Here is a 71,551-nt window from a genome sequence, read left to right on the forward strand (position 1 = left end):
GTTATAATAGAGTAATATTGGAAGTAGATTCGGAACTTGTGATCAAGTGGCTGAATCTGGACATCAAACCACCCTGGAACATTCAAAACTACGTTAATGAACTCCAACAACTGGTCCAACTGCTAGAATACTTCCAATGCAAACATGTTTTTCGGGAAGCAAATTTTCCAGCTGATACATTATCTAAGTACAGCCATACACTTGATAATACACAACACTTCTACAACCTTCAACAACTTCCACAAGAAACCAAGGGCTACATAAAGCTAGACAAGATAGGAATGGCAAGCTTCAGGAGAAGAAGATTAAAAAGGATAAAACAACCTTCTTGAACATGTTTATCTCTAATTTCCCAACTTGGCTACGATTGGTGTTGCTGCAACTTTCCTTGGACCTACTTGGTACGACATGTCTAAAAAGAGCAAAGATGAAAAGAATTTCCCCAACCCATGCGAGATAGAAGGTTCGTATACTTGTTCTTGAATAGGACTAGTGTAGGCTACTTTCTTGTATTCTCATGGAAGGGGAGAGTCTCCCTCATTTATGCTTTCTTAGTTGATTTGTACCGAGATGAGTCCTCTCACAGGTTTAATGCTTTCTAGTTATAGTTAGTCTCTTTTTGTATCGGGGATGAGTTAGCCGACCTTAATAGGTTAGCCGACTTATGAACCACCATAGGATCGGAGGTAAGGTTTATGTCCCCCTCCTTGTATTTTATTTTGATTATTTATGTTAAGGCTTGGGAGTGCTGCTCAACCCCTGACTGTGCACGAGAGGTGGGAGCCTCGTGTAGGGTCTGTTCCCAAAAATTAAAAAAAAAAAAAACAGTTATTGGGTCGACAAGAAGTAATAGTAAACATAATAAAAGAAGGTAAAATTATCAAATTACACATCTTATATTTCTATATTTTTAATTAATTCCTACCATTTGTAAAAATTTCAAAAATCCCTCTTCTGATACATAGGAATAATGATGATACATCGCGATTTGATACATAAGTCATTTTCATGATATATCGCTAGTTGATACAAACCAAACACAAAAATCAGTAAATCATAAGTTTTATTGCTATTTTTGTTGTGTTCATGATATATTAGGTGTTATAAGCTGATTCATAAGTTTTATTAATATTACTATATTTGGTTTGTATCAACTAGCGATATATCATAAAAATGACTTATATATCAAATCCGTGATCTATCAGCGTCATTCGTATGTATCATAAATCTGAAAAAAGAAAAAATTCGAGTAATTACCAAAAAAGTCTAAATAAATTATAATTAGGCTTTTTCACTATAAAATTTAAGTAGAATACCCATAAAAGAATCCATGCTATTTAGTGAGATGTTACTGAATATAAACAATGTATTAGATGAAGAGTAAATGCCTAACGATAGAAGACATGTATCTAATTCCGCTGCTACTGTTGTTTCTTCTCCAAATTGGAATTTTGGGATTAAATGCCTAACAATAGAAAGACATATTTTTCTCTCTCTAGGCTATTCAAATTTTTTTCCGTAAAAAAGTAAGTTCTAAATGAATTAAAAATAATCATCAATTTGCAGATTCCGTGCTACTAACATTACTATTAACCATTGAACTCATAAATACTTATGCTCAGTATCGAATAATTTAATATTAGCAGTCAATATTTAAATGAAAAAACATATTATTATGAATTATAAAATATTTGTATAAAAGATATTGGAAAAATTGTGTTGCAATTATTTGTTGTAATTACGGAGTCTATTGCATTTTGCACCACCGATGTATATTCCTTTTTATAAATTGCACTCTCTTTTATATTATTTTTATGATTCGCATCCTAATCTCTTTATTTTCTTGCAAAATAATGAAATCATGTTTTTTGAAAAAAATAAAAAAATCCACTAATGCAAGTAATTAAAAAAAGGACCCAAAATAAAAAAAAGAGCTCAATAAAACAGATGGAATAATAAATAGTTTACTTTGTTGAGTTGTTGCTGGAACAAGTCTGGGTAGTTTGTAGAGCATTTAAGAAGAAAATTATTGGGCAAACAAAGACAAACATGATCGAAGAGTAGGAGTCAAATTATTTTGTACGATGAAGCAAATATAGTACGATCTCTAGCGACTTACCTTGTGTATCAGCTATAAGCTTGTTAGAATCAACAACTTTGATTTGAATCAATTAATTAATATGAATAATAATTTTTTTTTAGAAATTATATTAACGTTCCATGAAATCAATCGAAATGTCTTTTCCTGAGAAATCCTTCCTAATTAAGCTAAGCTTATTTGCTTGCCTACAGGCTAAAAGCAAGTTTCCACTGTTACATCGCTTTTAGCCATCTTATTTCATCACCCAAGATCTAAGTTGATATTGATAAAAAAGAAATTAAATTTTAAATTCAATAAACTATATTACAATTTTAAAATAATGAATTAGTTCGATTGACCAATATTAACAGTCTAATTCTAACGGTCTTATCATCACACAATTAAAATTCAAGTCGACATAGTAAAAATCTCTTAGATTTCAAATCCACCAAATGAGGACGAACACTTTGACCGTCCAAAGCGGACCGAGATGCATACGTCGCAAAGTCGCACTGATCTTCTGTAGTTTGACAAAAATATCCGCTGTCTTCTCTCCGTCCATGCTAAAAATTCCTTAAAATAATCATCCACGTTTTTCATTTTCAATCACTGTTCTACTCCTTTTATCTTCTCTTCGAATAAAGCCATTGACAAACATTCGAATTCCGAACACATATAATATAAAATTATTCAAACATTATTTCTTGCGAATGTTGCCTATAATTAATCCTTGTTCAATCTTCACTCCACCAAATTCTTCAATTTTTCCATCTCATAAACCCACCTTCATTCGTTGCCAAGCCGCTGCTGACCCACCAGCCGGCGGTCCCTCGTCCTCTCGCTGGTGGTTCAACTTCGGTGCCGCCGCGAATGAAGCCGCCGCTGTTGCCGGAGCACCTGGGTTTGGGAGCATTAGCCAAAACTCTGACGAAATTGCTGATAATCGAATTGGGAATAACATTAAGAAGAAGACAAAAGTGAATGCGAAGGAAAGGCGTTGGTCTCGTAATAGAGAGAGCTATTTGGCTGATGATGGTGATGCTCTTCCTCTTCCTATGACTTACCCTAACACTTCCCCTTGTTCGCCGGAGGAAATCGACCGCCGGCTGCGCTGTGATCCTATAATTGAGGTGTTTTTTTTTTCATTTTAATTTATTGGGTTATTGTAAAGTTACAAACTTGCTGGCTCCAGTTGAGAATCTTGAAGCCTAGGTCGAGATATGGTTTGGTAATACTTCTATGGTCTATACTGACCTAATGCCACGAGGATAACGCTGTAAAAATAATTTGAACCGTTTGATTGGCTAACAATCAGCTTATCAATAGGCTCAGCTCTTAGTATATCAACATACTTCTAAAAATGTTTCCTATTAAGTTTTTGTTGACGATTTTCTGTTTGTCTTGTTATTACTTTAGGATTGCAAGCAAGTTGTCTATGAGTGGACTGGAATATGTCGGAGTTGCCAAGGGACAGGACTTGTTAGCTACTATAACAAAAAGGGGAAAGAGACCATCTGTAAATGCATACCTTGCGCTGGAATCGGTATAAGAATCATACTTTTATTTCCTATCTGAATATTATCTTTTTTGCATGACATAGTTAATCTATACGGGTTTGCTTGGAGCACACAGATTGCATTTGTAGGTGGCTTCATTTGTTCTCATTGACTATCTATTGTAGGATTAAGAGCTTCCTTCCTAGCATATATTTAATTGGTAAAAGTTTTCAGCTGAGTGGTCTTTCAATAGACAACTGATCTATTGCGGTTAAGGTAGCTTTCTTAAGCTGTATGGATCTTATCTGCATTCCTATATAGTTACCCCTAAGGAAAAGATCATGATGGACCTGCTGAAGGAAGTCGAAGGTGGGTAAGAGAGATGGTAAGTGCTTTCTAGAAGTAGGAGCTGTTGAAATTGGGGGATTAACAGATAGAAAGAGGATATGCTTGAAGTTCTAGAAGCAGCTGGAATATAGGAGGATTTTTTTTCTTTCGTAAAGCTATCCGTAAGTCAAGAGATTCTTGCTCTTTTCCTGATTAATTATCATTTCAATCCTAAAGCTGGTTCAACAAGACTGTCAAAACATTGAACCTATTCCTAGAGATTGTTTCATCTATACTGGATATGTTGCTCATGCATGAAGATGTATGTTTCCTCATTTATACTTCGGATGGATAAGTAATATTCTGAAAATGCATTATTAAGGAAGTTAAAATTAGTGAAACACAAATTTGGGTTGGTTAGAAAGTAGGTTAGCGCACGAAAGAAGTGCATAAAGTGGGATAAACCATGGGCTGGAAAAAATTAAAGAGAAACTTTGTGAGCGTAATGTGGTTTTCCTTTCACATATTATCAGATATTCCTGTTTCTGCCAGATCAAAAGATCAATATCACTATATGATGTTGGAACTTTTCAAGCAGCAAATTTGATCAACCTGCAGAGTGACTTGGAATGTCAACAACAACAACAACAACGAACCCAGTGTGATCCCACCATGTGGGGTCTGGGGAGGGTAGAGTGTACGCAGACCTAACCCCCACCTTAAAAGGTAGGGCGGCTGTTTCCGAAAGACCCTCGGCTTAAGAGTGACTTGGAATGTCAAATTTCATATATCATTTAGTTTCCTGAATGCAAATGAAAGGAGGAGGATTGTACTTCTGTACGTTTTGGACAATTACTTTAATTATAGAGGTGTAGATGATCTTAGGGTAAATGTGTCTTTAGCAGTCTATCTCAGACATTTTATACTTCAGAAGAGAAGAGCTACGAGAAAACTCTAGTATTTTGGTGTTTTTATTTTACCTTCACAAACTTTGTTTCTTCTCTTATTGATTGAATTTAGAAGTAAGACCTAGTTGGATCTCGTGTTTATGTCAGCTGCTGTTGGTACTAAGAATTAGGGAGCTGTTCCATTCCTTGGTAAATAAATTATTGAATCAGGATTTGGAAGGATTATATACATTGTTCTCATCGCCTGGTGACTTTAAAGTTCACATAGGTTAGTTTATGGATTTCAGTGAGGAATTAGTCCCAGGATGCAGCATTTCTATTTCTCATCTTCAGAAGTTGTTTTCTTAATGGACTTATGAAGCAAACAACTCCCTGTGGAAACTCCTAATCATTAAGGCAATTACCATCTTGTTGAGATTGTGGAGCTGTCTATTCTTCAATCCCAGGAGTTTTTCTTTTTTTGCTTGACACGTCTTATACTTTCAGCATTGCTTGCTGGGGTAATCTGGTTTTCACTTATCTGATATTTTGGGCTTCTGCTGCTGGTAGCCTGATATAGAGAGGGGCTTTAAAGTGACAATGGAGTGCTTTTGGCATCTTTTCAAAATTTTGCATCTCAAAGAACAAGAGTCCTTGGAGACAGGACCTGAAGTTTATGCCCTATATTACATTAGATGACACACTTTTCCTTTTCTTGTGCATCTCTATATCTGTATGATGTCTGGAAAAGTCGAGAGAGAACATCTTATTTGACACTCTAGCTAAGACAATGGTAATTCCTATATTCTGTGCAATTAGCATGTTTCATGTACTGGTTTAAATTGTCTGACCTAAAGGAAAAAGCGTGTTTCCTCCAAATTTTCCAGATTCTGCGTTTTCTGCTTGTAGTTTCAGATATTCATGTTTATGCCTCTTAAGGGAGAATAAATTCCTGAGGATCTGTCCATGGAAACAAAGTTGTCAACCACTATAATGGTATTTACGTTGTTGATTCCTTCAGTATCTAATGTGGTCCAAGAAATGATGTGGATCAAAATAAATGAGATGGTATCTATACCTCTACTAAAAATTCGTATGCCCACAGGGATCTATACCTCTCTCAAAAAGTAGCCCCTAAAAGTACTCTGCTGCTGTTTTGAAAATCAGGATTATGAATTTATATTATTTGATTATTTCGGAACTGGTATGTGCATTAATCTTCCTGGGATCAACTTCTTTTAAACTTGTGGCTTGAGTAACAGATATATGTCCGGAATCTCAATCTCAGATCTAATACTTTGACATTTCAGGTTATGTGCAGAAAATGACACTACGTACGGATATTGATGTGATGGTGGACTTGGATGATAAACCACCTTGACAAAAGAATACTTGTACCATTTTGTTTAAACCAGTGTACGTTACGAAGCTTTGAGGAGACACTTAACTTTGCGGAATTGTTGTAGTCTTCGAGGAGCAAACTGTGGGTCCAATAAAGGACAGATTCTACACATCCGTAGCAGAATAAAGTACTTTCAGCGAAAGAGATAAGACGGTTGGAGCAACTGAGCAAGTTGGGCAAGGATCGTATCTGTAACTTAGCTTTTTCACTTCAGCTCTTTCCTTCTTGGTTCTGGAAATGTTTTCATACGTTTCGTTGAGAATCTTGGTTGCTTTACACATAGTTGAGGAATAAAAAGTATTCTTTCTTATCTTCTTAACTTTAAGCATCAGAATATGTCTCCTTTGTTCATAGCCATTCTACTATTTAAGGTCCTTTGCTACAAATGTTAGTCAGCAAGTTCATTCCAGTTTAAGTCTAACATATCTTCACCCAAACAGTAAGTGGAGAAAATGTCAAAACCGAGCTTTCTTGATTTCCAATATAACCTCTCGAAGAGAAGTTTCCTGCGTAAACCGACTAGGATGTTCACTAGAGAGAGGCAGAACTCACGTTCGTTGCCTGTTTACCAACCTAGTCTTGATGATCTAAAGAAAGTTTTTGATAGATTTGATTCAAATAAAGACGGTAAGATTTCACCAGAAGAGTACAAGGCTATACTCAAAGCCATGGGGAAGAAGAACCTCCTTACGAGGGAAGTTCAAAAGATTTTCGATGTTGCAGATGCAGATGGTGATGGATTTATTGATTTCAAGGAGTTTGTGGAAGTGCAGAAGAAGGAAGGCGGAGTTAAAACTATGGATTTGCAGAGTGCCTTCCACACTTTTGACAAGGATGGTGATGGAAAGATCAGTGTGCAGGAAGTGTACGAGCTGCAGAAGAGGCTCGGACAACGTTGCAGCCTTCAAGATTGCAGGAAAATGGTGAAGGCAGTAGATGCAAATGGAGATGGTGTGATTGATGTGGATGAATTTATGAATATGATGACTCGCACTTTGTTAGAAGTCCCTAATTGAAGGCCCCTACTGGGAATTCCAAGATTATCAGTCATCACAATTCACTTAGTTGCTATATGTTTCTTGTATAAATATAAGGTTTCTGCATGCTGGTGGCATTAGGTTCTGATTATAGTTTGATATTTTATGAGAAATCTAATAGTTTCAATGTAATTTAAGGTCTCATCCAACAGGTTTTACAACTATGAAAAGTTAAATAACATTCACAAGATCATAAGTTTCATAATAAATCCTAGCTGGGGTGAGTGGAGTGGGGGGAATAATAACGATTGGACCAAGCATGGTACATGCTGGCAAGTGTAATAAGTGATGTTAAGGCAACTAATCTTAATTGAACAGTTCAACAAATCAACACATTTTCTCCATCTTTCTTTTCCTCTTTACGTCTTTTTGGAAGTTTTCTTCCGGGAATTTTTCTTCTTACCAGATTAAAGAGGAGGAAGAGCAAAAAGGGTTAAAAAAGAACCTACATAAAGGACTTCGATGAAAATAAGGTTCACGTTAACATAAGCTAAATGTTTTGCATACAAAGAAAATAAGGTTCACTTTCCAGGTTTTAGAAACAGTGAAGGATAAAATGCATCGGACTGATACCAAGATTGCATGTTTCACATTTTAATCTGGCTAGACTCTACTCAGAAACACAGGGCAGCAAGGAAAAAAAAAACAGTATATGTGGTTAACTATTTGAAAAGAGAGAAATGTGAGATGCTTTGAAGAAGACTATAACTCTATTCAGAAAATCAAGATGAATGTAATTTTCTGTTTCATTGTTGGTGTAAAGAGAGCTTTGTAGTAGATGTAGAACCTTCAGTAAGAATAATAAGGACTATGGTTTTTGAATTGATAAATATGGCTTAAGCATGGCCTTTGTGCTGATAGCCTGATATTTATCTACTGTTGTCATTGTAGAAAAACTAGACCAGCCACAAGTCCTACCAAACTATTGCTAAGGCAGAATATTGGTAATAATATGTATACATTCCAAGGTTCTCCAACTAAATGACTAATATAGCCATGAGCAGATGGGTTATCTCCCGTTTATATTATATACAAATCCTATAACAATGTGAAATGGGGATAAAAACAAACTCATTTCGTAAAGTATTCATTGGTATCGAGTTCACCAAGAGCAGCCATTAGGTTGCCCACGGATTCTCTTAAGACATGCTTTAGTATTGATAGTTTCTTCAACTTTTCTTCTTTGGTAAACACTCTCTCTTCGGTCTCTCCAAAGTCCTTTCGTATTTGCTGGACATCAAATGAATAGAGTCAAATAAAGATTGGATATTCACAATTCTAACTTGATTGACTGAATTCACATTCTATCATATATAGGCAAAGGAAACTACTAGTTGAACTTGGCTAGAGAATGGATATGGAAACATGCCCTTGTAACTCCCTGCTCAACAAAACAACAGTTTCACCTACACAACTAATTGATGAGAAAATCAAATTAAATAACATACAGAAACACACATCTGAATTTAGCATCTGACGGTTCTTAATTCTAACTACAACCAATCCATCAATCAACTCTACTTCAACTCCAAATTAGTTACGAATACTGATATGACAGGAAATTTAGAGAACCTCCTAGGCAATCGACTAAATAAAGAATACAGTACACAAGCCAATGAAAGCATTAATTATTCCCATCAAAACTCTTCAAACTACACGATTTCAACTTACCTAAAATAGTGCAAAGGGGAACTATTCCAACTCAATTAAGCCATTATAATGGTAAGAACACTCATGCCAACTGTCAAATCATTAACAGACCACTCAGAAAAAGAAGTGATAACGTAGTTGAGCAAGAAATTTGTCCAGATATATGAAAATTTAAGCAATAAAGTTTGGAATATCAAGAAATAAAAGTTAAATAATTATTACACCTATAAGGTTCCGGTAAACATAACATTCCCTCAACTAATACCCAAATTCTTCAATGGAAGAACAAGACTGAAAACAAAATAATCCTTTCGGATAAATTTTTAGCACCCTTCAATAGCTTGTTTGCTTATAAAGTGTGAAATAACTTATCCTAGAATTAATAATTATGACCGAAATAGGGTGGAATACTAATTTCGGGATAACTTATTCCGGAATAAAAATATAAAATAACAAAAGTGCCCCTTAAATTCTCTTTTATACATCACTTTTACATACATTTATATTAAAATAATTTTTAATAACATTTATAACAACATTCACAATCTTCACTACTCATTTATTTTAGGATGATATATTTTTCCATTAAAAAATTACACTATATAGCTATATTTTTTATTTATGAATATATTATACGTTGAATTTATTTAACTGATCGTTATGTTTATTTATATTTTGCTTTCTCTTAAAATGTTCGCTCCGCTATTAAATTACATATTTTTAATTAAATAGTCTTGAAAATTTGTATCTTATATATCAATTAAAATGAAGATAAATTTAATATTTTACAATAAATGAGTGATATGTGCTTAAATGAAGTGACATCAATGATAAAATCTCTTTTACTTTAACAAACTTAAAATGAAAGATTCATTTTTAAGCTAAATAAGATGGATGTTTTATATTTAAAAACACAAGGCATATTATGATAATGCACACAGAAAATTAATTAAGTTAAATAAGATGAAAATTTTATTTTTAAGAATGAATAACGAAAAGTTGCAAAAAAAGTGTAAAAAACTAAATGAAATGAAGAGTATTTTTGTAAACAAACAACTTATTCTTAGAAATTATGTCGTGTATATTATTTGAATACAACAAACCAAACAATCAATAAAAAATCACCCTATTATAACTAATCCCATCATAACTAATTCCAACATAACTAATTCTATTATAACTTAATTCCATTATAACTTGTATTCAAGTCAAACCACCATAAGTGTGGCAAGTAGTACTCATATTGACACTGCAGCAAGGACTTGCTAAAGCAAGCATATCTTCTGATGATGTATGATGATATGTCTCCATCTTTCTCATTCACAAAAACATAGAAAGCTCAAGAAAAGTTGATCCTTTAAGAACTTGTCCATTTTAATTGGCTTCCCTCAATAAAAGCTAACATGAACAGCAGAATATAAAGTCAATTGTTGTCTGCTAATGAGTACTCTTATCCTCAATTTTGTCAGCCGACCAAAAAAGGAAGAAATGATATGAACCATGAATGCAGTCACACTAATGGTTTTTTCATCTCCTTCTAGCTTGCTATAAACCCTAAACAAATTCTAAAAATAAATCAACTTTCAGATAAAACCATTCAAATAATTCTTTATGAAACTTAAAGGATGATTTCAGTTAAATAAAATATTATAAATATAAACTCAAAGTTAGGGAGAAACGTAAGGGATAATATTGGTCAAAAACTCCATTTTCCTATAAAGTGACACAACAAGAAACAATGTGAAAACATTGTGCAGATACAATGGAATATTAATTTGACTGGCACTTTCTTGACTAATCCTTAAACAAAGATCCAAACTACTAGAACGGTCTTAGATATCCACAAGGGTGCAAGCAATCCATAAATTGCAAGACATGGTGATTTTCGGCATTGTAATTAGGAATACATGAAAATTCTTGGTGAATTCTTAGATGACCCTGAGCAGTGTCACAGCCAGTCTAAAGCAATCTTAAAATTGCGCTCATCCCAACATGCAGACTCCTGATGATTCCTTGACGATCCTGAGAATTGTGGAAGCCAGTCTATGTATACTCATATTAGCCACCATACTTCACCAATAATCACCACAAGAGCATTTTCCATCCTTGAAATGATGAAACCGCTTGTTGTCCCTGACAATTAACTCTCGCCCAACAATCCTTGACATGATCTTGATGGCATTGTGACAATCACCACATACACGGAGATTCTTTATGATACGTAAAGGTGTTCTGGCAGGAGTACTAATCAGACCATATGCAATGGCTAAACGTTCGCTATGGTATAGCAAAGCCTGTTCCTTGGCTTCCTGATCAATATCATGGAGGACATATCTGGTATCAGGAACATAAGCTTGTTCTTTCATTGCAGCCCTCAACTTTTCGTCATCCTTGAAGAGGGTTGGATTACGAAATTCAGCAACTCTATTTCTTCCCTCAAGCATATTAATGGCTAACTGCTTCTTTACTAGTGGAGTGGAAATTTTATTAGCAACAGCCTTAGAAGGGTCAAGACCAACCATCAACTCCTCAGCTCGATCCTCAAGATCAATATCGCCATGTGTACGAGCATAATTCATTAATGCTTCCCAAACAGCTACTGTTGGTTCGAATGGAAGCTTTGAAATATATTCCTCTGCCTCAGCAAGATGTCCACATTTTCCCAGAACACCCAGAAGTCCTAAATAGTGCTCCACCTGTGGAGAAATTCCATACTTAGCCTTCATCGACTCAAAATGCATGAAAGCCTCATCAATAGCATCTGCACTGGCACAAGCCTCGAAAACATACAGAAAAGTTTCCTCGTTTGGCTTCAATCCCGACTCCTGCATCTGATCATACAATGTCAACCCATCATCCCCCAACCCATTCAATGCATATCCATTTATCATTAAATGCCATGATTCCATATTCCTATCACGCATATGATCAAAAACTCTGCGCGCATCTGTCATACTCCCACACTTGGAATACATATTGATAACTTTATTGCTCAAACCAAGATCACTCCTGCATTTTGATCTCAACAAGTAGTCATGCACCTTTTTAGCATCTTCAAGTTTCTTCGAATTGGCACACAACACAAAGAGCATGTCAAAACATTGTGCATCTGCAACTACCCCCTGTTCCATATGTTCAATAACCTCCTTAACTTTACCCTCTTGGCACAAGCTAATTAAATCAGCAGTAGGTGGAGGACCACTCGGGACTTGATCATGCACAACCTGGGCTTGGTTATGAGATTGATTATTCATTTGAAACCCGCTTCCCGGTGGGATCCTATGCGCCTGAGAATCCAGTTGACTGGGGCTAACTCGTGGAGCATAATTTTGATTCTGATTATTCCACTGATGACCAGCACCAGGCTGTGGATAATTCTGATTTCTATTAGGACTTTGAGCATGTTCCGGATTCTGATATCCACTTTGTGGATAACTTGGAGCCGCATTAGGGGTTCCATGTTGTCTGAAGCCTTGATTTTGATAATTCCATTGGTTGGCATTCCCAGGTGGCGGGTAGTTTTGAGGCTCACCGGAGCTCGGCTTATACGGAACGCTTTGATTTTGAACATTAGGGTTTTTCTGATTCTGATAGCTCTGGCTATATTCCTGACCAGGATTAGCATATCCTTGACCAGGATTAACATTTCCATAATTTGGATAACCTTGATTCACCTGATTAGGAGTTTGATACTGACCATACGACATATTCATCTGATTATTATTCGGATAATTCTGAGTTTGATTATTCCACTGCTGAGCAGGACTTCCAAAATGCTTGTTTTGCGGAACTCCAGAGGGGTGTGGGGGAATTTGAACATCGTTTGGTGCTGTGAATGTTGCTAGGGTTTTTAAATGTAAGGAAGAAAGCGGAGAGTTTAAGGTTAGGGATTTCGGGAACTTGATGTCTGAAATAAAGCGTGAAGAGGAGTATAATAAACATACCTTGTGCGAAGAAGTGAAAATGGAGACTCGAGTTCTGCGTATCGCCATTAGAGAAGACATTATTGCTTCACTGATTCAAGCGATAAAAACACTTTGTTAAACCCTAGCGTCCGAACATATCTTGTAAATTCTGGACCTTTCATTATAATTGGGCTCGCGATCCGGGCTGTGGGTCGGACCTTCATGAAACAAAATTCATTTTTTTTTCTTTTTTGAAAATAAACAAAATTCATTTATGTAAAACTATCAGTTAATCCGATATATCCATTGAGTTAATGATTTTAAGAAGTGCAAAAAACGAATGGCCAATCTAGCTCAAAGGTAACATACACCTAGTTCTATAATTGTTTCTCCAAAAATGGATCTTTTATGAAAATTAAAAATTCATATTGAGTATCGAATATATATGAAAGAGAATAACTCCTACTAACTCTAAATCTTAAGTAACTCGCATATTAGTTTCCCATAAATAGCTCAAGTGGTGAAAGTATTTTCCTTCGTATTTTGCAAGTGTTCCGTTGTAGCCAAGTAATAGAATTCATTCATTATACTCTGTTAATAATTAAGTAAAAGCTTACTATTGTTAATGGCATTACTAATGTAAACAATTAATTTTCGAATCGAGAAAAATAAATAATCAAGACAGGAAAATTGAAGCTTCAAAATGTAGTATTTGATTTAAAAAAATATAGTAAGTGTTACAATCTCCATGAATCCTCTGATTCTTCTTTTCAAATATATATATTCAAGGGCCTTTGACCTTGATCTTGAATTTGATGGACTAGAGCTTGAATATGATGAACTTGATCTTTATTTGTACTTGAATCCAAAGGCTTGAAGCTTGATCTTGAATCTTGATAAACTTGTTCTTGATTTGTACTTGAATTCAAGGGCCTTGAAGCTTGTTCTTGAATCTTGTTTAACTTGATCTTGACTTGTACTTGAATCCAAAGACTCGAAGCTTGATCTTGAATTTGGTGGTCTTGATCTTGACTTGTTTTTGAATTTGATGGATTAGATCTCGACTTGTACTTGAATTCAAGGGCTTTTGAATTTGTTCTTGAATCTGATGGTCTTGATCTTGAGTTGTATCTTGAATTTGAGTTCTTGAGTGCTTGAAGTTGTAGCTTGTACATAATTTGTAGTATTTGATTCACGAGCTCTCTTTGTGCTTCTTGTTCTTCAAAAATCCTTTGAGTTTTAGGTAGTTTCTTCATCTTTCCTCTTGTTACTTACTTACTTGGCTCTCTTTGAGAGCTCGTTTTACATCTTCGTCGTGTCACCAAAATCCATCCTTCATCATCAGTATAAGCACCGCAAGATTGATTTTCCTGTAGAGGTTTGTCTTCCTTTATTACTTCATTCATCAAAGGTACAATCAATGATGTGTTAATATCGATCGGTTCGAAGTCACCAAATTTAATCATTTTTTGTGGTGATGTGGTTAGGACATCGCTACAATCATGCACCTCAATAAAGTTGCAAAGAAGTATGGGATTGAACGAACCAAAAGTGACAGAGACTTGATTTGAACTTTCCTTCTCGTCTTCAACAACATCTTTCCTTCACTGGCTAAGTCCATGATCTTTTCCTTAAAGATAAAACACTTTTCAATAGGATGGCCCATCAAACGATGATATTTGCAGTAATTTAGATCATTAGTCCTCCCAACCTCATCTGGACGCTTCATTTTAGGTAGCTCAAAGAGTTTCAATGACAAAAGCTCTTCAAAAATTGCTGGAACATCTGAGTCCAAGAATGGATACTCTTTTGCCTGCATTTCCTTCAAAGTCAGCTTTCTACCAGCGTTATTCTAAAAAGTCGTGGTCTTCACACTTTGATTCTTGCTTATATTTGTGGCCACTTTCAAAAGTACGGCATTAACATTCATCGACTCCTTATTTCCAAACTTGGGTGCCGATTTTCCCTTTTCTTTACTTTCATTTTGTCTTTTCCCTTGTGAGGCTCATAAATAGGTAGTCCTTCAGTTCTGCTTGCGAACATGCTCAACTCTATATCATGAGCACGTGTGGCTAGTTCCTCAAATGATTTGGGTTTAATATCCTATAGGATATAACGAAGTCCCTAACGTATTTCTTGAATACACATTTCTATTCCAGAAGCCTCACTGAGTCTATCTTACAATTGAGGCTTGCGTTTCTCCATTGATTGATGAACTTGATGGCATGCTCATCTTCCCATTGACGTGTATTTGTGAGTTTAAACATGCTTACAATGCACCTCGTCTTATAGAAACGATTGAGAAATTCATGCTCGAGTTGTTCCCAACTATCAATAGAGCCAGCCTACAAATCCGTATACCAGTCAAAGGCATTTTCTTGTAAGGAGCGCACAAATTGTTTAACCAGCCTCCATATCTTCCAACATTATTGTAAGTTTCAACAAAGTGTGTGATGTGTTTCTTTGGATTTCTCTTTCCGTCAAATTATTGAAATTTTGGAGGTTGATAACCTACCGGCATTGTCAAGACATCGATTCTTGAAATGTACGACTTTGCATACGTAAATGCTTTGAAGATACGTCATATTTATCTTTGATAGTTCCCATAATGAAGTTCTTCAGTTGATGAATGAGAATTCCTCCTTCAGCAGATACTTGCAGTTCATCACCCACATGTATTTACTTTGTAACTGAATTTCTCTTTGCTTGTACCATGGACGTTTTTCAGGTGCATGATTTGAGTACCCCTCCATAACATTTTCAACTCTGTCCGTCAATTTGACAATTCGACTATTCTGATCTTGCACATATTTTGTTAGACCTTCAATTGCCTTTGTCAAACTCGCCAGTTGTTTTTCAACAGTTGAGGCATTAGTCATCATCGCTTGGATGACCATCATGTATGATGGAGTAAAGCACGGGTCTTACCTCAAACTGAAATTTGTTTGGAATAAGTTATGTGGAGTGACTGGGGCAGATCTGGTGATCAAGACATTATCTTGAATAGTGCGATCCTTTGTGTTAAAGGGATTAAGTAGAGTCAACGTCTCTTCAACAATATCAGCTATATTTTCTCCTTCTTCCAATTTATTCAGAAAGAATCTTGCCTTTTTTGAAGATAGAAGATCAAAAATAAAAACCGATACGGACAGCACTTGGAGTGCTTATTGTACTAGCAAGTTTGCCATGTTCCTAGTGATGGATCCCAAACCTCCCATAGTAGCATCCAGTATATTCTCCACCTCAGAGGAAAACTTGGAATCAGTAGCCTTAGCAACAATAGTCTTGGAGTCAATCTTCTTAGATGCCATTTAAGTATTCTTGAAGTTTAATGACCGATGTAAAGAGATGAGAGGTAGAGATTGTCCTACTAGGCATGCCAAAATTTGTAAACAATAAATTTTTGAGCCGAGAAAAAATAAACAATCAAGATAAGAAAATTGGAGTAACAAAGTGTAATGTTTGATTTCAAAATGTAGTGAGTGTTACAATCTCTATGATAATCCTCTGATTCTTCAAATAATATGGAATATGTTGAACTTGAATTTGATTTAGATTCAAGGGTCTGAATACCTTGATCTTGAATCTTCGTCTTCAAACTTGGATTTGAATTATTCGTCACGAACACTTTTATGATTATGACGAATAATAAATGTGAACAAGTAACTTGATCTTGAACGTTTTGATATTTGTCTTCATTCTTGATCTTGAACTTGAACTTAATTGCTTGAATTTTGTAGCTTTGTAGAGAATTTGCGACCTTTGATTCGTGAGCTTTCTTCTTGCTTTATGTTCTTCAAAACTCCTCCCTTTTGAGAATAATTACAACCCCTATTTATAGTTGTAGGGAGTGGTATGCCTGTGTGATTTGATTGGTCGTTTTGAACTAACCGATCATATCCCTTTGATGAAGAGTTTTAATTTGGTTGGTTAGAACATGTCACATATACACGTGACATTATTCTAGTGACTCATTTAATTTGACTTGAATTGCCACATAACTTTGACACGTGACATTATTCTAGTGACTCATTTAATTGATTTGGATTGTCACATAACTTTGACATATGACATTATTCTAGTGGCTTATTTAATTTGACTTGGATTGCCACATAACTTTGATATGTGGCAAGATTTTAGTAGCTTATTTAATTTAATTTGAATTGCCACATAGCTTTGACATGCGGTATAATTTTAGTGGCTTATTTAATTTGACTTGAATTGCTACATAACTTCGACACGTGTCATGATTTTAATGGCTCATTAATTTGACTTGAATTTCGTTTGAACTATTTTCTTGAATTTAAGAAAGTTTAAATTAATTTACGGATTTAAATCTCATAAATTTTTAATGCTTACAACTAATATAATGAACAAATTTGTAATTTCTTTACTTCTTTATTTGGTTTTTTTAAAATATTTAATCACAATATACTTTAAGCCTACGGTATGGGTGCTTAAAACCAACCTAGATGCAGGTCATAGATTTCCATTTTCCACGCATCGCCGCTCAGATTACAATAATGTTGCTAGGCAGTGATGAAGCTACGTGTAATGAAAGGGATTTTTCATCAGAAAGTTATACCACATGAAATAGAGTGAAAAGAAATTATTTTTATACATTTGAATTTTAAAAAATTATTATTGTCTCATACGATTAACATTAATTATGTGATAAAAAACTAGACCAAAATTTTACACATTTGGGTCCACAAAATCTGAATCCATTTTTTTTCAAGCTGGCAATGCTTAAGTTGTACGTTTTGAGGTCCATGAATTGCTTTCTCCGTCTCCTCTGCCTTTTTCCACAATTATTATTATTAATATTATCCATCTTCTTATTCTGCATTGATTATGACTTTCTTGGAAGGTATATTTCCACTTTTTTATTTTCATAAGTTGTTAATTATTAAAATAAAGTACTTGGATTCATCAGAAATTGAATCTAGGCTGCACTAGTGACTTCTTGTTGATGAGATCGTGAAAATATATGAACGAAAATTCATGGTTACCATTAGGACCCCATTTTTCTGGCCGTAATTTAGGGGAAAATGAGTTGGCATTAGCCCTATCCTTATCTTTAACAGAGACCCAAGGGTCATTTTCCTTTCCATTTTGACATTTTGGAACAGGAAAAAAAAAACACAAAACTCCTTGATATGCTTAAGAAACTCAACATTAAAGTAAAGTGATCACTAGGTGGACTGCATAAGTGGCCATACGCAGCAATAATATACTGTCAAAATCTCACTATAATAAATTTTTGTTCCGATTATTATTTTTGTTATTATGGCAAAATATCATTATAAAGAATATATACTCCCTTTATTTCATATTAACTGAATTTCTAAAATAATGCACACATATTAAGAAAATTATTTAAGGACAAACTTTGAACCATATTTTCCTCTATTATCCATTTGTTTAATCAGGCTAATAAAAATGATTAAGTGTGAAATCATAAATACAAATAGTCCCTTTATTGAGTATAACTTTGTAGGTAGTGTAGTTTAACTCCTAGAAAATTACAAAACTTCATTAATGCAAAGGGTAAACATGAAAAAAGATTCAAACATTTCTCTTGAACTTTGAACAATTCAACTATTTTGAACAATAAAAAAAGCTCTAAAAATTCAGTTAATATAGAATAGTGAAAGTAATTTATAACATAACATAAAAGATTAGTTTCATAAAAAAAAAATAGAACTATTATAATAAAATATTTCTCGCCGTAATTTATATACGCTTAGTGAAAAAATTGTTTGCACTATGAGTTCATTTTTGCCGGTTGGTTATTTCATTGCATCTTTTAGACTATCAATTTATAGGTCATTTTTAGTCGACAGTGTAAGAAAAATGATAAATATTAGGCAAAAGGCTGGGGTGGGGGACTTTGCTAAACGTGCTAAAGATCAGTAAACATATTGCAAAATGGGGATTTCTTAAATTATGAGTATTAAGACAAAATTTGTTCACTCTATGGGAGACCATAAGAAACAAATTGTCATTGAACCATATTATGTTTTATTTTATAATATAATATATTATATTGTATCATAATATAATGACAAATGTAATATTTTGAATAAATCGTATTATTTTATAATGCATTTAAGATTTTAAATGATAAACTTATAATATAAAGAAAAAAGTAGTGTTATTATGAAATAAAAAGTAAGATAAAAATTAAATTATAATTATTAAATAATACATAAAGTTAATAATACGATTAGACCAAATCGATATTTTCATAGAATGCTAAGTTTAATCGAGTTTACAATAAAATATGTTTAAAGTTATACTCCAAAAGTTGTTTGTTTTCCTCACAATATTCAGTCAAAGAAATGAGCCACCTGTTAGGCATCCATTTGAAGATTCCCTTCTTCTGATGAAGATAAATCAAACCATGTGAGTACCAATTTTTCCATCCATAAAATTGGAATCTTTTTAAACTTTTTTTTGTATCATATTAATTACTAGTTAATCAAATACCTAAACCAGTATTACTTAGGTACTTTTTAAAAAAAATCAATTGAACGAGTCATTAAGAATTCAAAGTTGATTAGGAGTACATGTGCAATGCCAGTTAAGCCTTTGGAGATAACTCCATTCTAATGTGCTGTAGAAATTTGTAATTACAGCAACGTATAACCACCTTATTATCATAAAATATCTATCTTAACTTTAATGCTTTCATTTGTCGGCACAGCTTTTCCAGATTATAGAGATATTTCAGTTAAATTAAATTAATATAGTATTTCACAAGTTTTGGTACTCCATCCGTTCACTTATATATGTCTTGAACAATGCAAGTCCTTTAAAAAATAATGATAAATATTTTATTATAATACTCATATTAATTGATTCTTTGTAATTAGTGCTAAAGCTAAAATATGTGATTTTTTTTATCTTTTCTTAATAAGTTCAGACAAGTAAAATAAAAATATATATTTAAAATAGTGGACAAGTAAAAATAAACAAGGAAAAATTAAGAGCATGTGAAAAGGAAAAGCCTATGAAGACTTGGTTCTTAAGCTTGCCAATTTAGTAGTTGTAGGCTGTAGTGTGTCCAGTGAATTCAGACTGAGTGAAATCTTATAGTATATAATTCAATTTTTTTCTTATGTATATACTATAATTCGAGAAAGCAAAGCAATGAATTTAAATTATTCCAAATTGCTACATTGTGTGTGTTTTTTTTTTTACATATTTTTGAAAAACCGATAGAATCCATCAGTTTTAGGCAAAAAACCAAGACCGTTCATCGGTTTTGATCCTCAATTTTCAGCCTATTTTTGGTAGTGTTTTAAGGTTCAGTTAGTACGAATTTGCGTTGAAAAATATTTACCAGGCAACCATAATTTTTAGCGTGTTTGACAACTTTTTTGGCACAGCCATTAGAACTTTTCAGATCCCCTGTGGACTAATTTTTGCCCATTTTTTTCCAGAAATGGGTGGTTAAAGATCTAATGCACTTTTGGACCTCAATAAACTAGAACCATGCAAAGATTACATCTAGGGGAGGCTTATAAACATACAACAACCTTTTCTGGCTCTCCCACTAGGCAAAAATATTATTTTTTTCCTGTATTCTACCGGTTATATATGTTATCTCCTACCAACATAAATATGAGATAATGTTTAACTACAACTTATTATGTGAAACCTTGCTGTATATAGACAATACCTTTTACCATCTAATTTACTCTGCTACAAGTCATAGCTGGGGATCTTATAATACAACAATATCAAACATGTTCTGCTTTATAATTAAGGTTTTTGGAACTTGGCATTATAACCTTAGAGAAAACTGTCCTTGCTAAAAAATTACTATTTTTTATTTTCAGTGGATGTTTTTACAGATATTTTTATTGAATCGATGAAAAAAGAAAAAATAATAGTGTTTTCATAAGAAAAAATTAGGAAGCTTCCCATTATTTGAGCGACAATTAATTTCCCACCATGCGTTCTCCTAGTGAGCTAGTTCCGTGAGAAAATCATGTTTTATAATACAAATTTCTCATTAATTCACGATAGAAAAAACTTCAATTTGTAATAGTAGGGTGTGGATTTGTCACTGATAAGGCATTTACTATGGATTTCAAATGGCATACTTATACATGAAATTTTACTTATAACTAAAACGTGGTCCTTTTTTCTGCCATCTTTATCTCGGAGTGGTAAATTAGTCAACAAGAAAGCAATAATTTAGGTGCAGTAAACTATTAGAATGAAAAAAAGTGGCTTCATATACAGTGCATCTAGCATAACTTTCTAGATATAGGTGACAATTTTTTTACATATTTCATGCTTGAATGGTGGTAGATAGATATCACTATCTTATAGTAATTAACAGAGGAGAAAACACATGCAATGTGATTTATTTTAATGGATTCACATGCCTTCAATGTTATATTAAGTTAAAAGTAGTTGTTCAATGAACTACTTTTGAAGCAAAAAAAAAAGGAGAAAACTAAAAGATAATGTACTAACAATTTGTTATATGAACTTGACCAGTATGCAACAGATCTGAGAGGCATAATGTATTTCTGTGCACAATTTTATAAAAAAAAGCTACAACTACTATGCTTCAACCAGAGGTGGATCTAAAATTTAAATTTAATGAGTAAGCTTTCATTAGGTTCTTACGACTAAATTCATTACACATTTGAAATTATGGTAAAAGTGGAGTTACATATATTGAAGGGTGAATAGTTGGACATCTTTCATTGAAAAATTATATTGTGCATTTAAAAAATAATATGGTGTATATAGGTCATTTTATATATTAAATTTTCAACATCCTTAGCACTATTTATGTCTTCGCCACTGAATTGGTAATATTTGTTAAGAGTTTTAGTGATTTACCACGTGTATATATATACTCCATGTCAAAATTATAAAATTTAGTCATAAATTGACTAATTTTATGTTGACTATCAACCCATCGCAACACTGTTCATTTGAGCTCAAGACTAGTAATGTGAGCAAAACTCACACAAGAGCAAGTTAATGGACAATTTTATATATGTGAACTAATGTGGTCATTGTACTGCTTTCCTTGTAGTTTTCATGTTTTTGTATTTACGTTCTTTCTTTTCATAACTATTTGATTTGTTACACTTGAGCCGAGGGCCTTTCGAAAATAGTATTTACATCTCCACGAGGTAGGGATAAGGTTTGCGTACAATACTCTACCTACCCAGACCCCACTTATAGAATTTTTACTGGATATATTATTGTTGGTGAACTAATGTGGTCAATGTCTATTAAAGATATTATGTAGTCAAAAGTTGATTACATAATAAACAAGTTTACCATCTATATAAAGACTAGAAAAACTACATGTGACTCCTCACATTGAAAATTATTAGTTAAGAGATCAGTATTATTTCCCTTTGAATGGTCCATGGCATGCCTAAATCAACAAGGACTTTGCACAACAATGGGTCCAAGAATCTCATTCTCTAATGATTTTGCTGATACTCAGCAAACATTAAGGCATGAACAATATGGCTACAAAGAGGCACCTGTTTCCTCCGATTTCGAGTTTTCGGTCTCCGGTTACAAGATGATTCCAGCTGATGAAGTTTTCTTCAAGGGCAAATTGTTGCCCTTGAGAGAAAATAGCACTAAGGAAACAACACTTAAAGATGAACTTCTTGCTAATGACGATGATGATGATTATGAAGATATATTTCCATCAGTAGGAAAGGGGAGCTGGAAAGAACGTTTTAGTTTTAAGAGAGCTCCAATTTTGCCAAAGAAAGTTGATAATAAAGAGACAAAAATACCTGATTTCTTCAATGACGTTATCACAGGTAAGCCAATATATTTGAACTAGTTCATTCATTCACTTAAAATTAGAAATTTGCAACTTAAAGAGTGATGTTGCTCAGATTATCCAAAAATAATGTTGGATCCTCCAAAATGGCACTACTTTTGAAGGATCTGGCATGTACCCCACTACATTTTTAAAGAATCACAACAACATCGTTCATTAATCGATAACATGATAAAAAGGTAACTAACATGTTGTTGCAAGTTAAACTATACTAATAGTGTAAAAGATCTTTGTCCAGTCAGTGTATATAACTTAGATCCCATAAAAATAGTAAAACTTCGTAACATCATATATCAGTCTCTTAATTGTTCTTTTCTTGTCTTTCAGGAGCTAATTGATAGATTGAAGAAGGAGGATAAGCAATGGTAATGTTGTAGAGTTGTTGGATCTAAAATGGTGGAAGTTTTTTTTTTTTGGTCCTCCTCCTCCTTTTTGTTTTGGGGTGTTTTTAGAGATTTTGAGATTTTTCTTGACTCTTTGATCATTCATGCTCCACCCCTTAAAGAATTGGACCATGTACAGCGTCGTGATTGTTCTTACGTTGTACAAATGTTTTCAGCTTTTAAGTGCTTTTGATGTAATCATATGTATTTGTTTGATAGAATCTAATCTAATAATGCTCCCGTATTGTCACACTGTGTTTCTCTAGTGTACCCATTTTTAGTTAAACTTGAATTGAGATTTGAGTCATCCTGGGAACTTGATGGAAACTTTCTGAAAATTATGACAGCTCTAAGAGTTTATGACAGAAAATAATCAATTAAGACCCTTTTTTTGTGGGGGGGGGGGGGGGGGGTTGGGGGAGAGGGGGGGGGCCAGGGAGAAGAATGGTGAAATGGGGGATACTAATAAAGTTGTTAAAATACAAAATTCACTAGGAAATAATAGTTGGATCATTAGGTTCGACAATAGAAGATTATCTTGGTACATGTGCTCATAATAAGTAATACGCACAAGGTAAAATAGTTGAGGTACATTTAAGCTAATCCAAACACCATCGTTATTCAAAAGAAGAAAAAGACTGACGACTATCTTAGAGATAAAATAACACAAGCATACTAATGATTTAGCCATATTACCACAAGGGTAAACTTTTATGTATAAAACATATCCCTGTGATCAAGTGTACCGTTGTCACGACTACTTTCTTTGCTAAATTAATATAGTTACACTGCAAAATGTGTTGCCACTAGTCCGATTTAATTTCCGAAAAGACAAATTAACACGGTTATTGTATTCTTTGTATATCATCAATCATAATTTTAAATGTTAAATAGTCGCCAAAAGAAAAGTGTCCCTTACATAGAATTAAGAACTTATTGTGAAGCAATCATGAAGGATAAAGTGTACTATGACAGTGTCATAATGATACTATCAAAAATATAGCATGAAAAGACCCCTTGTCCCACTTTAAATGATAGTAAAGACGTTCATAATTTCCAGACATATAGTGTTGTACAAGCATTCTATTGCTTCACGATGGATATATCATCCAATAGATGTGAATCATGTCCCACCAAAAGAAAATATCCGCCATCTCTATACATTTGCACTGACCTAATAAGTTATAAGCATAATATATAAACGTCTCATTTAACTTGGTCTCAATGGCATATCTCCAACTTTGGATGTGCACAAATAGACATTTAAACTTGAATAAATTAAACAAGTAGACACACATATCCTACATGGCATAATACAAATCAATTCGAGTGTATCTCACATGAATTGTCATGTAGAACGCGTGTGTCTACTTGTTCAACTTTATACAAGTTTAAGTGTTATTTTTGCTCACCCAAGGTTGGAGTCTGGATGGCATAGATACCACCTAAAGTCAAGTTAAAGGGCACGTTTATGTATTATGCTTGAGTAATAATAACATAAAAAAATTTACCGGTAACACGAGAGTTAGTCGAGAAAGCATATTGCCAAAAGACGGTAAATTGCACAGACTGAACACTTTAAGAACTCTTATTATACATCACAAAATACAGAACACAGCTACGAGAGGGAAGAGAACAGAGGGGGCGGGGGAAGAGAAAGGATACATGTCTATACAGAAGATAATTACAAGAAACAACGTTGTACAGATGGCAATTCTGCCAGCAAAACCAAGGGAACCAATATATTTACAATTTGCACATAACACAGCTGACATAGCCGAACTGAAACTAATCGCAGGCCCGGCCATATGAGCAAAAAAATAAGTTCACCACTCTGATATTTACACTATTTACATGATTACCTGTCTCCTTAGAAAAAGAATCTGTCTAATTGTCCTATGATCTGTACACCTGCCATCGATATAGGCAAAACAAATAAGTTCAAACTACATGAGCACCAAAAAGAAAACCTAAGCGAAAAATCTATTACTCCAGTTAATGTTTTAACCATGATCTCATGATTAAAAAAGATGAAAGGGGGGAAGAAGGTTGAGTTGGTGACAAGTGAAAAATCAACTGACTAGCTAAGTACAAGTCAATAGCTTGGGGGTGAAATAGCATTGTCTCAGAAGAAAGAATAAAGTTAACTTCGAGGTTTCACTTTTATCAGCTAAACATATAAATAACCTCCGATACTCACCTATACAAAACTAATGCTGGCTTGCAAATTTTGTTGGAGCTCTTCAGGGAGAAACTTCGATATGCAAACAAGAATAAATTGTGCTACTGCTTCTAACCCATTTCAATCATGAACTAAAAGATTCCAAAGTCTCAGTTTTGTCACACTGGTTATACTGGAAAATTAGCTGTATAAATAGATACAACCATGCTGGAAATGCGCCAAAAGATTAAGGATTGAAGCTGCATACCTACTACATGTAATGCTGAGATGGATTTGTCCCCAAATATTTCTCCAAAGACTCTTTCTTACGCTCCGGATTGAGGCTGCATGTGTACTATAAGTTAAAACTCTACATGGGAACATAAACACATTGCCAAAGTCACATCGCATATTCAAACTGATAGAGCAGAAGCTATGAAATTGATTAAGGAATTGAAGAAGTCATCTTCGCAGGTTGGAGAATGAGAGAAAATCTCAAAAGGGAGAAATATTCAATATTCAATAATCAATAACCAGTGATCAATAAAAATAGAGGCAAATTACCATAATTTTTTATAAATTGATTGAAAAAATTCTGATGACTATTCAAAATTCCTACCTTAAACTTCAAGCCTATGCAAGACTCTTTAAGGTAAGATTTCTCATGAGAGCAAGAATCTTTAGTTAGTCAAATTCTTTATTTATCCAAAACACAACCAGCGAGAAAATAAATTATAAAGCATTAAGGTTTGACAAAAAACTTAAAACAGCAAAACTAAAATAGCTAAAAAGAGAGAAAAAAATGCTCAATATTAATTACTTGATGGTTTTGTTATTCTACCTGGATTAAAATATGAAAGACAGTTTCCCTACAAAACAATTTGAAAAAGAGAGAGAGCAGACCTGTTCCTTACACCTAGAAGAGCACAATGAACAGCTCGTGCTGTGGCAGAAACCGGGGCAACGGCTGCTGCTGGAGCTGCTTGGACAGCAGTTGCAAAAGCAGAACCCACTCCAGCACCACGCTGATACCGTTTGATGGGAGTGCGTATTAAAGCAGAAGCAGATTTACTAAAGCCGTCACTCATACTTTCATAAGCCTGCTAAGATTATCAGGGATCAGTATCTCAGTTATACTTTCGTAAGCCTGCCAAGATTTTCAGGATCAGTGCTTCAGTTGGACTACATAAGAGTATATTCCAAACTTTCACTAAAGGAAACTAAATGGAGGGGAAAAGGGCGTTTGAGGAAAAGGGGCGATGGGAAATAATAAAGTAGTATATTCCAAATTTTTGGTCTAGGACGACGAATGCTTGCCATCTGTATATCTAGTTCAGGCAGCATTTCCCCAAGAATGAGAGGAGGGATTGCAATGTCACGTACTCTCACTTTTTATGTTAACTCAAGAAGACTCTTTAAGCCACAGTGAACCAGTTATCTTAATTTCAAAAATACAGGATAATATGTGCTTAATCAAATACCGAAAAAGGTGATAAGAGTAAATCAATATTTTAATCTATAAAATGATCATTACTCTGGTGCCTTCTACAGGTTTCAAGCATGTAAATGAAAACCAAGCTAAAAGCTAAATCACATGAACACAAAAAAATGTGGAGGGGCACTTTGCCGATAAGGCCTACCCTTATTGGGGAATCTGACACGTGAAATAGCATGTATCCTCTCATATAGGCAATAATTCCAACTTATTTTATGCTATTTGTAACTTGACTTATGAAGAGCATCCATAAATAATTTGCATGTTGAAGTTTCTGCCCCTCCCTTCTCCTTCCACCCTCCCCCTTCCAAAAGGGGGAAAAAGAAAGGAGAAAGATTATGAACCAACCCTTATGGCTCCAAAGTATCAAGTGTTTTTGTTGTAGTAGGTGATCTAATATATAGCTTGTGCTCCTTTCTTTTCCTATTTTTGAGTAAATTTATAGCATTAGACGATTAAAGGCCTCAAAATGTAACTTTGTAAGCATAAATCAACTTGCAACTGAAACTCTTGTTGTTAACATATAAGCATTTCGTAACTACTTCCAATTGATTTCAAATACTTTCCATTCTGGATACATTTGGAATCTTTGTGCTTCCAGTTCTATGGCAACAATAAAAGGATTTAAAATTATTTCTATGACAAGTTATGAGTTTCAAATTCAAGGAAGTGAAATCAACAAAACCAAATGAAGCCTGGAAATTTTCATCTTCATGTAGCTAGTAATCTAATAGATTCCCTTTCTTCTCGACTTCAATGCTCCAACTCAGCAGCCTCTAATCTACTCAACCAAAAGAGAAATGCACGGTGACTAATCCCTTCTTTATCGGGAAAGGGCAGGGTGGGCTGCAGTTGTGCAAGTTCTGCAAAAGCTGAGTTACTGATTTGCAAACTCAGATTTTAGTTTTTGCATAAAGGGTTTGTTTGCAGCTTTCTTTCAAAAACATGAAATTGTTTTGAAAGTTTCCAAACTCAATACCTGTTTTTGCACCTTAGTATCTCTGAACTTGATTTAGACTATAAGAATTACTGAAAACCCAGAAAATAACGCAAAAAAAAAATCTTCACATACCAGAAAATCATACTCTTATATTACGTGTTTGTAACACATCAGAAAACATCAAGCTTGTTCCGATACACAAATAAAATTGCAACACTAACCAGATATTACTATGAAGAAGCTACTCTTGCTGCTTCAATTTCAATTTCCAAAGTGGATAAAATTCTTATTGGATACATCACTTCCTCGATTATAGACAGTAACTGTCTATAATCAAAGGTTCTCCTTCATCAAAAAAGACAATTTACCAACCACTCATGATGCACTGCTAAAGACTATTCAACTTAGATTAAGATGGAGACAGGCTTCAAATAGCCTCAAGATATGTTTAGATCATGTGGCTAATTATCCAAGCTCACAAAATAACTTCAGTAAACATCACCAGATAACACTACTTCAGAACAAAGGAGTTGCTAAATTCCAATCATAAATTGAATTTACGATTTCATTACAATTTGAGGAAGAAAATCCATAAAAGACCACAGTACCTTGCTTTTCGAAAACAATGCATTCTCGTTACATGTTAAAAGCTATAGAGAAAGCAGATATCTGCCAATCAAATACACATAAATTTTATAGTTGCAAAATATTATGAACAATTGTAGGCTTTGGGACTAAAATTCAGAAACAACGCTAACCAGCCAAAAAGTAAAACAACAGAGTGTGAGAAAAAGGATTATCACCTGTTGGATCCCTTGTCGGGCATCTCCAGGTTGATTAAATCTCACACTTGTGTTTCCTCCACTTTGCATAGGCCATGTTACTGACGGTGGAACACTTGTAAGAATATATTCTGCTTGCAGAAGGATTTCATGAGCTCCAGCAGCCAAATGCACTCCAAGCCCAATTGCTTCAAGTGAAATACTTCTAAGGAATGCTATTGTACCTGCAAACGATTGAAAACTTTTGAGAGCTATAAGCAGCAACTATATTGGCACACAGGATAGATGTACTTTTACATGGCTATTAATGTCCTCTAAGACAAAAACAAAGAATTTGTGTCCTGTGGCAGGTTTGACCCTGTTACATTTGAAGAAAACAAAGAGTCCAAAAACTCAATCCCCCTCTTTGAACAGATGAGAGCAACTACAGCAGAGGTACTATTATTTGTCAACAAATACTAAAAAAGACAAGTACTTCTCAATCAGTGATAGACGCTTCATCTTAGCAATTAGTTAGAGATATAATTGACAGCATATAGTTGTCGGCCTTTTGCAGAAGACAACAAATAAGGAAGCAGAATAACGTGTAAGACGAGGTCAGAGATTATCCACCAACTAACAACAACATACCAGTGTAATCCCACCAACTAAGCATATAATATAGATAATATAATTTTTTACTTCAAAAATAATACGATCAAATGACTTAATATAGGTGCATCCTATTGCATTAAGCAGTACAGACCATTTTCAGGGGACTTCTATGGATACACTAAACTCAGTGAATAAATGATTTCCCTTCTTTCTTATGTGAAGATACAAGTCTCTTTCAATACATCCTTTGTTGATCTCCAACGATAAAGGAAACATCTGCTGTCTTGATGTAATTTAGACAAGCTTCTGGGATAACATCTCTTAAAAGATATAATAAGAAGAAAAAGAAATACTTGTTCTTTTACTACTTTTTAGTTTGAAGCTTGATTGCTGGTTAATAATCCAATGCCAATGGCATTGATAAGTAATAGAATGCTAAGAATGGAAAGACTCAATTTTTTTACCAGAATGTAACCACTTCCTCAATAGAAAAGATACTTGGCAGTTTTATGATATGTATCCATACCTATCCTATACAAAATGGAACAGTGACCTCTCCACCTGTTTCCTCTCCTGTCCTCAACAATAGCCCAACTTCAGCAGAACCTTCTGTAAACCACCATTCATCCTTCTTTTCCATTCATTCGATCTTTGAAATGCCATATGAGGACATTTCGTTCTTTTTCATGAATATTTTAAATTATTTATAATCAATTTCTTTAGAAACTCAAAATTATTTTTTTACAGTTATTTGTTTTAATTCAATAAGTGCATAATGTTAAGTCTCCAGATGTTGGAAGTTAGGCCAAGTTTCACTATAGAGTTGGTGATGCATCCCCTTTTCTTGTTTTTCCCCTTCAACTAAAGCTTATGACAAGGGGCTGTAGTATGAAAGATTCTGTGCCAAAATCCACTTAATAATTGCATCACCTGCATGCAAAAATTGTCGTCTTCTTTTTTTGAGCCTCATATCAACAAATTGTCGTCTTCTTTTTTTGAGTAAGAGAACGTTGTATTCATCATCACCCAGTTGGTACTGATATCACTATTTCAATTACAACAAATAATGATCTTTTCAAATTGTAACAGAAGGAGGGATGCAACACTATCAACACATTGTCTTTTATTAACATTTCCTCTATATCCCTTGATAATTAGCTTTCGTTTGAATCATGTTTACTGCAATAAGTATAAAGGAACAAAAATATCCCACAAAGGCTAATACACGCTCACACCATACACATACACACACTCACCCATATTTACACATAGATCTCTATGTCTATCTACCATAATTCTGTTGTTACATGCTACTGTTTCAGCTCCTTGCATGACAATAACAATATCCAACAGTGGAACAAAGCAAATATATTACCAGCACAAGAAGTGTGTAATTTAAATTCATATAAACAAGCATTCCACAACCAGGAAGAAGCTAATCAGTTCAAGATTCACTAAACATACTGGAGGGGCTTTTATTTCTTCCAATACATGTATTCTCCAGAAATGTAAGAGATAGAATTCATTATTGTTACCTCTTTGCATTCCTTTTAGCAATTTCTGATCCTTCTTGTAACTCTTCACAGGCAGAGATACCAACTTTGCTGCACTAGAACCAACAGCTACCAATGACCGAATAGGAGGAAGGCCTTTCAATAGTTTATGAATCTGAGGGGAACACAAGAACAGATCAGAACCCACCGCAAACTTTGACATGCAAGCCTCAAATTATCCACAATTCCAAAACATCAAACAAACCTGATTTTGGGAAATATCTTCCAACCATTCACCTATTATTATTTCACATATGCCGCTCCAGCCATAGACACCTAGAGCTTGAACATGTTTGAGATGCAGTTCAACCCCCTGCATCAGAAAAGCATTAAATACACTATATTATGAACTTATATGTAAAAATAGTTCACCTCATGTACGCCAAGTACAACAAAATATACTGCTGGCTATCTCAGTATGTGTTCATTCAACTAATGTCAATTCATAGAGGTCAAGCCAAGCACCTAAAGGTCTTGAATTAAATTAACCTACAAGAAATTATTTGGCGTACTTGATCCTCTTTCTTTATAATACTTTACTTACAAACTAATTCATAACTATACCTCATAGTTTGTACGTCCAATGATTCAATTAGGAATGTCAAATATGTGCATATTGGGCTGAATCAATAAATGAGCAGCTTAAAGGTTACTTGGGCTGAGATTGGTTGGGGCAAGATAAGCTAAACAATAGGTCATAGTCCGACAAGCCCAACTCTAACCAAATTTAAATTCTTTGTTTGTTTTCTTATAATTTGTTTGATTACCAAATGGAACTTTGTTTTACTTCATTTCTAATATATCAAACACAAGAAAATTTGTTCTAAGATTATTTTGATAAGTCTTCTTAAGGGTCAAATTGGGTTACGTATTTAGCCCAAATCAGCCCAACTTTTAAATGAGCTGACTTGAGATGTCCCAAAATCGACTCTCCGTAAAAATATGCCCAGCCCAACACATCCAAAGTTGTCACTCACAGTTTCAATCTAGAGAGAGAATTCTCTGAAAGCAAGCTGCAAGACACTTGATGAATGTATTTCCCCAACAACAGAATTTCAATGAGGTCTTCATCTAAGTTGTGGTCTATACGGTTCTCTATGATTACGAAATATCTACAGAATGCAAAATGAATTATGAGTACCTTTCTTGCCCATTGTGAACATATATTTACGTTTTCTCTAATAACTATCAACAAAACAATAAACTTTGTCATGGTAAAAATGGTTCATAGGATCTTAAAAAGCTGATGCCAAGAGTAATTACTGGTATCTCCAATAGAAAGACATGAACTTGAATGAGTATAAAACAAAAGGACATATGAAACCAGGAAACATCTAATTTTAGCAAGTTTTACATGCATTTGAAGGGTCCTTACAGAGTAACACATCATTAGGAAACACATAACAACTCAAAAGCATTTGTCTAATGTTCTTCCCCACACCGCACCTTAAATGTCATGAACTTCCATTTTTAGGTAAATGAGATTTCAAGAGAAGGGGGTGAATTTTAACTCTAAATACCTGGCGATCAGATGTCATGTTAACCAATTCAGATTGGCTAGAACTTTCCATTTATCGTGAAAGTTAATGTGGACTTACAATATGACAACTCATAAAAAATTCAACTTCATCTGAATAATCTGGATATGCTTTACACAACAAAAGAATAAGAAGAAAGACGAAATTCTGAAACTCTAACCAGCTAATTTCTAAAACCACACTACAGCAATGTTGCCAAATTATATCTATATAGGAAAATCACTAGGAAGAAGTAAATACCTTCCAAGGTACAAGGTTAACAAGCTCAACATACTTGCCACCCCTTAATGCGGCTAAATCAACTCGGCAAGGGCTATAGTCAACTCGAAGATGAACAGGCCAGATATCAAATTTCTGCAACCGAACTCCAGTAAAATTAGCTTCAACTATCAGGGCACATAACTATGGCAGGCTGATCAAGCAACCAGCGAAACCACTCTCAGACTATGTCCACAGATCAAAAGATTCAAATGAAGGCAACAATAGCAAGTATTTATGGACAAGAAGAAACAGTTGTCTTTTCTATTTTCTTTTACCTTACCTTTTCATAAAGATATATAAATTATCCAACTGCAAGTACTCAAGTTTACTTGAAAGGAGGCAGCTATATGTTTAATATGGCAAAAAAGAACCGCTAATTTCTCACCTGAAAATAAGGAAGCAATGCCTCTTCGATGACTGCATTACCCCCAAATTTAGTGCTCTTTGCTACTATTTCCGATTTACTCAGATTTTGTGAAGAACTTTGGGAGGGGGTAACTGCTGACTTTGTTCCTCCGAAGAAGCTGATAAGGAAATCTAACTGGTTTTGATGAAGATGTAAACGCATTGGGAGGAAAGCGATTTGTAACCTGAAAATGAAAGCATCATATCAATCCAATCACCATGTACATACAGACTATCCAAAAGGAATATGATAAATTGTCTCAACAAGTTTGGGTTGAATTCTTGGAGAGAAAATTCTATAGGGAACTTTCAGTTGAACAGTGCAAGCAAGAAAAAACGTATGTGAAGCATTTAAGATCATTAGGAAAGGAAACAACATGGTACAGTTTGCTTATTACAGGAATAGCGGAAAGAGACTAGAAGTGCCTTATACATAAAATTTCTTACACGAAAATTTTGGAGGGCGCATTCAGTATTCACAATTTAATTTATGCGAATTTCACAGCCCAAACGTTTTCTAAACATATATTTGAGTGAACGGGGCATAAATAAGGGAAGAGAGAAAGACTGGTCACTAGACCTACCTTCCTATATTTACTTTTTCAGAATAAAGCGACAGACGTTGGGACTTGAAAAAGGATATCAACTTGTTTCAAACTAGAATAATAAGCTCAGATTGAATGACTATCAAATTACATCAGATACTCGCATACATTGTAGGGTAACATATAAGACATCTCTACTTTTTTTCCCTCCAAATGGATAGAGTATCTTATATAAAGTATCTAAAGAATTCGATTTTGAATCATTTTATACAAACATTCTGATATTCTTGGAGATCTAAATAAGAAACTCATAGATACTTATCCATGCTAGCATAGAAGAAAATTAAAGGGGCGGGGGGGGGGGGGGGGGGGGATTTCCTGCCGTTCTGTATATGAGCCTCTTTGAACCAGATTAAAAACTGAAAAGAGAAAAAAATGGCAGAAAACTTTGATAGCCCCTTAAACTTGCCAGTAAATTTCATTTAGAAGCTTGAACTATTGTATGTTCCAATTGAGCACTTGAACACATAAAGTGTTCCAATTGAGCAATTCAGGTTCAAATTTTGGAAAAGCTTGTACATGAGTTTCCAAGAGCCTATTATGTAGATAAATTAACTATATAAAATATGTCACTTCCTTTAATTATATACATCAGCTTCAATAGGAATACACCTGAGATTTTACAGCCTATCGAGGCTAATGTTTATTATTAAAGGAGGTGCATATTTTAAGTAGTTAACATACCTATGTAATGTAGCTTGTTTGAGCTAGAAGTGTATAATAGAAACAATTTATCATGTATTCAGGTCCTCAATCAAAAGAAATTGTAGTTCGAGTATCTAAATGAAATTTACTGGCAAAGTTGGGTTGTCAAATGTATTCCGCCAACAAAAAGACAGTCGTACTGCTTTTTGTTTGTCCAAATTTTGTTCTTTTCAAATACTTAAAATTTATTGACATAGTACTTTTTACTATCAAGTCCCATTGACATTCATTGCCATGCAGTGAGTTTAACAAGAGCAGTGAAATATTTTTGCTCTACTTCATCGTTCTCTCTATAAATGTCTTTTTTGGGGGGGATAAACCAAAGGAAATTCATAATTTGCACCAAGCTTTTTTAGCGTTCTAGTTTCCTTTTTTCAAGGAGGGGAGAGAGAGAGACTGTGTGTCAGTGTGTCTATACAATCATATATCATCATCATTTTTACACTGGCCATTAACCTACAAACTCAGATAAAAAACAATTGTTGTTATGTAGGTGTTAAATTCATGGACAATAGACTAGGTTTTACTTTCATGACAGGTTATAGTTGGGTTGATGGCTTTGCCAAACCCTCAAGAGGTCTAGTAGCCTTCCACCACCCGAACCCATTTATACTCACCATTTTATCACCCATTTTTTTCACCTCTAAGGATAAATAATCTGGCATTTGCATATCTCTCTACCAAAAAGATAAGCAACAGATTAAGCACATCATGGACAGATACAGTATCTTTAAGAATATAAATATACAATGACACATAAAAGGCCTGATGGGAACGACAGGAAAGATATGTGAACTTCTGTACAAAGTATACTAAACTAAAATAAACCAAGTCAAATGGATTCATAATAGTAAAAGACTAATCGTAAACTCCTTTTCTAACTGCTGGGTGAAAATAAACAAATAAATGTCACCTTGCCTGAAGCCCTATGCTTCTCTACATCCAAGGTTTTGTTTTTTTGTTTTTTGTTTTTTCCCTTCTTCAAATTCTAAAGAACAAAATCTACTCTCCAGTTGCCATTTTTATAACCTAGAATTAAGGCACTTCACTTCTGAGTGGATCCTAATGAAATTATACATGCGCACAACAATAACATACCCAATGCAATCCCACAAGTGGGGTCTCGGTAGGGTAGAGTGTACGCAGACCTTAGCCTTACCTTGGGAGGTAGAGAGGTTGTTTTTGATAGACCCTCGGCTTAAGTAAAAACTATACATGCACATAAAGGGTATATAAAAATGTGCTCTCTGACATAAACCAAGAAAACTACAGAGACAACAAAGTTGCACCGGAAAGAGACATGTGCCAAATTGAGGAAAAGTTCAAGGGAAACGGTGAACATACCGGTACTCCTCAAGAGGGATAGCAGGATCAGGTCTTACAGCTTCAAGATCCAGCTTAAACGCTTTGGAAGAAGACTTCCTTAGACAGCCTTTTGATTGATAGTACCCCAGCACCTTCATAATCAAACAGAAGAAAGAATTTTTGATCTAGTGTAATTGATGGTAAACTATTTGCAATTCCAAATACGTGAAGAAATTTAATATACCAGTTTCCAAGGGGCAGCATTACTGTTGTCTTTAACAAAGAAATCATGAACTGTTATGGACTGCCTAGATACCCGAGTTCCACCATCAGGAAAGATGTCATACTGAAATCGCATTCCAGACAGTGTCAGTTCTAAACAAACAGTTGTATCCCGTCCACAAGTTCCTGTAGATTGCTGTGCATTATTCTGAACATTTTGCCAGTCGGATCCCGCATACAATCTCCAGATGATATTCATGTTATTAAGAACTATGCGACCCTTAACATTTTTATTTTCATCAGGTTCACTGAGAATGCTAGAAGCCTCAGACTGTATCAACTCCTGTGAACCAGCTTTTCTGTTGACTTCTGAAACATGATTCTCTAAAATTCTTAAACAGTTGTCCCTATACCATCCAGTATTACCCCTTGAGTCATCACCACTCCTTAAAGGGCTAGGTGTGCATCTATAAATATCCTTCGATGATTGATCTGTCAATGCTAGTTCAGACAGAGGACATAGGTCAGACAAGAAATATTCTTCAATAAACTGAGGTAGCTGTTCGGGTGATAATGGAGTCTCACCAGTTTCTTGTCCACCTACTGGAACTGAGCAAGTGAGAGGCGAGCTTTTCAAAAATCTTGGAGAGTCTTCATTACTGTAGTAAAAAGTCTCGCCAATGAAACTATTATTAGGTGACAAATATATGGGTGATTCACAAAGATCAGCTTGGTCATCCTCCTCATGGTCCAATTGAAATGCATCTTCACATATTTCATCCATTAAGTTGATATTACCGCATTTCCTACTTACGTCAGCAGTCATAGCCTGCATATCAGAAGTTGATGCTACAGAATCCACGTCAAAAGTGCAGAATTCTTTGCCCTCACGTGCGTGCTGAACATTATTCCACCTTGTCTGCAAGTGAACCACGGATTCTTCCAAGTCAGGGGCAAAAAGCTGTTGCATTTGAGCGGCTAAACGGGTCAATCCGCTAGCTGTGTCATGGCAAGTATTCAGAATAATCTGTGACTCTGAACAATCAATTTCCCAAAGACCCCCATTTTCAGAACTGATTCTCAAAAGAGCTTCAACATCTGCCCCTTGAGCAACTTTAACATATCCATTCTTGCTAAGATGCTCCACACTGTAGACACTGCCAGCACAGCTCGGTGAGTGCATAGCAGAAAGAAGAAGACCCAGATCCTGTACAGTAATTTTGTAATCCCTGATAATAGAATCAGCAAAAGTTGTACTGGAAAACCTCAAGGAAGATGCAGCCAACAGACATGCTACATACTGCTCATCTATTGCTTCCTCGCAATTGGGAGAACTTGACTGAGAATCAGCACATCCATGCATCATCAATTTATTTAGGTATGGCTCGTAACTCAAGGCAATGTCTACCAAGATAAGGATAAAAGAAGATTCAAAAGGGACACTAGTTTCACCATCCTCTTTCTGCAGATTACTATCACATACTTGTGTAGCTTCAGGAGAGGGTAGAGCGAAAAAGGAGAAAATTGTGTCAAACCAATCCAAGCGTCCGCCAGCCGCAACAACAGTGCCGCACCTGACAGTGATGGACACGGCACTGCTCTGTGGATCGTGAAAGTGGATAATATCTAAACCTGACAACTTAGAAGATAATACATTTGAACCTTCTCCATCACCACGGCTACTGGAAGAGTCGTTGATGGAGATGAGGAGAAACTCTTCGCCTGGGACCCCTGTAACTGAACCCCACAAGTTTCCCTCACCATGGGTCACCCAGAGAAAGCTAGCACCATTTGTTCCTCCAACATCTGAAACAGATAATAGACCAAAGTTCCGAAGTTCCAGTCTAAAGCTATGCCAAGAACCAGTAATTCCATTCTGTAGTGAACCCTTATTATTCTTCTCCATGGCTTCCTCATTAATTGATATGGTTACAGAATCACATTCAACAAGAACTGATGACTGAGAGGCAGCAGTCACTTTTTCAGTATCAACAAGATTTAAGTCCAGTCCTGATAACCTATCAATCACCTGACTCAGAAGATCATTTAATTTCACAAATTCTGATTTGCTTAAAGCAATTGTAACGGGAGATAAATGTGCATGAATGCAGAACTCAGAGCTTATAATCATTTCTTGTCGAATATTATCAACGTCCCCAGAATCCTTGACAGTGGTTACAGACGAAAAGTCATATCCTTTTCCTCTGAACTTCTCTAAACACCTTGCATTCTCTGAACAAGCAAGCTGTCTGGCTCTCTTCATTATCCAAGGACCAGTCCTGGCACAGTCCTGCCAAGAAAAGGTAACAACAGAAGGCCCTCTTCCATTTGATGTGGTCATTATTTTCTGAGCTGAAAGTTTATACTTTAGAACATTTCCACGGGTACTTTCAACATTCTCTCCAGACAATGGTGTGATTAAGTTGACATCAAGCTTTCCAAAATTCAAGGACATAGAGCACAATTTAGCCACAGAATTCCATCTTCTAGAACTAGTAACAAAACATTTTTTAGTTGCATGACTTGCTTTCTCCCCAGGAGCTGATGGTGAAGATACATCAAGAGAAAAAAAATGTTGCCAAGAGTAATAGCTCCTAAAATCTTCACCTTTTCCACAAGGGAAAGCCAATATAATCCTGGCAGTTGGAAGAGATACAGTGCCCCTGAAACTTTCTTGTTCTGAACTTCTTCTAGTGTCAGAGCAAGGGCTATTCCTTCCATTCCCTTTGGATGAAGCCATACACCTATGCTCATGGGCCAGAGTGCTAGTTATTTCAATAGGATCCTCAATTTTCTTGAAAAATTCTAAGATTTCAGTTATCAAATTAAAGTTTACCCAGAAAACAAATGGTGGAAACTTCAATGAAGAAGATGTTGGCCCAACAAATGAGTTTCCTGAAGAACTTTTTGTGGCTTGGCAGAGGCTAGCACCAAAAGTCTTAAGCAATTCTACCTGCACTCCATCATCAGCAAAAAGACTTATCTTATTCCTAGGATGAGTGAACCCATCTGTAAAATTCATCCCTAATGGATTAAGAGCAGCTGATGCACTCTGATTATCCAGATCAACATTCTTGGTGGACCAATCAATAGGTGGGATGGCAATTTGAACTGCATCTTGAATTTTTTTGATGTTATTATAGGTACACAGTTTGAAATCAACTGTGTCATCCTCTCTTGAGAAGTGATCAGTAAGTGCCACATGCTGAACTGTTGCGTCAAAATTCATTTCCTGGCGCCGCACCTATTAAGCCTTAATGTTTTTAAAGTTAATAGAGGAGCTACTAAATGTCCAACGAAGCAGTGCCAGAAGCAAATCAACAACAAAGACATAAAACATTACCTGCAATACCAGAATCAAATCTTGAAAACTTGCCCTTATATAATGAACATAAAAACCAGCACGCCCTTTATCAGAATCCACGGTGCAGCGATGTCTCTCTTCCTCGTCAATAAAAGAAAAAAGAAGAGATACTTTGGCAACCGTTGCCCTAATATTGGTTTCAAGATGCTGCTGATCTGCAGTGAATTCAAAAGAAATAAAGTCAGTTTCCTGACAAAGGGATGAGGTAAAATACTAAGAAGTCATTACTGAGGTCCCCACTAAAGTGACTAAACAATCTCAATGATATTCTACACTTTCTGAAATAAGTAATATACAGTGAGCTGTATATCCACCCAAACAGAGTGGAAACAGAAAAGATTAAAAATAAAAATACATGGGAAATACAAACTGACTCAAGTGTCAGCTCAGTGTAACCATCTTAAGAGATAAAAAAGAATTTGCAGTTTGAGATCCTCCCTATACTCGGTATGTATGTTTTCTTCACTAAGCATGAATTAGCTTTGTGTGCAATTACTTTTGCAACGTCTAGAACACTCCGTTCTAAATGCCAATGGTTTATATGAACCATTTTGGAAGAAATAACTAATCACAAGGCAGATCAGCACATTTTCTGCCAGGGTGAAACTAGAATAAAATGTTGTGTGTGTTTGTGCGTCGGGCCCAAAAAACATACCAGAAGGAACAAGCAATGACCCAGAAGCAAGGTTAGAAGCAGCAGTTATTGCACTAAAAACAGAACAAGTCCAATTCCACATCCCACTGTTTCCTAAAGCTGACTGTGAGTTTCTCAGACCATCAAAGCACTCAAAAAACTGGTGCACGCTGCAAGATACAACATAAGAACATAAGGAGATATTGTTTATTAAAAAAGAACATAAGGAGAAATGAGAACAAGTAGATCTTGCTGCCGTTAACAATTTGTGTGATGCTTTTTTTTAATCAGGCAAAACATACTTCATAAATAAACATGGCCAAAAACTGACCGTATACAAGGGGACAATTTGTTGTGATGCTATAAGTATAGGAAGTTGAAGACTCCAAGTGTCGAAGCAAAAGTACTGCATAAAGCTTCCACGTCCGACTTAACATCAAAATGATTATTGTAAAGAGTTAATATTGACTTGTGTGGCCATCTCATCTAAAAACTTAAGTGGTTAGAGAAAGCACACTTTTCATTAATTATGTCTTTAACATGCCCCCTCACATGGGATCTGACTCTTGTTGTTGGATCAAACACACATGGCTTTGGACCTCTACCTACTCTAATATCATATTAAATTGTTTGAACATCTAATCTCAAAGCTCAATCTGCTAGAGAGAGCACACTTTCCAATTAATTAATAATGTCTTAAACAACTAATATATAGGTAAAGCTGAAAAGAGCTCAAATTTTTGAAAGACTAAACTATTCAAGGCCAAGTACCTCGTTAATAAAAACATTATGAGGGTTCAATTCCTAAAAGACATTGCAAAGGGTTGAAGCAACTAAAGGCAGACCATTTATTCTGTTTTCCCCAAGATGCATGTTCTTACAGAAAGCACATTGAAACTTAGCAGCATGTCAAAAAGTTTGTATTTCTCTAGTCATAGCTTATATAACACATGTAAACACTCATGAACTCCCACTAGAACTGTCATAATTTAGAGGTGCTACTGCATGATAAGTAAAATGCAAAAGGGTATCAACCTTTCCCCAAAGTCTGGTTCCTCTTCATCATTGACTTTCCGGCTTCGACTCACCCAGTCCGATATAAGACAGGAGTCAGACAGCAAGGCTTCCCTCACTGGTTCACTCTCGAATGCACATTCAGCAGAAAATACTTTAGAACCTGGAAGCACCTCATCCATACTGAGCATAGAAGTGTTTGCCTTTGTTGAATCACAAGTCATTACTGAATTACAGGAGAAAAATTCTGTATCCTTCTTCTGACCCATATCTTTCAAAATTCCCCACAAATGTATTAGGCATCTGATGCTACTAGGTTGAAGTTTGATTACCAGAGGATCAATAGAAACATCTGCCTCCACTTCGCGGATATCTAAGGAACCATTTCTCCAAGGTATAGTCAATTTCAGGTTCCCAGAAAGTCCGCCTCTTTCCCCGGTTATTATTGGAGTTGTGACATTTGGTGAACAGCTTCTTGACCACTCACCTGTAGCTGTTCCTGAAGCACATGGATTTGGTGTCTTATCAACAACCTCATCAATTTGAAGGAATTCAAGAACTGCTCCACTAAATTTGATAAAATTTGTCATTTGAGTCAACCCCAAAAAGTTAGCATCTGCTGCTTCAATATCCAGAGAATCCCCTTCCGAGATGCATGTCCCACATACTACTTCACTTACTCTTAATACTACGGTTCTGCAAAGCCCTCTCTGTTTTTCCTCACCTAAACAGGGATCAAATGCTATGATCAATTTTCTAACTTCTACATTAAAGCTAGTGAGCAACCATTTAACCATTTTAGCAATGGTCTTGACCCCTTCATGAACTTCAAAAGCAGTTGTTTTAGCACCACAATCATCTACAGCATCATCATTAAGTTTCCCCAAATCTTGGTTCACCGAAGCAGCACCATCTTGAGTTGAAAGACAATTTCCAAGTGTGTTTCGAGAAAAGCTTGCCTCAGGAGCAAGTACGAGCTCAAGTTCATCCACCTCAATCCTACAGCCATCCCCTTTCCAAGGCATTGTCATAAGCAGAGAGCCGATTGATCCTTCTTGAACATATACAGCTGCTGCAGAACCAAACTGACAAATGCAACATGTCATAATCAGTAAAAATCAAACATCTCTTTGGCTAATGAAGACAGAAAGATGTAGCTGGTTGGAGATGGGCAGGAAGGAGATTCAAATATACCTAGGACGAGTACAATTGATGCTTTAGTACCACTAGTTAGACAAAGTGAGTAACATATGATGTTGTTTCTCTAAACCTGCCCGCACACCCCACCCCCCAAAAAAAAGGTTTCAGGGAGAATGTCCAACAGGCAATAAAATCAATAGAAAATAGGTGAAAAGCAGGAATTCTGAATTTTTAGGCTCTAACATATATGCAGATCAGGACACTCCTATGAAGTACCTCAAAATCAGCAAGCTACAGGTGAACGGGGTTAGCATGTTACTTCCGCATAGGAAACACCTAAAAGCTTGAAACTTTCTCTGGCTGCCAAAGAATCCGACTTTCTAGCCTAAAAGAATATCATAACTTAAATTTTTAAATTATAAAACACTTCTATTTTCAAAAAATTCACCAACCAAATTATGAAACACCTCCAAAGAGGAGAGTTCTAGCTAAAAGGAAAAATGTTGACCTCAAGAGTGGAGATCGAGACTATTCCCTACACTTCCGAAAGCAGGGAAAAAGATATTGAGTTCAAGGGATGATTTTAAATCCTATTACCTCGACTTCAATAAGGCTCGTCGGGCAGGAGTAACCCTTAGAAGAAGAGGAAATAAAATATTGTCTGCCCTTTTACTTTTCCTCCATTTTTTGGGGCGAGGAGTTATTACCTGGGATGGAATGTTTCACCTCTAACGTGGACCGTACCATATGGAGATAGAAAAATAGGAGGTTTTTTGATGGGATATAGAAGGATGTTGTACACTTGCGAAACTGTCTCTTCTCACTTACATCTTGTTGGTACATCCACGAGGTTCCCATTTGTTTAGAAGTTTAAGTGTTGTTCATAGAAAAACATATGTTTATAGAAGGTTTTATACTATTTGGTAACTTCTTATGTACGGATGAGTATTGCCCTTCTTTTATAAAATTTAATTACTTTAAAAAATCCTCCTTTTTTCCAGTTTTCTGTCATTCTGTTTTCTTTTTTTCAATCAACGTCCAAGCGACTCTGCATAGGCAACACTAACTAGTTAGAAATTAAGGGCTACTACATTTTCGAAAACTGGTAATTTGTATTTCTTAGTATTAAAGGATATGCTAGCAACCTCCAAAAAGTTATCAATAGTAACTATGGATTCAAAAAACAAATTACAGAGATCCGAAAAGATCTATCAACTGATCTGCATCCTCTACATTTGCTTCTTTACACCAGAAGTGAAAATTTACATTACAGTTCCACTTAATTTTCTGCATAGAATTAAATCTATCCTCAAAATGCTTTCCATTCCTTTCCTTCCACACTGTCCACCAAATACATGAAGGAATTGCTCTCCACCATCTCTTTGAGACTTGCTGCCCCCTCTCCTGATCCAACAGCTTAGGAGATCTGTTGTGTGTTCTGGCATAGTCCACTTGTTGCTTGTAAGGCTGAAGAAGAGTGACCGCAGTTGGGCTGTCACTTTACAACGCAAAACAAATGACTATACATCTTGACACTATTTGAATAACCCTCCTCCATAGAGCTTCATGTGTCAGACGGGCTCTTCTTTTTTGAATACCATGGTTATGTGAGGACTCATCTCCTTTCTTTTTGTGATAAAAAACTTGTATGTAGGGGTGGGCATAGTTTTGGCAAACCCGATATCCATTTCCTTTTATGGATGTTTTGTCTGGATTTTCAAATTATGGGTTGATTTAAGATTTAAATTTTAAAATTTTTTGATTGCAAATTTTTTAAAATTATTCGAATTTTTGAATATGCGAAAATCTGAAAAATTTAATTGGATGTGAGAATACTTTCTATTGGACATGGTTTTACTATGTTTGGGCTTGTTAAATCTCATGCCGAAATGTTTTTGTTGTTAGGATATTTCTTGATAATAGTTTCATTGCTTGCATGAATACTTTACTTGGATGATTGTGGTGTGAATGAGAAATTATTAAAGTAATTTGACATGAATACTTTATTTAGATATTCGTTTTTGTAATAAGAAGCAGCTCAACTTATAAGCTCAAAACCGAAAATCCGAAATAACCAAACCTATTAATCTGAAAACAAACTTTAAAAAACCAATCCAATCTGAACTTTTTTGGATTGTAACTTCTTGAATCCGAAAATCAAAAATTCAAACCAAAATTTTCATCTCCAATCTGAATTGCCCGAATGCCCACCCCTACTTGTATGTCCGTGTAGGATAATTGCTAGATTAAATAGGCTCTAGCTTTTGATAACTTGATTTGCCTTAACGACAAAATTATTTAGAAAGTAGATAACTCATGATTTGAGGTAAATGCATCATCTAGTTTGGAATAAAATGGACTTGAATAGAATGAAATAGATACAAAGAATTCATATACATGATCACAACTAAGTGGGTTCTTGAAGTTAGAGTTGAAACGTAGCTCATCCAAGTTTAAGGAAAACAAAGTCCATGTCTAAAAACAATTACTAGTAGAACACCCCTAGGCCCTATCAGTCCCCATAACTCCCTAGAACTCTCAAGGTTCCGGATTAAAACCATAACTCCCTAGAACTCTCAAGGTTCCGGATTAAAACCCCAAATCACCGCTACCTCTACTTTGCTCTAAAGTTAAAAGAATTATATAAACCTGTAACTCAACAAACATAACTCACAAAACTACCTAAAGTATTAAACTTTATCCTATTTCTTTAAGATGAATAGATATCAAATAAAATAAATTCGTTAGAAATTCTACAAGTTTTATTATCAAATTCAATTTCCTATCCTCTGGATTTTGCGGAATCAAAAAAGAGCTACAAAGAAGTTCATATCAACCAGCGAGAAAAAAAAGTGAAAAAACGAAGAACACAAGCCCGCACCTTTTGATTGAGATAATCAACATTGAGAGCAAGATCAGAGAGCTGAATAGTACCAGCACTGAGCTGCACATCGAGCTGGTTGAGATCAATATCGCCAAGTATGAATTTCCCCAATTTCTTCTTCAACAGAAACTTACAAACCCTCTTGATTGCCCAGCGCGAGAACAACTTCTCCGCAGACCTCGCGAAATTCCACGGAAACATTCTACCAAATTTTGCAATTCAATTCAATTAACAAAACCAGAAAATTAGGGTTTAGCTTTCCAATTAACAGAATCTGCTTGCGATGGAGACTCTCCACCTCCATCCAAGTTTAGGAATCAGATTGGGATCAAAATTGGGGTTTAAAGCATGCAGTCAAAAGGAGATAATGAAAGGACGACCTGCAAGAGTCGTGTTTAGGCTATAATTTCGTGTGTTTTTGCCCTTCAAATATTTTAATCAGCGATTTTTTGTTGTTTTCTTGTTTAACGGTAAATACTAATCCAACTGTCGTGCGATTAATTAGACATGCTAATGATCATTTGTGCCTGATGCTTGTGATTAGGTACCTTGGGCTTTGTCTTGAAGATTTGTTTAAGTTGATTCCCCGGTAACCACGCAAGTGGGCAAATTGCTTTATTCTATTCTTATAAAAAAATATCGGAAATCTATTTTCTCTCAAATACATCTACCGCCAATATTTTGGCTCAAAAATATTCTTAATTTTAACAGTCTACACTCATAAGGTGGATGAAGGACAACATTGTATTAAATTTCTTAGTTTAAAGGCATTTTAAGCCCTTTTTTTAGTTAAAATAATTTAAAATTACTTAATAGATGAGCTCATATGATTGGCCTAATTTTGGATTCCATAGTAAATTAAAAATAAAAAAAAGGTTAGTGCTTTACTCGCTACGCCACATTTTTTTCTTTTTGAATTTTGTCCATCGTTTTAAATCTAATCTTTTTTAACTTATGACAAAATAGGGGAGAAAAAAAGAGGAAAATAGCGGCAACATTCATATAGAAATAATTAGTTCAGTAGAAGATGATTTAGTTAATGTACATATACTGATTTTTTCTTTTGTGCGCACCCAATGTTCAAAATAACAAAATTTAATTTAATTTTTCTCATATCCCTATCCCCACCTCACCATGATAATGATACGAATTAAATGAATATAAACATATAAATTCATTTCAAGTTTGAGCCCCTGATATCCTAATTAAAAATAAGAAATAAAAAAAAAGGAATGAACAATACATTTGGATAATTGATAGAAGACTTTATATTAATCAAAATAATATAAAAATTAAAAGGACAATCAGACGGGGCAAGTATTAATTTTAGATGGATCCCTAGTTATGAGTGTGTTATAATAAATCGAGGGTTGATTTAAAATCAGTCAAATAGGAAGATATCATGAAATTAATAAATTTTTGAATAATATTTTCAAGTGTATCGTGTCAAAATATGGATCTTGTGTAGTTTTTATTATTTATTTGAGAAGAATTTAAATTTGGACCACACAAATTAGACAACATAATAAATAAATGTATAATAATTATACTTTAGGGGAAACTGTTAAAAACAAGAGCAAATATGAACCAAAGGATTAATATCAAAGGTATTTTTGACCTTAAAGATTGACGCCAAGGGTATTTTGTGGCCGAAAGATGGATGGAGGGTAATTTTGTATCAATTCAAATAGTTGAGGGACATTTTAGGCCCTTCACCGTAAAAAAAATAACCAGGAAAACTCTAGCAGGCTAAAGTCGGACCCTTGTTAGCAAGTGTCTAATTATTGTGCAATTTTAAAACATGGATGATTATTGTTATACCCAAAAAAGGAAAACTATTTATCATTGGATACCACATTACTTTCATACCTCAAAAAGGGGTTCATGTGTCTTCTTAATACTACCAGAGTATATACCCTGATAGTATCATGAAAGGAAAAACACTGTTCAATTATTTCTTGATACTATCATAGTATATATATATATATACTTTGACGGTATCATGAAAGTATCAAAATCTGAATAACACTGTAGTGAAAATGCCTAACTGTCCTTGATACCTTTAGAGTATATATATACTGTGCTGTTATCAAGGAGCAAAAAATAACTAATCACTGAATAAATTGTCCAATTACTTCTTGATACCATCAAAGTGTATAGGAGTGTATATATACTTTGATAGTATCATGAAGAGAAAACACTGCAGTAAAACACTACTCAATTATTTCTTAATACCATCATTGTATATATATATACTCTGAGAATATCATGAAGGTCACACAATAACAGACATGGGCCTGGTCACGCGAAGAAGGGCGGGGCAGTGCTGTAATTGCTTTAAAATTTTGGTCCAATTAGGATAAATAAGTTGGGGTAGATCCAGTTTAAGTAAATAATTTACTCCGTTGATTTATTTTGTGTAATTTTCCTTAAAGAAAGCTATAGCTTGCCTTTTATTAACAATTTATACTTATAATTTGAGTATGTAACATTATACCAACAATTTGAGATGTTAGAAACAAAAAATATATAAAAATAAATAAATTGAGGTATGAGGTGATTGTATTCATTGTATTCTTACGTGTATTTAAGTTGTATTCATAAATATAGATAGCATGTTTATAAAGATACAAACAACGAAAATACATAAACTGTATTCATCTGTTCTAATTTCACTTGTATCAAGTTATTTTTGTATCATTTGTACTCATTCACTCAAATTTCAGTTATATCCATCCACTCTTATATCACATGTTCACAAAGATATAAAAATACAAGTGTGGGGAGGAGGGAGGGGGTGGGGTGGGGGGGAGGGGGCAAAAATATAATATGTAGGGAGAGAGCGAAGAGGATAAAGGGGGGTTGAGGGGCAATAAAGGGAAAGAGGCAAGTGAGAGAAGACGGAGAAGGCGAAAGAGACAAGCAAGCAGGATTTGAGAGAGGAAGAAGAGATGCTAGAGAAAGTGAAATATACATATTTATAAAGTTCTTTTAAAGTATAACTATAAATAGGAAATGCATAACACATGTTTGATGTATCATGTAATTTTTTTTCCTTTGTGTGTGTGTTGGGGAGGGGGGGGGGGGGTGAGTGGGAATTAATGCAATATATATTTATCGAAAGAAATTTAATTGCATGTTTAAATTTTTTTCTACTTTTTCTTTTTTTTCATTCACACTTCTTGCTTTTTATTTCTTAGATTTTTACATTAAAGAATTCAGGAAAAAAAAATAAAAAAGAAGAATAAGAAACCCCAATAATGATGATCAAAAAAATAAAAAAAAATCATGTGCGGAAAGGATCATATGTACTCCTACATGATTTTTTAAAAATTAAAAATTAAAAAAATATATTTAAAATTATTTTTTTTTCACTTTCATTAAATAGAAGGGTATATTTGAGCCACTTCTGTAAAAGGTAGGGGGGTATGAGCCATATTTATAACTGTAAGAGTATATATAAGCCACATTTGTAACAATAAGAATATATATGAGTTGTATAAACAATAGGGGTATGAGCCATATTTATAACTGTAAGAGTATATGTAAGTCACTTTTGTATCATTATAAATATATGAGTCATATTTATAACAGTAAAAATATTTGTGAGCTACTTTTATAATGAGAGTACATGAGGTCTAAATAATAAAATTGAAGAATATATCTGATCTTTTTTCCTTAATTGATTTCAAGTGGTTGGAAAATTAAAACTCCACGTGGATTAATTTCAAAATTAAATAAAGAATCCCCACAGTCAAACGGTACTTGATATTATAGAATTCTGTGAAATTATCCCAAAACAAAATAACCGAAGCAGTGACCACGGTTTATCTCCATCACAAGAGGCCGGCCAAGTACCCAAAAAATACAAATCATACGGGCGCTTTCCTCGAGAAATCCCATCGATGGCGACTTATAAATCCGATTTCACGTCAATCTGAAACAGAACAAATTAAATTTGCCGTCTCACATTTCCGTCTTCCCTTACCTGTTCACACCGATAAGTTGATCAAATCCATAGAGTGTAGACAAGCATGGAGCTCAAGCCAGGCCTATCAGCTTTGGTCACCGGCGGTGCCTCCGGAATTGGTATTTTATTACTTTGAACTTCAATTCTTCATAAATCTTTTTTATCTTTGCTATTATTACTCGAAATTAAGTTTACACGATCAGATGCACTAGATAGATACAGAAGGAATCACTTCATTGGTGTATTAGTTCAAGGAATTGATATAGTTATGTTCTGTGGTAGATTCCCGTTCTCTGGATTCCAAAAACAATGTAAATCGTGCTTGTATCAATGAGAAAATAGGTGTGTAACACCGCGTAGGAGCATTTAAACTTGCTCTATTATCGGAAGATAGTTCCTTCAATCAACTTTTGTAGCAGACCTAAAGTATGTTAAATTAGTTGTGTCGGATATGTAACCCCAATTTGTTTGGGACTGAGGCATAGTTGTTGTCGAGGTAGGCTATATATCCATGTTTGTTTACTCATATGCATAGACACACACATCATATGTATATATGTATGAATGAACAAGCAACCACTGTGGTTAATTAATCATCTGGTACTGAGTTGATTAATCAAGCAATTGATTTTAAATAATCATGATGGAAGGCTCTAGTGTATTACTTTAATAGGAATGTTAATTCTTGCCTTACTTTATCAAAAAATAGGAATGTCAATTCTGTTTTTCTTTTTTGAGTTTCGTAAGCTAAGTTTTTTGTTATGTTTGCTTAAAGAGCTCCATTAAAGGTAACATTCGGGTTAGCCAGCTAAATGTCTTTCTATGATGCGTTGATAAAGTGCCTTTTTAATATTCTACAAGCTGTGAAGCAAGACTTTTAAATGTCAATATATGTTCTGTATGGTTCATGTGCAGGTAAAGCACTATGCTTGGCTCTTGCCAAGAAGGGAGTTTTTGTTACAATTGTTGATCTCTCAGAAGAGAAAGGCAAAGAAGTTGCAGGCCTTGCTGAGAAAGAATGCGCTGAGTTCCATTCTGGACTAGAATTTCCAGTTGTTATGTTCATCAGATGTGATGTCACTAATACAGGCACGTAACATGTTTAAATTGTTTGAGTCAAAATGAATGTTATGGCTGGAAAGGGAAGTGGCAAAATCAACTGCATTTCCTTTAGTTTGAAGTTCCTTTTTTTTGTTTGAAATGTCGCACATGCACGGTTATGATTGGACTCTGCTTGCCTTCTACCTCCCACCGTTATGATGGTCCAGCAGTATGTGTATTTATCTGTGTTACGCTAAAATTATACCTGCTTTGGACTTATGGCTGCGAACCCCCTAAATTCTCGCGCTGCAGTTTGTGTCTAGGCATGTTTGAAGATGAAAGTTCTGTGTAGTTTGGGTCATTTGGCCAAGTTATTGAAAATTCCTTTCATTTTCTAAATTTATTCATAAATGCTCTGGTAAATGAAATGCAAATGCTGTGTCGTTTTGAGGATTTAACATCCTGAGGGGGAGGGGCGTGAGTCAGACAACATTCTCAAATCTCAATGGGACCAAGCATTTAGTTTGGGGTTTCTCTTTCTAGACTTGCTAGGGCCTTTTGTCTTAAGAACAATCTTGCTGGGTGTTTTTATTACTAAGGTTCCTCGACTTGACTTATGAGCGTCGTTACAATGCACATCACGTACGTATGTGAATCACGGCTAATTTGCAGTTTGTGTCTAGGCATGTTTGAAGATGAAACTTCTGTGTAGTTTGGGAATTTTCTAAACATATTCATATTCTCTTGTAAATGAAATGCAAATGCTGTGTAGTTTTGAGGATTTAACATCCTGATGGGGGAGGGGGGTGAGTTGGACAACATTCTCAAATCTCAAGGGGACCAAACCTTTAGGTTGGGGTTTCTCTTTCTGGACTTGCTAGGGCCTTTTGTCTTAAGAACAATCTTGCTGGGTGTTTTTATTACTAAGGTTCCTCGACTTGACTTATGAGCGCTGTTACAACGCACATCATGTAAGTATGTGAAAAAACATGGCTAATTTGCAGTTTATCAGATGGGAAAGAAGGGGAGGCGGTCATGGCTGAGATAGGAGAGTGAGAAGAGAGAACCGTAGAGTTTCGATGCTTCAAAACTCTCAAGTCAGTTGGTATTATCAACAGTTAGCATATTTATATATTTCGTCAATTAGTGTCAATTTGATCAAGCAAACATGGTGCATTCTTGTCAATTTTGAGAACCAATAACAAAAGCAACAAAGAATATATGTTGGTTATGTGCATAAATCTGAGCTTGAGATACAATAGATTGATTCTTGCTACAATAACCTTTTTAAAATGTGCAACTTGGTCATATTCCAAATTTCCCAATAGGTTTTAGCTCAGCCTTGTCAATCTATATCGCTGATACAGTCTTTTAAAAGCTTAAGAATGCCTATCCATTCGGTAGATATTTTATGTCTGGCCATAGTTGCTGAATGCATCTGCTTGGCAGGAGTACTGTTTCTAATTGGATGATGTGTTTGAAAAGACAAGTCTTAATGCTTTTCTTGTACAACAAAGACTTATAAAACAACGAAGGCACATCTTAGAGGTGCCTAATTTCATGGGTTTCGGCACAAGAAATTATCATACAACTTGGTGAGTACAATATAATGCACTGATGTTTATGTTTGGAGAGAAGTAGAATTTCATGGACAAATCATATCTAGAAGTATTACAGCATAGTAACCTCCCGGAATCTAAACCATCTGATGGTCGGTGCTCAGAATTGCTTTTGTTGAAATTTTGAGCTGGCATAAGATGCTCCTTTTTCCCATAAAAAAAATTAAGGAGATGCTATCCTTAATCTTTCGAGGTTTGCAGTACCATTGATAATAATAGGATCTGGAACAAGTCCTGGTTCTTTCAATTTCCTTTATACTTTGATGCGTTCAAATGACTACTTACCATTATTCTGCACCTTAACAGAAAGGAATGCTAATTTTTTTGGATCACATATTCTAATTAAGAGACTCAAGATTCAAAAGAAAGCCTTAACAATTAGAATCTTTCCAGTTATTTGATTGATCCATGCACTGATTTTTTGGCTTGGATATATGTGCTTGTTATTACAACATGCACAGACTCACATTATGTATGGAAGTCTATTGATGCATAACTTTCATCAAGCAAGTCTTCTACAAAATGGAGTGACATGGTCTGTGAGGATTCATATAGACACCTCCACTTGTTTGTTTAGGATTGAGGCATAGTTGTTGTTTGCTTGTTTACTTGTAAGGCTTCTGCAAAATAAAAATACACACACACGTTATATATGGAAGTTTGTTAATGCATAATTTTCATCACGTAAGTTTTCTGCAAAATAAAAACCTATCTCTAAAATAAGTAAATGGCGTCTTCAACATCTGTGCAGGAGAACTAAAAGCTGCTTTCGAGAAGCATTTTGTAACATTTGGAGGACTAGATATCTGTATTAACAGTGCAGGCATCGGTGATATGGTTCCATTCCACAACGATCAAACTGATGGGTCTAAAAGTTGGAGACATGTAGTTAATGTGGACCTCGTTGCAGTTATAGATAGCACTCGTCTTGCGGTAAATTCTAATTCACTGTTTTATGGTTGCGCTAGTTGATGGATATCAATGTTTACCATGTTACAGCTGTTAAGTAGCTTGATTGGAACCAAGATAAAATTCTTCTTCTATCAATATTCTTACACATATCTAAAATTGTGGAGAGATACATGGATGGTTGTCCTCTCGAAACTTTTAAGGTTGATGTCTACTTGTGCTTGAAATAAAATGTTTTCTCTATTTGGTGTAAATGTGCACATTAGATTGGTTATTAGGATTTGAGCTATGGAATCATTCTGCAAGTAAGAAGATTTTGTTAAGTGCAGTTGCACTAGACTACATATGCAGTCTTTAGGTGCGATAATATGACAACTGAAGGTTTCAAAAGAGGATAAGGTAGACCTAATTTGCCTCAAAAGACTTATCACCTCTCAGAATCAATTTGAACTTAACTACGAACAAAACATAATGTAAGTAAAAGATCCATACAAATGAGAATCTTTACATTTACATTAGATCCAATGTTTGTCAAGAATCTTTATGTTCTTGTTAGAGACTTGAATGTCCGTGTAGGGATTAAGTGTGAGATTTAAAGAATCTCCAGCTTTAGAAAATCCCTAATTTTCAGTGATAGACAAATTATTTAGCATTGGAATGGATGTTGTAAGGTTATGTCAATGGAGTATTACTACAACTTGATCTTACAATTCTCCGTTAACACTATTTATCTTGAATTCCAATTGACATGCATGTTTCAATGTATAAGACACGGTACTGGTATGAATCTTTCAAAGTAAAACATGCTTCTCATATACATAGCATAATTGAACCCGATGCCCATACCATTGTCCATGTGATATTTTCTTTAGTTGTGATATACTAATGTTTTTTATTTTGCTTGAATCCTAAAATTCTTAACCCTGCGCCCTAAATCAGCAGAAACTCCATTTACAGCCTCCTACAAACAATAATGGCCAGATCAGGTGATATTACTTTATAATAAGCCTCTTGAATCCGGGTGTTTCATATATACAGCTAAGTTTGTTGGTATATAGTTAGATAATTTATTCTTACTTCTGTTATGATGAAATGCATTAGCTTTTAGAGCACCTTATATGTGTAACAGGTTCTAAATATGTTTTCTACATTTTATAAGTCTTTCTGGTTCATTCATCCATGGTCAGATAACCATAAATGCATGTTATGCAGATTCAAGCCATGCAAACTGCCCAAAAGCCAGGTGTAATAATAAATTTAGGCTCTGCTTCAGGACTCTATCCGATGTTTACAGGCCCTATCTATTCTGCCACCAAAGGTTAGATATTTTATGCTAGTCCATTTGGACATATCATTTACAACCAACCCTCTTTTTTTCCCCATTTTGGTCTTAAATTAGTTCTTGATTTCCTGTCTTCATCATCCATTTCTATTTTATTCTCTTATTTTCTGATGGTCCAGTGCACGAAACACAAATTTATTTATTTCTCTTTACAACCTTCAGTTAAAATGAGAACAATTTTTGTTATAGGGGGTGTTGTCATGTTTACGAGATCACTTGCTCGTTTTAAGCACCAAGGAATCCGCATCAATGTGCTCTGCCCTGAGGTACTCTGATCTTTCATATAAGGTTGATAGAGAGAGAGAGAGTCTCTCTCTTACACACACAACTACAGAGATTTTATTCAGTCTCAGATATGGCCCATATATGCTATCTGTTACCCCTATTTTATCACTTCCATTTGCAGGGCCTAAAAGCCTTAGTATCACCATCTCTCGAGCCACTGGTTTGCTCCATGCAAACAAACAAACAACTCATCTTTGAATAATGGAGAGAAAGAAAGGGCACAAAAGAGAGAGAGAAAATCAAATGGATGAAAAAGACAATATACAGCCAATACAAAAATGAATTACCACCACAATTCTAAAATATGTGAAGTGCAAAGAGGCAAAAGGGAATATTAAGGTTGAGTGGTGTTCAAGAAATTAAATATTGGATTAGCGCAAGTAGGTCATAAGTTGTACTTTTACTACATGGTTTGACCTGCTCTGTCATGCCCAACCTGTCAATTTTACACTTAATTTTGTGAATTAGAATTTAATTAAAGAATTTATGTTTCTTGGGAAGTATTTAAGATGGTTAAATATTCAAAGCCAAAACAAAAGAAAGTAAATGTTGATTTGATATGGAAAGAGTATTTGTCTGCAGAAGGTACATTTAAAGCAGGATGGATCAGACACATTTTACTACCATAATAATAGCTGCAAAGTGATGGCACTTCAGGTTCTCTCGCTAAGCTATTTACCAGCTTGGTCATGAGTCATGACATGCTTTTACTGGATGGAATTTGAATAAACAGGGATGCTATATAAAGCTGAACACCATCAGAAATGGCCTTTATCCATGTGTGCTGTATTTTCTCAAAAAGGCCTTTTGTCCTTGCAAAAGATGAGCATTCTAAATCAACAACAGTCTAGTTTTTGTACCAAATTTCTAGTGGGACCATGAACTTGCTGGCACCCTCCTCAACCAGAGCATAGTTATAAATTAAACAAGAAGGATTCTGGGTGGTGGAAGCGGGAACTAGGGTCTTATTGAAGCAGATTTCAGCTTCAACTTTAATTTTGAGACTTTTTTCCTTTCTTAACACTTTGGCGCATGGGAGCTAATATGCTTTTGAGAAGTTGAACTGTTTAAACAAAATGAAAGGTGGGGTTGAGTAGAAGGTGTTGGATTGTGTTCACCTCATCGAAAAGTTTAAGCTGTGAGACAAGTTGCACTTTTATATACCCAAAAAGAAAGAAGGTGAATGTATGTTTTTTTGGGGGGTGGATGTTAAATTATGCACACATTTTTCGTCTAAAGGCTTAAACTCTTAGGGAGGATATACTTTTAAATACTTAATTATATCTTCATTGCACCCCTTCATGTGTAGGAAGAATGTGGATTCTTCTTTTTAAAATGAAGGGTAGTGTTGATACTTGAATCAAGACCTCTGTAGGCTCTGATACCAATTGTATGATCACCTCATATGAAAACTTAATTTGTTAGAGATGATACACTTCACAATAATCACTACACCTTAGTCGCAAACAGTTGGGGTTGGCTATATGAATACTTACTAGCCATGTTTCTCCATTTAAATTCATACCAGTCCGACATCATACAACAAAAAATAAAAATTAATAGAAGTCGTCTATATTCTCTATTGGCATAAAAATCTCTAATAGGGGTAAAGGACTCCTTGAATCACTGAAGTTGCTTTTTCTGACCAAAAGTTTTAAGAAATGACTTTTAGAATTAAAGAATCATAAATGTGGGGCATTAGAAAACTGCCTTATATTCCAAACATGATATGTTTTTTGTTAAGAATGGAACATAACATGATTGATGTGTGTTAACCCCAGACAGGAATTTACTGTTTACTTGTTGTACACAGTTTGTCCAAACTGATTTGGCAGAAAAGGCCGCTGCTTCAATTATTGATCGATTTGGAGGGTATCTTCCTATGGAACTTGTGGTGGAAGGTATGTTCTACTCCATTTTTGTTGCCTTAGAATTATGTTTTTACTGTCAATACCAACCTCTATGTTGAGCATACGCATGATATGAATTGGTAAGCTGCGTGACTGATACTTTTCTTACTCCACTGGTGGTCCACTTATTTTGTGTTTGAAGGACGAAAACAAGCAAACTCTGTGTCTTTCTTTGGGGTAGGGGTTGGTGAAATCCTTTGCAGCATTAAATTATTTCAAATTGTTTTGTTTCGCTTGGAGAATATGGAAAAAGTATGCCTTTCAAGACAGAATTAAATCAATGAGGGAAAGATTTTCTTTCGAAAACATAGAGCATGAAATTAAGCTTTCCAGTTTAAAGTCTGTAATACCTGCTTTTTACAGGTGCTTTTGAACTAATCAGAGATGAGAGTAAAGCAGGGTCATGTCTTTGGATTACTAAAAGAAGGGGCATGGAGTATTGGCCAACTCCTGCCGAAGAAGCAAAATACCTCCTCCGCTCTTCGAAAGCACCCAAAAAATCTTTGGTTACAGTTCCAATGGATCTTCAGATTCCTCACAGCTTTGAAAAAGTGTAAGTAATTGTGTGACTTCTTCTTCTACTCTTGGAAAGATCATGTGTATGATTGATTATTTTCTCTTGTTGAGGACATGTGAAATTTCAACTGGACATGTTATCATGATGCTGATCTACAAATGTCTCCTGCTACATAGGAAAGTGAGCAAAAAACAAAAGAGAAAAATAAAGAAAAGGAAGAAAGGAAAAGAAAAGAAACCACATCATCATTTTTCCACCTAGGGGTGACAATTGGGCGGGTCATAATGGGTCAAGAGTCAATACAACAAAATGGTCAAGACCCAACTCAACTAAAATTTGCTCGAGTCACAATGGGTTAGGTAATAGGTCATAAAACGAGTCGAGACCCAACCCAACCCAATTTTTACTAAGTTTTAATTGTTTCTTTTAAAACATTTTAGTACCTAATAATTTTTTTTTCTTTTTTATGGCTATATATAACATATCAAATTTTTAAAAAAAGTTTTTTAAGAATATTTTGACAAGATTTCTCATGAGTCAATTTGAGTTACATATCAACCCAATTTTGGGTTGAAATGGGTTGGGTTGACTTAATAAATGGGCTGGTTAATTTGGGTTATATATCAACCCAATTTTTTATGGGTTGGGCTGAGTGACCTGCCCAAACTTAAACGGGTTGGGTTTGATTTTTCCACACTTAGTTCCAGCGCAACCTCTCTTTGGCATATGCTGTTGGTGACTGCCAATGCTGCTAGTGTTGCTGTTGCAAGATTTGACCCTTCATTATTTGCTTTTGTTACTTTTGTTCGTTACTTTATTAATTCTGCGGAGGTTCTCCCTTGTTATTTCTGATGATTTTGACGCTTTCTGCTTCTGGTTCTTGTTCCCCAGAGTCGTTCACACGTTGAGTCACAATTTTCGTAGTGCTACCAGAATTGTGCGCACTGAATTGAGGTTGCCTCTCAAGCCAGATCACGTTCTATTAAAAGTCATCTATGCTGGTGTGAATGCTAGTGATGTGAGTTTTTTTTTCATTTCTGCAATAAACAATTTCAGTTTTGTTGACATCAGAATAAATAATTGAGTAGACTTTGTGGTTCCATGTCCTCATGCAGTCTATGCAAGCTGTATATGTATGTTCCCTAGCTGGAAAATACAAATTCATCTCTATAAATCAAGAGAGCATTTGTATCCTTTTTATTTGTTTGTTGTTCGGGCTAATTACAAATCTTTTTATTTTTTTCAGTTTCAAAATAAATAAATTGTAATTAGCTGGTTTTACAAAGATCCTTTCGGGGCAATGCATATGATGGACATGTCCAACCCCCCAAATTCCTCCACCCTACACATGCACAAACATGGTTAAGTTCTTCACTGACACAAGCATTTTGCAAGCCCCGTAATGCCCCCCCCCCCCCCCACCGAACATACACACACACATGGTTAAGTTCTTCACTGACAGAAGCATTTTGCAATAGGTCAACTTCAGCTCAGGGAGGTATTTCAGTGGAAATGGCAAAGACATCACCTCCCTCCTTCCACTGGACTCTGGCTTCGAGGTACCAAAAGAACTGTCTGAATTCCTTGGGTTTGTTGGTGAAATTTGGAAATTTTCTGTAAGAGAGAATAAATGCATGCAGTATGTGCCCTCACACATGCATGCACTACATATTATGCTCCCTCCTTCCACTGGACTCTGGCTTCGAGGTACCAAAAGAACTGTCTGAATTCCTTGGGTTTGTTGGTGAAATTTGGAAATTTTCTGTAAGAGAGAATAAATGCATGCAGTATGTGCCCTCACACATGCATGCACTACATATTATGCGTATGTGTCTATAAATGTGTGTGTATATAGGGGAGAGATTGGAGGGAGCAGCATGGGAAAACCACATAGCTGCTGCGATCTTCCATTTTTATTATTTTCTGTCAAAATGCATGATTTTGAAATGTCAAACATAAAAATCATAGATTGGAATATGGATAAATAGGAAACGAAAGCCCTATCCACAGGTACAACTACTAGCACTTGGAAAAAAGAAAGAGAAGCAGTTTCCTACACTGTCCTTCAAGCTGACATAGCTATTGGTATTTTAGTCAAGCAGTTAGCAGAAAATGTTTGTGTGAATTGTAGTTGTACTGATTTAGTTTCATGGATACTTTCATGTTCAGTGTTTTATTGATGCACATTTTCACTTGAGATTCTGTATCATTTGTCCTATATGATTCGATTAGGAAATATAACATAATGGACTACAAGGATGAGAGTCTACTGCATTAGCTCTTTCAAAGTATATATATATTTTTTGCATATTTTTTATTACTAATTGGTGATACTTTTCCTTGATCCAAAAAGTAAAATAAAAAAACAAAACAAAGTAGTAGTGCTTTTGGGAAGCTGCTAATTAAACATGGATAGGGATGTGCACTAATCAGTTAGAACCGATTTAACTATCCACATCAACCCATATACTGAAGCTATTTCAGCATTATTTTGGTTTTTCTTTCTGTTTTGCAAAAAGGTTGGTTGTGACTCGATGGAGATTATGATATTCCACCGACCAAAAAGAATCTTAATAGAAATCATCTCTTCAAGGTTATGCTAAAAGTATTGACTGGTGCAATGGTTTCAAGTGTCAATGCCTTCAAATGTCATGCTTTTTTCCCCCTTTAAATTGGTACCCGTTGCTACCTGCTGCTGGTGGGAGGTATCTCGTGAAATTAGTCAAGGTGCGGGAAGTTTGCCCCGAGACCACGTTTATAAAAAAAAAAAAAAAGAGACACAGACTCAAGGCAACAGTCTTCTTCTTAATCTTCTCCTTAGTTTCCTTCCCAGTCAACATGAATACCCCTCCATTACTCAGTCTCAAACCACTTGTTGGCTCCTTAAATCCCGTTTTTAACTGAGGCATCCAAGACTAATTCCTTTACCTATGGCATATCTCTCCTTCTCTTCCATCACCCGTCCCTGATATCCGCATCCTGAAGTTGGCAAGAGTTCAGTCAACTTCAACACAAGATGACTAAAATTAGCCTTTGGTGTGTTTTGTTGAATTTTAGTTTCCCTAAACCATACCGTCTGTACTTCAGTCCGATTTCAGTTGAAAGTTTGAAAGCCTAGATGTTGATGCTCCTGTTAATGTAATCTTTGGTCATGTTATGTTATTGCTACCTTCTTAGCCTTTCATTTTGACCACGTGATGGTAAACTAAAATTTTATTAACTTGTACTAGTCGTGATACTGGAAGATTGAATTGGTTTCTGAATGTGTTATGGAGTATTGAATGAAAGTTAGTTTTCTTCGTTGATCATAATTTAATTCCTTAAATTGGAGTATTCCATGCTTTCTTCATTATATATTCTTTTAACTCCTGAATTTGCTTGCCTCAAATTTAAGCCTCCTGTACTGCAGGCTGTGGGAATAATTGCTGCAATTGGTGATGGTGTTAGAAATTTAAAGATTGGTATCCCTGCTGCCATCATGACTTTTGGCGGTTATGCTGAATTTGTCACGGTAACTGCAATTTTGCACATTTACTCTTATCAGATTTGAATTGTCTAATCTTTCATTTTCCTTGGTGAGTTTTATGTAATTTGACTTCTACATTCAGGTCCCTAGCAAACACATCCTTCCAGTAGCAAAACCAGATCCAGAAGTACTTGCAATGCTTACCTCTGGACTCACCGCATCAATTGCTTTGGAAAAGGTTAATTCAAACTTTCCTTGTATAAGTCTTTGAAGAATTTTCTTACCCTGTTTCTGTTGCCTCAGGTGAAGGACCATCTATAGTCAGGCCACGTACAGTGTGCACTCTATTTCATAACAGTTGGGGTTGATTTATGAATGTTTTAGTTCATTCTTCTTATTTGAATTATATTATTTACCATTGAATCTGTAGGCTGCTCAAATGGAGTCGGGAAAAGTTGTCCTCGTGACTGCTGCTGCAGGAGCGACAGGGCAATTTGCAGTGCAGGTATAGCTTAAAAGAAAAACGAACCTGTAAGAAGAGTAGTTAGGTTAAAATCTCTTATCCACAACATATATAAGATAATAAAAGTGTGCTCTACCATGTCATAAGGAAAATAATAAGTGGTTTTTGACCTATCATAAAATATTTTTGATCCCGTCGAATAATTTGCACTGAATACCATTCTTATCAAACAAATTTGCAGTGAAATTGTTTAACTTATCTTTTGTATTTTTGTCTTTCTCTTTTGAAAATGGGAAACTAGCCGTGTAGGTTAAACTTAAAAAATGAACAAAGAACTCTGAAAAATTATTAATTTTCAGAATACTTCTTACCTACTAGATTAATTTTTTTCTAGTTGTGCTGATTTTCATTTTATATCCTCCCTTTCCACATTTCATTCTCCCTCTGGAAGTGTGTCTGTATAGGTGAATTCATGTCATATCTTCTCTTCCTGTTTCTTGTGTCTATATATATTGTATTGTACTGTTACTTCTCATTGTCATATTGGTAAGGTAACTGACACATACTGAACTATTTGCTACGGAAGCTTGCAAAATTAGCAGGAAACACAGTAGTTGCAACTTGTGGAGGTTATGAAAAGGCCAAGCTTCTTAAGGATTTGGGAGTTGATCGAGTCATTGACTACAAAGTGGAAGATATAAAAGCTGTTAAGTTTCTCAAACTCACTGGCTATATGTGCTTATAACTTGCACGCTGTTGTCTTGGGTAAATATCATATTATTAGTTTTGTCATTCAAGTGTTATTGCATTGCACTAAACATGTAATGCCTCAGAATTCTTTGTGGAAAGGCATGGAACCCCTCCAGGGTAGTTCTTATAAATGTCAAAACCCTTAATGGAAAAAGAGTTGCTGAATGGGGGTCTTTTGAGAACCTCTAGTTTTACTGAATCACTAATTTGCCTTAAAAATAAGTCATGTTGTAGCTGAGTGAAATTAACTGAATAGAGCGAAATGGATATGAGGATTTGTATATCTGACCCCAATAGTTCTGGGATGGAGGCTTAGTTTGTTGATTGATCAATTGTTGTTGTCACCTCACTGTTGAAAAGGAATATCATCATAGTACACCTTCTCCACCAGCCGTCATTGCTAGAAAATTTTGTTCTGAGGAGCTGAATTTCTCTCACCCACTATCACTAATCAAGAACTCATTGATAGAGATGAGTGTCTGTCACACTATGCTTTATATACAGAAGTCTCATTTGTTGCAACGTTTCTTCCTAAAGGGACCAGAACATGTGCAAAAATAAAATCAATATGTTGAAACAGTGTCATGCAATGTTGATTCTGTGATATTTTAAGTTCATGAAGTGGAATTTTGAACATTGTAGTGGGTGGAGAGTGCAAGTTGACCGTTACCATGTAGATATATTAGCAGCAAAACATGAGTACCTAGTGCAGTATTAGCTTAGGGTGGGTACTCTGTTTTATGTTGCTTTTCATTCCTTTTTGAAACAGGTTCTTAAATGTTTGCTGTAGTTCTGATTTTATGGGTGAGCATATGATGTCTTAGTTTCCGATTAGAGATGCTTTTTATAATTAGTTGTATATACATTTTTCCTTTACCAGGTTTTAAAGGAGGAGTTCCCTAAAGGTACTGATATTGTCTACGAGTCCGTTGGTGGTGAGATGTTTGACATTTGCTTGAATGCATTGGCTGTCTATGGACGACTTGTTGTCATTGGAATGATTTCTCAGGTTAACTTCTCATGATGTACTCACTTATTCTTCTTTGGGTGGTTAAATCTTGTTTTCTTCTCTTTCTTGTTGGCTGCTGTGATGATCTCTTAGAAATACAATTTCTATCGGTGTCTCAACACACCTATCTTGTTAGTTTGACTTTGAAAGCCAACTCACTAAATTCTGGTTTCAGTATCAAGGAGAATATGGGTGGAAACCTCGGAATTACCCTGGAATATGTGAAAAGCTTCTAGCGAAGAGTCAAACGGTGGTATGTCTTGCTGTCTATTGTTTCAGTGATCTAATATGTTCCTTACATAGTATCATATCATGAGTGTGCTGATTGTAATTATGATTTTTCACTCAAGTTATAGAACAACTAAAGGATGAGTTTTAGATCTTACCACTTTTATTTTTTATGCTTGATTACAAATGCATAATACTCTTCGCGTTAATCTGTATGTTTGATTTCATTTGTATGGTGGTAAAGCCTAAAGGGAAATGGCCCCATATGAGAAGGATGCTTAGGTATATGCATCTTCAACCAAGCCATCGGGAAGTGGTTGTGAAGAGGAAGACCTGTGGAGGAAGCTGATTTTTCCTAAATATGGTTGGTTTTCTGGGAAGGGAAGCATAATGGATATTTTATGGAGAGATATTATGAGATGATCAAGGATTGCTCATTTGTTATTGGATTTGATGTTGGTAACAGCAAGCCGGCAACCAAATCTGGTTTAGGTTGGAGTTATGGTTCCCCAGTTCAGTTTTGATTAGATAAAGAGGCCACAGTGGTTGAACTCCGAAGGAGGGATGAAACCCAAGTGCTCTTGGACGTATCTTTAGGAAGTACATACTGGGAATGAAAAGAGGTTGCAAAATTAGAAGAAGAGTTCCCCAGTTTAGTTTTGATTAGATAAAGAGGCCACAGTGGCTGAACTCCGAAGGAGGGATGAAAACCAAGTGCTTGGACCTATCTTCAGGAAGTCCCAGACTGGGAATGTAAAGAGGTTGCAATTGATGTTATTAAGAAATCCTTGGCTGACCTAGATAGGGAACATGTACATTTTTTATAGGAGATGAAGAGCATGCTAGCATAGTTCCTAGCAGCAACAAGTCAGCAAGTGGTGAAGCTTTGAGTACCGGCATCAATGAAAACACAGATATTGGTGTAGGTAGTCTGCACCTGACGTGTTCCGGAAAAACTGCATACATAATGCTTAGTTCAGTAGCAACATTTACTGTTTTTGGATCAACATTCTGTCTAACCATTACTCCAATTCATTTTCACTGTCTTCCAGAATAATCCAAACATTTCGCAATCTCTTTTCTAGACTCTAAACTAACTAGCGCTCTCTCTCCATCACGATGACCAGAAGGATCAAGAGCATAAACAGGAATCCTACACTAGTCGCCTATTTTCTTCAGGGTTAAACACAATTTTGCCGTTGTCCCTTATGAGAGCTAAATTTCCATTGCCACATTTCATCCTCAAGGATGATTACCAAGAGGGGGTTATTTGTAATGATCCTGATTGTGACCCCCAAAAATAAGAGAAAATTGCACGTGAGTCATACGCAGGTAAGGAAGGGAAGTTCAGTTAGCTAAGGAACTGTTGTAACTAATGAATTGAAAGGGAGATGCTTGTCTACAGGTGTGGACGTGTGGTGACCTATTTAAACTAATTCGTTGATTGAGCTATAACAGTTTGACCTCTCTGTTCTTCGAAACTCTAGGAGGTTCTTGCCGAAAATTTGAATTGGTCGTACCATAAAACTGCTGCATTTTTTATTTTTAAATTGATTTGGAATGAGATGTAAGTAGATTTTTGGGCGAGTAATTAAAAAAAGAAGATTTCTTCCAGGGAATTCAAAGCTCTATGACGAGCGAAAAACCCATTTTATTCCATTTGGATTTTTGACAACCATGGAGGAAAAAGGTTTCCTCTTTATCCCCCATATTTGATGTTACGTTATTATCTCCATAGAGAACCTTCTATATTGTTCAATGACAATAGAGGTATCCTGATCAGATGTGACTCTGAGGACTACCTACATTATTAACTTTACCCAAAGAAGTAGTGTTAGTAAAGAAATTTCTTTCGTGTCCTAAGAGATTTCGATATATGTTGTCAGAAACTCCTCGTTTGTGGGTTTTAAATAAGATTTTGACATTGCTTGTGATCATCTTGCTTAATTTGCCTTTTACTATTTTATAGAAGCATGCTTAGCTGTCTAGACGTCATGTTTTTCAAGTGCATGGTATTTGTATCATCTTTGGCTAATTTGGTTGTGTGAGATTGTTCTCAGACTGGGTTTTTCCTGATACAATATGCTCACTTATGGCAAGAGCATTTGGATAGACTGGTTAATCTTTTCTCTTCTGGAAAACTTAAGGTTGGTATATTTTTGCCGGATCAAATTTCTAACCTATCTACTATCATGGCTTGAAGGAAATGAGTTTGATTTGTTAAAGAACTGATTATTATGATCCACTCATTCTTGATGAATTTATCTTGGGCACTTCAAAGGGTGATTTGGCTAATAAATTAACAATTTTTTGTTCATCTATTTTCAAAGATTGCCATAGATCCCAAACAATTTGTTGGCCTCCATTCAGTTGCCGATGCTGTTGAGTACCTTCATTCTGGTAAAAGTGCTGGAAAGGTATGAGAGAGAGGTGTTTAATTATTACTATTTGTATATATATTTTTGGTAGATTTCAGTCCTTTTTTTATCTCTTATTTATTATCTGTTTTTGTGATGTGAAAAATCACTTGGGTGGTTGTTTGTGTTGACCCAACATACATTCAACAACTGGCAAAACTATAAGTACATAAGGAAAACAACTATATCCAAGTCCAAGGATGAGAGAGGGGGTTTAATTATTACTATTTGTATATATATTTTTGGTAGATTTCAGCCCTTTTTTTATCTCTTATTTATCATCTATTTTTGTGATGTGAAAAATCACTCAGGTTGTCGTTTGTGTTGACCCAACGTACATTCAACAACTGGCAAAACTATAAGTACATAAGGAAAACAACTATATCCAAGTCCAAGGAGAATTCAAGATGCCGTAATCACTTTTGAAAGTATATGGTAGCCTTGTTGTGGAAGGTGCACTGTAAAATGACAAACAGAGGAATTATGTTCGTTTTGTAAAACAGTACTCAAACTTGTTATAAGGTGACTATTTATTTTCAACCTATTTACATTGAAGAATCATAAAATTGTAAGACTGACTTGCCTGCTTGAATTTCAATCTTCCCATTCATTAGTTAACATATTGCTGTCCGTCAAAGGAATATCAGACGAAATTAAAGACATCCCATAAATTAATAAAAGACTAGTGCTATATAAACAATAACTAAGACTAAATACATCCTGTAAACTAAAAGGAAAAGCTACAGGATGAACAAAACTATTGTACCATATGAGACCCCTAGTTGATTTTCGGCATTAGTACTATGTTATAATGTCAAAGGAGTGCTAAAGCAGCAATAATAATTACAATGATGCTTGCTCCAAGATCTTAAATAAATTAGACATCTACAAGGAGAGAAGGGTAAACCCAAAAGCAACACTCACGTGAATTGCATTTTTTCCCCCTGCCAATCACGCGAAAAAAAAGACATTAGTACCAAATATCATTTAAGAATGAGGTGTTACAAGTGCTTTGTGGTTTTCTTTTCTTCTCTTTTTCTCTTCCTCATCATGAACTAGATTTTAGCTCTTCTAGGTGTGAATGTCTGTCTATGAATCACTGCACTAAGATGAACTTAAAATCAAAGAGGATGAGGGTAGTCTCCAGCATGATTCAGAGAGCTCCAGCGCTAATAAGACAGAAATGAAGAGTCTATGTCTTAGAATGAGTCAGTAAAAACAGATAAGCCGAATGAAGGATCAAGACACTGATAGGGAGGGGATGGCCTATCAATCATCGGTTGACCTTTCTTTGAACCAGACATGGAGTTCTCAGCTAACTTCCTGGATGATTTGAGCTTGTTTGGATCTCCGCCATAAGAAATGGTACTTTTTTCTAATATGGTTTGGCATACAGTTGTCGATCAATCAACAAAGGGAATTTGTCAAAAGCGGATTAAAATGTGGATTCTTAATGGATTGCTCGCGATGCAAATCATGTAGTTTCCCTACACTGGAAAACGTAAAAATCTACAGCAGAAATCACTTGAGATAAAATTGCTTACTTGATTCATTTCATTACCTTTTGTCTCCTAATCTTCCGCTTGATTAACCCTTATGATGTAAACCTGAAATTCCAAGTATAGAAACCATGTAGGATTCAAAATTTAGGGCAGTGTCCGGTCACACAAGATTCAGAACCCAAAACTAGAGATAACAGTTATATATTTCAGATGTATTTAGAAATGGATTTGTTTGTTGAAAAAAGATGCGATGATGGTACATAATATAACATTCTCAGTTTACCTTAAATCTTGCTGGCGCAACCAACTGAAAAACTAGTGCATCACCGTCAACTAATTCATGATCAAGGGAAAACCCCCTCCATCCACCACTCAGCCCCGTCTTCAAGGCAAGGTATTTTGTTATAAATTCATCTCCATTCTCATCAACCAAGGTGACATATTCGTCATGTTTAGGGAGATGTGTCTTGCAAAAATGAACAGGAAGACCCTAAAAAGAACCATACTTGAGAATCAATAAACTATACCTCATTCCAAACTAGTTTGGATCGACAAAAACTGTAACTTAAAAAAGTGGTAAATTCTTACAGTGCTAAAGTTTTCAGAAAGAAGTCCAAGTGAGAAACTTTCTAACTTTTCAAAGAATACCATCCAGAAAGTTTATCATTTTTCTTTCACTTACCAGCCAAAATCCACCAGTTACATGTGATTGCAGCATAGGTTTCACAAAACTTGGGAAATCAGCATCGAACTCGGATTGCAGCTCCTCTGCTCTTCCTATAGCATACTGCCTATCTTCGTCTGCAGCATAGACGCGATTTAACAAATCTCTTCGCTTGTAGCTGTAAACCAGAGAGTCACAATTTTAGACGTACATTGAAAATGAATACTCAAGCACAAAGAGAAATTTTTGTTTAGGAGTCCAACCTCCTTGGTCGTCCCAAAGGTTCAACAAGAACCTGCCAGAATCAAGAGATACATACATTAATATGCTTGATCATACGATATATCAATTAGAGGGAAAGCAAAAATGAAACATAGTAGAACTAAATAGAAAGTGGTACAGTATTATTGAATACTATATAGCTAGAATATTACTGGACAAGGAAAACGAATCAATCAAAAATTCATACCATGTGCGTTTGGTAAGAAAGAAAATGTTTTCAAGTAAAATAACCAGGTCTCCTATTTATTTTTTTGTGCTCAGTAACTAAGTAAAATACCTTGGAGTCTAAAGGGTTTAAGTTGAGTAGGACCAACACAGAGTACTTAGAGTGCAAGTTCAGTGAGACACCTCAGGAGGTTGGCGTGGAAGTTAGGCTTGGTGCTCAGGCCATCCAAAAGAGAAGTAGTTGCAAGTATCTTGGGTCTATCTGCAAGGCAGCGGAGAGATTGACGATGATGTCACACATCGTATTGGGGTAGGGTGGATGAAATGGAGGCACACTTCCGGTGTGCTATGTGACAAGAATGTGCCACCAAAACTTAAGGGCAAGTTCTACAAAGTGGTGGTTAGACCGGCTATGTTGTATGGGGCGGAGTGTTGGCCAGTTAAGATTTCTCACATTCAAAAGATGAAAGTTGCCGAGATGAGAATGCTGAGATGGATGTGTGGGCACACCAGGAGCGACAGGATTAGAAATGAGGCTATTTGGGACAAGGTAGGAGTGGCCTCGGTGGAAGACAAGATGCAGGAAATGCGATTGAGATGGTTTGGACATGTGAAGAGGAGAGACACGGATGCCCCAGTGCGGAGGTGTGAGAGGTTGGGCATGGATGATTACAAAAGAGGTAGGGGTAGGCCGAAGAAGTATTGGGGAGAGGTGATTAGACAGGACATGACGCAGTTACAGCTTACGGAGGACATGACCTTAGATAGGAGGGTGTGGAGGACCCACATTAGGGTAGAAGGCTAGTTCATAGTCTCGTTATTCTTCTCTATTCATAGGCGTAGTAGTGCATTATGATCTCTTGCGCTTTGACTTCTGATTTCTGTTATTTCTGTTATTATTTATTCTTTCTATGCTTTGATTACTCTATTTTATCTATGACGCTTTCATTATTTATTTATTTGTTATTTATATTTATTTGTTATCTATTCGTTATTTGTTTGTTGTTTTTCTCATAAAGCTTTTAATTTCCTATTCTTATCTAACATTTTTATGTGTTTATGCTTTTACTGAGCCGAGGGTCTCCAGGAAACAGTCGTCCTACCTTGGTAGGAGTAAGGTCTGCGTACATTCTACCCTCCCCAGATCCCATGTTGTGGGATTTCACTGGGTTGTTGTTGTTGTTGTAGTAACTAAGTAAAATAATTTGTCCTAAAAGCATTTATATATAATCTAAACAAATACTACTGGAGGTGGGGGTGGGCAAGTAGGGGTGTGATAGTGGGGATAGGGGCTAGGGACTGCCGGTGAAAATGACGTATGTTGGAGGAAGGAGGACACAATTAACATGGAATGTCACTTATGATTTTTTTTCCCATTCTTCCATTAAGGAGGTCAATTTCCTCATTTTTAGTGAAATTGTTTTTTAGGATTTTGACCAATCGATCATGAAAAAATTAAAAAATTCATGCATACCGAACACACCCTATAGGGCTGCGTATCGATTGGTTCGATTCAATTTTAAAGTTTATCGATTATCGATTTGTACACAGGCTAAATCGTTATAGAACTATTAAGATACTAACTTATCGGTTATTGATCGTTATCAATTTAACCATTATTTGAAGCCAAAAAAATCACTTAGAAACAAGGTAACACACCAAATAAACCATGCACATGAGTAGGCAGATTGTATCTAACTTAAAAGCAAACACAGTAACATTTTAGAAGAGTTTGAGACAACCACAAATAAAAGTATAAAGCTAAACTCTAAGTTAAGGATTTTATATACCAAATGGTATAAATATAATTACTTAATTTACTATATAGTTATCGATTAACCTATTAAGTAAAAACCTTAAACCATTATGAACCAATAACCCAATGATAAAAAAAATAAAAAAACGTTAACAAAGTCGCTTAACTAATAGCCCATTACCGATAAACCAAAAACTTTTTTTTGATTCGATTTATCGGTGTCAATTTAGTTTTGAACAGCCCTAACACCCTATATGTTGAAAACATATAAAATGTCTTGGAACTTACTCGGAGAAATCTATCAATATCTTCTATATCTATATTTACATTAAAAGTGGGAAGCCCTTTAACTAAAAGTTAAATAGTGGCAACTCCTCTAATATGCTACATCGGTCACAACTCCTGCAAAAACAACTCCCAGTTCTTCAAACGCCAACTACAAACATGAAAATCAAACTTGCTGCTAAAGTCAATTTCTATTCATCTGTTCCAATTCGAATGCATCTACCATCTGCTTTACTCCCCATGCAGCCAGCGACAACTGTCTCCCTCAAACGCAAAGTGTAAGTTGAAATTGTTACATAAAGCTAGATAGTTGAATACCACGCTTGCATGCTTTTAATTTCCCCGTGAACTTAGATAGACTAACCTATTAGTCTAAACATCAGTACCCTTCCCCCATACATAATCTTGAATAACATTTCATCCCCAAAGCACTTTTCAATTATTATGATGCTTTAAAATGTTATCTAGATTCATGAACCTTTCCTTTTTATAACGGATACACATCCTTATGAATTGCCATCACTTTTCAAGTCTACTTCACTTGAGAAGTAACTAACTACTCATTTTCTTGCTTACCCATACTACCACCTTCGACTTTCAAAGTCTTACTACAAAATTTCCTCCTTATTACCAACTTTGAATTTTAATCCAGATTGTAGATTTATGCTGATAAATGCTAGATAGTTTTTCGATCCAATTAGCTAAGGATACCCGCATCCTCCTGGATTACCAACTTTATCGCTTTTAAAGTTCTCCTTTACAAAGACTAATTACTACTAATCTACTATGCATAAACCAATGATTTGGAGCTGTCAACATTTTCAACTACAAAACCTAGCACACTTATTGCCACACTTGGCGCTTTTGAAGTCTTCCTCTTTAAACGTTAGTTACTAATTCGATTCTCCAAGCTCCTTCATAATACTACCATCTTCGAATTTCAGAGACCCGTACACTTGCGAGGTAACTTTTGTTTTTCCTGCTTACTCATCTTCAATTTTCAAAGTCCCATACAATTTCCCAACAACTACTGAATATCCTTCTTATTACCAACTTTGAATTTTAATACAAGTCCTAGATTGATGGTTACTTTTAAAGGCTTCTATCCATCGCTTTTGAAGTCTGATGATCTTCGACTTTCAGGGTCCAGTACACTTGCACAATAACTAATGAATATCCTTCGTATTACCAACTTTGAATTTTATTACAACTTCTAAATTGATGCAACCTTTTAAATGTTGGTTAGAATTTTAATCCATTTTGCTAAGGATACCCGCAACCTTGGGACTTTCTAACATTAGTGCTTTGGAAGTCTTTCTTACCGAAGACTAATTTCTACTATGCATAAACCACCGTTTTGGAGCTTCGACAATCGTCTACCATTTTCAACAGCGAAACACGGCACACTTACTGCCACACACAAAAAAAGCAATGCACTTTAGGATTAATGTGAGGCTTTAAAATGTTTGCTAGACTTTCTAAGCATTTTGTTAAAGATATATGCATCCTTCAAGCTTACCAAATTTGTCGCTTACGCTAAATCTTAAACAAAATCCACCTTCACTATAACCTTAATTACAAATCAAATATTCAGGCTCCTTCAAGATACTCCCATCTTCAAATTTCAGAGTCTCATTCACTTGCGAAGTAAACATTTATCGTCTTATGACACACTATATGAGTCACATTTACTCGCTGCATTTTTGCAATCGACATTTATTGTCTTATGACACACTATATGAGTCACATTCACTTCCTGCATTTTTGCAATCATACTTTTAACCCTCGCTATATTATCTCTAACAGGATTCCTATGATGGATACAATGTATATAAACCATACACATCTAAATGTGCGGGTACATATTTATACAATCTTTAACGATTTAATGACTTTGTGGTTTATCACCCTAAATTTTGCTTCCTTGTTTTGAAACAGTTACTAAACTGCCTGAGTTGCCCACAGTTTCAAAGCACACGATCATCTCCCAAATGTGGATTCAATTTCTGGAGAAAACACAGGCACACCTGAGAACCAAAATTTATACAAGTACTTTGCTAGTTCAATCATACAAAGAATGATTGCACATAGCTATTAGTAATTTATTTATAGCTTAAATTTAATGTATAAATGACATTAAAAAATAAACTAATTCACTATTATATATTTATATTGTAGCTAATCCCCGTAATGGTCAAAGATATAATGAGAGACTATTACTCAACCATGTTAGGGGACCCAAAAATTCAGTGACTTCTTACTCCATGTCGGAAACGGGGAAGAGCAAACAGTAAAGGATGGTTTGATACTAATTCCAGAAGAAATGATTGCCAAATACAAAGGTGACACTACTACAGA

General features: G+C 35.3%; 7 protein-coding genes across 13 annotated transcripts in view; 4 read left to right on the forward strand and 3 right to left on the reverse strand.

The window, feature by feature from the left end:
* The first annotated feature begins 2,552 nt into the window (after positions 1-2,552).
* LOC129885548 (protein disulfide-isomerase SCO2) lies at positions 2,553-6,511 on the forward strand. The gene is made up of 3 exons (XM_055959854.1): positions 2,553-3,210; positions 3,497-3,623; positions 6,101-6,511. The coding sequence occupies exons 1-3, from the start codon at positions 2,791-2,793 to the stop codon at positions 6,169-6,171; spliced, it is 618 nt and encodes a 205-aa protein (XP_055815829.1). The 5' UTR covers positions 2,553-2,790; the 3' UTR covers positions 6,172-6,511.
* A 3-nt stretch (positions 6,512-6,514) lies between these two features.
* Positions 6,515-7,419, forward strand: LOC129885549 (calmodulin-like protein 30). Its single transcript, XM_055959855.1, has one exon. The coding sequence runs from the start codon at positions 6,645-6,647 to the stop codon at positions 7,206-7,208; it is 564 nt and encodes a 187-aa protein (XP_055815830.1). The 5' UTR covers positions 6,515-6,644; the 3' UTR covers positions 7,209-7,419.
* A 3,089-nt stretch (positions 7,420-10,508) lies between these two features.
* Positions 10,509-12,945, reverse strand: LOC129885550 (pentatricopeptide repeat-containing protein At2g15690, mitochondrial). Of its 2 annotated transcripts, XM_055959857.1 has the most exons (2): positions 12,824-12,908; positions 10,509-12,720 (listed from the first exon to the last, which is right to left on the reverse strand). In XM_055959857.1, the coding sequence occupies exon 2, from the start codon at positions 12,590-12,592 to the stop codon at positions 10,952-10,954; it is 1,641 nt and encodes a 546-aa protein (XP_055815832.1). In that variant the 5' UTR covers positions 12,593-12,720; positions 12,824-12,908; the 3' UTR covers positions 10,509-10,951. The 2 variants fall into 2 exon arrangements, with proteins under 2 accessions (XP_055815832.1, XP_055815831.1); XM_055959856.1 differs by having other exon boundaries at positions 10,509-12,945.
* A 9,177-nt stretch (positions 12,946-22,122) lies between these two features.
* LOC129884521 (uncharacterized) lies at positions 22,123-23,286 on the forward strand. Its single transcript, XM_055958816.1, has 2 exons — positions 22,123-22,605; positions 22,956-23,286. Exons 1-2 carry the CDS (start codon positions 22,194-22,196, stop codon positions 22,964-22,966), a joined length of 423 nt encoding a protein of 140 aa, XP_055814791.1. The 5' UTR covers positions 22,123-22,193; the 3' UTR covers positions 22,967-23,286.
* A 1,295-nt stretch (positions 23,287-24,581) lies between these two features.
* LOC129885551 (autophagy-related protein 2) lies at positions 24,582-45,029 on the reverse strand. Of its 5 annotated transcripts, XM_055959863.1 has the most exons (16): positions 44,611-45,029; positions 40,611-41,674; positions 39,597-39,745; positions 38,921-39,096; positions 36,163-38,821; positions 35,600-36,078; positions 35,395-35,507; positions 32,721-32,925; positions 32,315-32,428; positions 30,742-30,849; positions 30,519-30,651; positions 28,411-28,613; positions 26,076-26,275; positions 25,441-25,516; positions 25,212-25,365; positions 24,582-24,922 (listed from the first exon to the last, which is right to left on the reverse strand). In XM_055959863.1, the coding sequence occupies exons 1-14, from the start codon at positions 44,812-44,814 to the stop codon at positions 25,444-25,446; spliced, it is 5,880 nt and encodes a 1,959-aa protein (XP_055815838.1). In that variant the 5' UTR covers positions 44,815-45,029; the 3' UTR covers positions 24,582-24,922; positions 25,212-25,365; positions 25,441-25,443. The 5 variants fall into 5 exon arrangements, with proteins under 5 accessions (XP_055815838.1, XP_055815835.1, XP_055815833.1 ...); XM_055959860.1 differs by having other exon boundaries at positions 25,212-25,356; positions 35,600-38,821; XM_055959858.1 differs by having other exon boundaries at positions 35,600-38,821.
* A 3,381-nt stretch (positions 45,030-48,410) lies between these two features.
* Positions 48,411-65,161, forward strand: LOC129885552 (uncharacterized). Its single transcript, XM_055959864.1, has 18 exons — positions 48,411-48,702; positions 49,499-49,672; positions 51,995-52,176; positions 53,365-53,470; positions 53,684-53,760; positions 55,593-55,680; positions 56,053-56,242; positions 57,098-57,224; positions 57,685-57,765; positions 59,616-59,717; positions 59,815-59,910; positions 60,103-60,177; positions 60,722-60,841; positions 61,766-61,894; positions 62,070-62,147; positions 64,183-64,269; positions 64,453-64,539; positions 64,851-65,161. The coding sequence occupies exons 1-18, from the start codon at positions 48,648-48,650 to the stop codon at positions 64,899-64,901; spliced, it is 1,905 nt and encodes a 634-aa protein (XP_055815839.1). The 5' UTR covers positions 48,411-48,647; the 3' UTR covers positions 64,902-65,161.
* The window catches only part of LOC129885553 (B3 domain-containing protein At3g19184-like), an 8,954-nt gene continuing 2,505 nt past the window's right edge, over positions 65,103-71,551 (reverse strand). Inside the window, exons 3-7 of one of the 2 annotated variants that reach the window (XM_055959866.1) lie at positions 66,969-67,000; positions 66,724-66,883; positions 66,325-66,531; positions 66,084-66,146; positions 65,103-65,483 (exon numbers count right to left, since the gene is read on the reverse strand). In XM_055959866.1, coding sequence (XP_055815841.1) covers positions 66,111-66,146; positions 66,325-66,531; positions 66,724-66,883; positions 66,969-67,000 — 435 coding nt within the window. In that variant the 3' untranslated portion in view covers positions 65,103-65,483; positions 66,084-66,110. The remainder of the gene's footprint in view (positions 65,484-66,083; positions 66,147-66,324; positions 66,532-66,723; positions 66,884-66,968; positions 67,001-71,551) is intronic. The other variant, XM_055959865.1, reaches the window with a different exon arrangement.

This window comes from Solanum dulcamara, chromosome 4 (assembly GCF_947179165.1).
Source record: "Solanum dulcamara chromosome 4, daSolDulc1.2, whole genome shotgun sequence".
Classification (NCBI taxonomy): Eukaryota; Viridiplantae; Streptophyta; class Magnoliopsida; order Solanales; family Solanaceae; genus Solanum; species Solanum dulcamara.

Bases quoted from the DNA above. Each gene is read 5' to 3' on its own strand.
- LOC129885550 (XM_055959856.1), bottom strand. From the start codon at position 12,883: ATGTCTTCTCTAATGGCGATACGCAGAACTCGAGTCTCCATTTTCACT.
- LOC129884521 (XM_055958816.1), top strand. From the start codon at position 22,194: ATGGCATGCCTAAATCAACAAGGACTTTGCACAACAATGGGTCCAAGA.
- LOC129885548 (XM_055959854.1), top strand. From the start codon at position 2,791: ATGTTGCCTATAATTAATCCTTGTTCAATCTTCACTCCACCAAATTCT. The intron at 3,211-3,496 runs GTGTTTTTTTTT...TTATTACTTTAG, and splicing joins GCTGTGATCCTATAATTGAG to GATTGCAAGCAAGTTGTCTA. The intron at 3,624-6,100 runs GTATAAGAATCA...TTGACATTTCAG, and splicing joins CATACCTTGCGCTGGAATCG to GTTATGTGCAGAAAATGACA.
- LOC129885552 (XM_055959864.1), top strand. From the start codon at position 48,648: ATGGAGCTCAAGCCAGGCCTATCAGCTTTGGTCACCGGCGGTGCCTCC. The intron at 48,703-49,498 runs GTATTTTATTAC...GTTCATGTGCAG, and splicing joins CGGCGGTGCCTCCGGAATTG to GTAAAGCACTATGCTTGGCT. The intron at 56,243-57,097 runs GTAAGTAATTGT...CTTGTTCCCCAG, and splicing joins CCTCACAGCTTTGAAAAAGT to AGTCGTTCACACGTTGAGTC.
- LOC129885551 (XM_055959861.1), bottom strand. From the start codon at position 44,814: ATGTTTCCGTGGAATTTCGCGAGGTCTGCGGAGAAGTTGTTCTCGCGC. The intron at 26,276-28,410 runs GTGATAATCCTT...TGATAATCTTAG, and splicing joins CCCGACAAGGGATCCAACAG to CAGGCTTATGAAAGTATGAG. The intron at 25,517-26,075 runs GTCTGCTCTCTC...GTACACATGCAG, and splicing joins CTTCTAGGTGTAAGGAACAG to CCTCAATCCGGAGCGTAAGA.
- LOC129885549 (XM_055959855.1), top strand. From the start codon at position 6,645: ATGTCAAAACCGAGCTTTCTTGATTTCCAATATAACCTCTCGAAGAGA.